At 46.6% G+C, this 72,089-nt stretch overlaps 2 protein-coding genes across 2 annotated transcripts in view; both read right to left on the reverse strand.

Moving 5' to 3' along the window:
- Positions 1-28,633: 28,633 nt before the first annotated feature.
- Positions 28,634-44,962, reverse strand: LOC148145841 (C-type lectin LmsL-like). The gene is made up of 5 exons (XM_087999289.1): positions 44,908-44,962; positions 42,987-43,138; positions 32,608-32,748; positions 32,417-32,525; positions 28,634-28,855 (listed from the first exon to the last, which is right to left on the reverse strand). The coding sequence occupies exons 1-5, from the start codon at positions 44,960-44,962 to the stop codon at positions 28,767-28,769; spliced, it is 546 nt and encodes a 181-aa protein (XP_087855415.1). The 3' UTR covers positions 28,634-28,766.
- Positions 44,963-65,250: 20,288 nt separating this feature from the next.
- Positions 65,251-72,089, reverse strand: part of LOC148145842 (C-type lectin-like) — a 7,926-nt gene continuing 1,087 nt past the window's right edge. Inside the window, exons 2-5 of the mRNA XM_087999771.1 lie at positions 71,210-71,361; positions 66,592-66,732; positions 66,401-66,509; positions 65,251-65,454 (exon numbers count right to left, since the gene is read on the reverse strand). Of these exons, the coding sequence (XP_087855897.1) occupies positions 65,366-65,454; positions 66,401-66,509; positions 66,592-66,732; positions 71,210-71,361 (491 nt within the window). The 3' untranslated portion in view covers positions 65,251-65,365. The remainder of the gene's footprint in view (positions 65,455-66,400; positions 66,510-66,591; positions 66,733-71,209; positions 71,362-72,089) is intronic.

Consider the following 72,089-nt stretch of genomic DNA (forward strand, 5'->3'; position numbering starts at 1 on the left):
TATTCATACGTGTACTCAAACGTTTATATCTTCTTCCCAACAGAAGAGGGTGGAAGAGAGTATAACTAGGATGGGTGTGGCGTTTGATTATGTTGGTTGTTTTCCCAAGGCAGCAGGAAGTATAGATGGAGTCAATAGATGGAAGGCTGGTTTGCATTCACGACTCTCTGTAGTTTCTTGTGGTCTTGGGAGAAGCAGTTGTCACACCATTCTGTGATGCATCCAGATTGGATGCTTTCTATGGTACATCAATAAAAATTGGTAAGAGTCATGGCGGACATGCCAAATTTTCTTCGCCTCCTGAGGAAGTGAGACCTTATTGTGCTTTCTTGTCTGTCGCCTAGATGAGGGTGGACCAGGACAGATTGTTGGTGATGATCACTCCCAGGAACTTGGCACTCTAGACCATTTCCACCTCAGTACCATTGATACAGATAGGGGTGTGTCATCTACTTCTACTCTACTCTACTCTACTTCCTGAAGTCAATGCCCAGTTCCTTAGTTTTGCTGCTGATGATGGAGGGATTGCTGTCTTTACACCATGCTGCCAAGCACTTTAATCTCTTTCCTGTATTCTGCCTCGTCGTTGTTTGAGGTCTTTCTAAACTCTGGTGAACACAGGCCTTCTTGAACCAATCTCTCTTGGCTGGACAATCCCAAAGCCCTCAGGGTCAGCTCAGTGAATCTCGCCTGCACTCCATCTTATGGAAAGTATATCCGCGCTTAGGTAGGCAGATCAAAACTGCATACAATATTCCAGGTGTGGTCTCACCAAAGCTCAGTATAGCTGGAGTAAGGTATTCTACTTCTGAACTCAAATCCACTTGCAACAAAAGCCAGTATAACATTTGCCTTCCTAATTGTTTGCTGCATATACCTGTCTATTTTCATTGACTAGGAGAAAGTGAGGACTGCAGATGCTGGAGATCAGAGCTGAAAATGCATTGCTGGAAAAGCATAGCAGGTCAGGCAGCATCCAAGGAGCAGGAGAATCGACGTTTCAGGCATGAGCCCTTCTTCAGGAATGAGGAAGGTGTGCCAAGCAAGCTAAGATAAAAGGTAGGGAGGAGGGACTAGGGGGAGGGGCGCTGGAAATGCGATAGGTGGAAGGAGGTAAAGGTGAGGGTGATAGGCTGGAGTGAGGGTGGGGGCGAAGAGGTCAGGAAGAAGATTGCAGGTTAGGAAGGTGGTGCTGAGTTCGAGGGTTAGGATTGAGACAAGGTGGAGGGAGGGGAAATGTGGAAACTGGTGAAATCTGAGTTCATCCCTTGTGGTTGGAGGGTTCCTAGGCGGAAGATGAGGCGCTCTTCCTCCAGCCGTTGTGTTGCTACGGTCTGGCGATGGAGGAGTCCAAGGACCTGCAAGTCCTTGGTGGAGTGGGAGGGGGAGTTGAAGTGTTGAGTTACGGGGTGGTTGGGTTGGTTGGTCCGGGTGTCCCAGAGGTGTTCTCTGAAACGTTCCGCAAGTTGGCGGCCTGTCTCCCCAATATAGAGGAGGCCACATCGGGTGCAGCGGATGCAGTAAATGATGTGTGTGGAGGTGCAGGTGAATTTATGGCAGATATGGAAGGATCCCTTGGGGCCTTGGAGGGAAGTAAGGCAGGAGGTGTGGGTGCAAGTTTTGCATTTCTTGCGGTTGCAGGGGAAGGTGCCGGAAGTGGAGGTTGGGTTGGTGGGGGGTGTGTATCTGACGAGGGAGTCGCGGAGGGAGTGGTCTTTTTGGAACGCTGATAGGGGAGGGGAGGGAAATATATCCCTGGTGGTGGGGTCCGTTTGGAGGTGGCGGAAATGACGACGGATGATATGATGGAAGGTGGGATTTTAGTTGTCTGGTGTGTCAGGTCTGCAATGATTATCATGGAATTGGCCACCACTTCCTCAGTGGAAGTGATGAGGTGAAGGTCTGCATAAAGCTTTGTGCAAAGTTTGAACTAGAATCTTGAATTTTTCTTGACTGTGACCACTTGCTTTCTGACAAGCCTGTCAACACACCAAGCAACTCACTTGCTTACGTTTAGAATTAACATAAGCATTAGGAAGTCAGGGATAACACTTTATGGAAGTAAACTCAAACCCACAGTAGCAGCAGTGCCTGGCTGCAAAAGACTCCAATATCGTAGTGGCAGATAACTTGTAAGCTACCTGAAGACCAACCAGACAACAATATTGCATGACAAAGGGAGAGTTCCTTACCTTATAACAACATCAATTTTTGTGAATGCAGACAGTTGCACAGATTGGATGGAGCACGAACCACCAAAAAAGTAATCATTTATATTGATTGGAATGTAAGTTTTAACAACAAAAATATTTCCAAGTTTTACTCAAATAATAACAAAAGGCTGTGATCCACGTTTGAGCTGAAACACAAGGCTCATTCTGTGCATCACAAAAAACTGGGAATCTAGAATGTTCTGATTCTGAAAATTGATAGAAATTTAACACCATTCCTAACTGTAATGGCAGAAGCATTTTTAATTGTATTGATTTAAGCTGGTACAGTCCAATATTTTTAAGTTTGGATTGGGCATTCAGTAACACCCTAAATTGAATTGCAATTGTTCAAATTAGAACTGATCTGACATCCCTCACACCAACTTACCTGACTTTTCCCAGTAATCCTTGATAGAATAGAATGGAATATCCTTTATTGTCATGTGCACTCAAGTAGAGAAGTACAGCAGTACAGTGGAATGTCTCGGATCATATCTTTGGGGTCTTGAAGGGAGAGGGTGACCAGCCCCAAATCGTGGTCCAAATAGGTACCAATGACTTAGACAGAAAGAGGGATAGGGATGTAAGGCAGGCTTTCAATGAGCTTAGGTGGAAGCTGAGAGCTAAAACAAACAGAGTTGTTATCTCTGGTTTGTTACCCATGCCACGTGATAGCAAGGTGAGGAATAGGGAGAGATATCAGCCGAACACATGGCTGCAGGGATGGTGCAGGAGGGAGGGTTTCAGGTACTTGGATAATTGGGGCTCATTCTGGGGAAGGTTGCACCTCTACAAACAGGATGGTTTTCACTTGAACCAGAGGGGTACTAGTATCGTGGGTGGAAAATTTGTTGGTGCTACTGGGCGGGTTTAAACTAGCTCAGCAGAAGAATGGGAACCTGAGGTATAGTTCCAGTGCACAGGAGGATGAGAGTAGGGAGGGCATGAACAGGATTCCACAGTCACAGGAATGTGCCGGCAGACAGCAAGCTGGTTTGAGATATGTCTACTTCAACGCCAGAAGTATCCGAAATAAGGTAGGAGAGCTTGCAGCATGGATAGGTACCTGGGACTTCGATGTTGTGGCCATTTCGGAGACATGGATGGAGCAGGGTCAGGAATGGATGTTGCAGATTCCAGCGTTTAGACCTTTCATTAAGAACAGGCAAGGCAGTAAAAAAAGGGGGAGTTTGGCCTTGTTACTCAAGGATCTAACAGTGGCAGAAAGAACTTATGACGAGGACTCGTCAACTGAGACAGTATGGGCTATGGTTAGAAACAGGAAAGAAGAAGTCACACTGCTGGGAGGACTGGCAAAATGATTCTGGGTATGAGTGAAAAGAACAGGGTGGTCATTTTGGGGAATTTTAACTTCCCCAACATTGACTGGAAATGCTATAACTCTAGTACGTCAGATGGATCAGTTTTTGTCCAATGTGTGCAGGAGAGTTTTCTGACACAGTATGTCAAAGCACCGACAAGAGTGGACGGCACGTTAGCACAATGGTTAGCACTGCTGCTTTACAGCGTCAAAGACCCGGGTTCAATTCCCACCTCAGGCAACTGTCTGTGTGGAGTTTGCACATTCTCCCCGCATCTGCGTGGGTTTCCTCCGGGTGCTCCGGTTTCCTCCCACAGTCCAACAATGTGCAGGTTAGATGAATTGGCTATTCTAAATTGCCCGTAGTGTTAGGTGAAGGGGTAAATGTCAGGGAATGGGTCTGGGGTGGGTTGCACTTCGGTGGGTCGGTGTGGGCTTGTTGGTCCGAAGGGCTTGTTTCCACACTGTAAGCAATCTAATCGAAAAAGAAAGGGAGGAGGCTACTGTGGATCTGATGCTTGGTAGTGAACCAGGCCACGCGTTTGATTTAGTGGTAGGTGAGCACTTTGGAGAAAGTGACCATAATTCAGTTACGTTTAGTTTAATGATGGAAAGGGATAAGTAAATGCCACAGGGCAAGAGTTATTGATGTGACAAAGACAATTATAATACAATTAGGCAAGACTTATGATGCATAGAATGCGGGAGCAAAATACAGGGGAGGGGGATAATCGAAATGTAGAGTTGGTTTAAGGAACAGATATTGCGTGTCCTTGATAGATATGTCCCTGTCAGGCAGGGAGGAAGTGATAAGTTAAGGGAACCATGGTTTACTACAGAAATTACATCCCTTGTTAAGCAGAAGAACAAAACTTATGTGATGATGAGACAAGATAGTTCAGATGAGGCAATGGAGAGTTGTAGATTAGCTAGAAAGGATTTAAAGAGACAGTTAAGAAGAGCAAAGAGAGGACATGAGCAGTCTTTAGCACGTAGAATAAAGGAGAACCCTAAAGCTTTCTATAGATATATGAGGAGTAAACAGCTGACCAAGGTAGGAATAGAGCCAGTCAAAGACAGAAGTGGGAAGTTGTGTGTGGACCCTGCGGAGATCGGAGAGATGATAAATGAATATTTCTCATTGGTTTTCACTCAGGAAAAGGATAATCTTGTAAATGAGAAGAAAGATACGAGATGTGAGACTAGAAAGGATCAAAGTGAGTAAGGAAGAGGTGTTATCAATTCTAGAAGAAGTGAAAGTAGACAACTCCCCTGGGCCAGATGGGATTTATTGGAGGATTCTCTGGGAAGCTAAGGAGGAGATGGAGGAGACTTTGGCTTTGATCTTTGAGTCGTCATTTTCTACAGGTTTAGTACCAGAGGACTGGAGGATTGCAAATGTTGTGCAAGAAGGGCAGTAGAGATGACCCAGGTGATCATAGACCTTACTTCTGTTGGAGGAAAAGTTTTGGAAAGGATTATAAGAGATAGGATTTATAATCATCTAGCAAGCAACAATTTGATTTCAGATTGTCAATATGGTTTCGTCAAGGCCACGTTTCACAAACCTCATTGAGTTTTTTGAGAAGGTGACCAAGCATATAGAGGGCAGTTGACGTGGTGTGCATGGACTTTAGTAAAGCCTTTGATGAGGTTGTACATGGTATGTTGTTGGAGAAAATGCAGAGGCATGAGATTGAGTGTGTTTTAGCAGTTTGGATTAGAAACTGGCTTTCTGAAAGAAGTCAGCGAATGGTGGTTGGTGAACAATATTTAGTCTGGAGTCCAGTTACTAGTGGTGTGCCAAAAGGATCTGTTTTGGGACCACTGCTGTTTGTCACTTTTATAAATGACTTAGACGCAGGCTTAGGTGGATGGCTTAGTAAGTTTGTAGATGACACTAAAGTCGGTGGAGTAGTGGACACGAATTGTGCTGAGAGGTGGCAAATGGCGTTCAATGCAGCTGAATGTGAGGAGATTCACTTTGGGAAGAATAACAAGAAGGCAGAATACTGGTTCAATGGAAGGCAGGATTTGGAGATGCTGGTTTTGGACTGGGTGTACAAAGTTAAAAATCACACAACACCAGGTTATAGTCCAGCAGGTTTAATTGGAAGCACTAGCTTTCAGTGGCACAACCACCTGATGAAGGAGCGGCACTCCGAAAGCTAATGCTTCCAATTAAACCTGTTGGACTATAACCCAGTGTTGTGTGAGTTTAACGAGGTCAATGGAAGTATTCTTGGTAGTGTAGACGTGCAGAGGGATCTTGGAGCCCATGTACATAGATCTCTGAAAGTTGCCACCCAGATTGATAGTGTTAAGAAGGGACACGGTGTGTTAGGTTTTATTGATCGAGGGATTGAGTTTCGGAGCTGTAGTGTCATGCTAGTGTGGCCACACTTGGAATATTGTGTACAGTTCTGGTCGCCCCATTACAGGAAGGATGTGGAAGCATTGGCAAAGGTGCAGAGGAGATTTACCAGGATGTTGCCTGGTCTGGAGGGAAGGTCTTCTGAGGAAAGGCTGAGAGACTTGGGTCTGTTCTCATTGGAAGGTTAAGAGGGGATTTGAATGAGACATATAGGATTTTTAGATATGGTACACAGTGAAAGTCTTTTTCCTTGGATGTTGACATCTGCTTGTACAAGGGACATTACTACAAAGAGCTGGGTGATAGATTTCAGACAGATGTCAGAGGCAGGTTCTTCACTCAGAGAGTGGTAAGGGTGTGGAATGTAGTTAACTCAGTTATGTTAGGGAGATTTAAACAATCCTTGGATAAGCACATGGATGATGAAGGGATAGTGTCGGGGGGTGAGCTTAGATGAGTTCACAGGTTGGCGCTGTATTGTTCAAGGGCCTGTCCTACGCTGTGTTGTTCTATATTCTATGTTTACAATGTCACTTCTCATGGAACCATCTGAGGTACAAAGTGCAAAGGGACAAAAAGAATAATAAAAATGAAAAGAAGTTGCATTACTTTAAAGTGATTCACAGCATAAGTTAGAAATAAGACATAGTTAAAAGGATAAACATTACAACCTGATAAACAAATTACAGATTAACATTACATAGCAGTAGCTCAGCGCAGGGTCTTCCACACATGGTCTGACTGGCCTTGCAAGACCCCAGTCGAACAACCATCCCCACTCTGCTCCCGGCCTCCAGCCCACTCCACTCTGACTCTCTGCCACTCCACGCCTCTCCCGGCCTCCAGCCCGCTCCACTCTGACTCTCTGCCACTCCACGCCTCTCCCGGCCTCCAGCCCACTCCACTCTGACTCTCTGCCACTCCACGCCTCTCCCGGCCTCCAGCCCGCTCCACTCTGACTCTCTGCCACTCCACGCCTCTCCCAGCCTCCAGCCCACTCCACTCTGACTCTCTGCCACTCCACGCCTCTCCCGGCCTCCAGCCCGCTCCACTCTGACTCTCTGCCACTCCATGCCTCTCCCGGCCTCCAGCCCGCTCCACTCTGACTCTCTGCCACTCCACGCCTCTCCCGGCCTCCAGCCCGCTCCACTCTGACTCTCTGCCACTCCACGCCTCTCCAGGCCTCCAGACTGCTCCACTCTGACTCTCTGCCACTCCACGCCTCTCCAGGCCTCCAGCCCGCTCAACTCTGACTCTCTGCCACTCCACGCCTCTCCAGGCCTCCAGCCCACTCCACTCTGACTCTCTGCCACTCCACGCCGCTCCAGACCTCCAGCCCGCTCCAGTCTGACTCTCTGCCACTCCACGCCGCTCCAGGCCTCCAGCCCACTCTGTTGAATCGAGCTATCTCAGCCTTAAATATGCACAAGGAATGTGCAACCCCACTCCCCCACCCAGAAGTTTGTAGCAATGAGTTCCAGGCAGGACTTCTTTACTAATGGGACAAAGTGAGGACTGCAGATGCTGGAGATCAGAGTGGAGTGTTTGGTGCTGGAAAAGCGCAGCAGGTCAGGCAGCATCCAAGGAGCAGGAGAATTGATGTTTCAGGCATAAGCCCTTCATCAGGAATTGAGGTTTGTGGGCTGGGGGAACTGAGAGATAAATGGGAGGGGGGTGGGGTTGGGATGAGGTAGCTGAGAAAGTCATCGGTCGATGAAGTTTTAGATTAGATTACATTACAGTGCGGAAACAGGCCCTTCGGCCCAACAAGTCCACACCGACCCGCCGAAGCGCAACCCACCCATACCCCTACATTTACCCCTTACCTAACACTACGGGCAATTTAGTATGGCCAATTCACCTGACGTGCACATCTTTGGACTATGGGAGGAAACAGGAGCTCCCGGAGGAAACCCACGCAGACACGGGGAGAATGTGCAAACTCCACACAGTCAGTCGCTTGAGGCGGGAATTGAACCCGGGTCTCTGGCGCTGTGAGGCAGCAGTGCTAACCACTGTGGGAGAGGAGGCCCAGGACCTGCATGTCCTTGATGGGGTGGGAGGGGGAGTTGAAGTGTCCAGCCACAGGGCAGTGGGATTGGTGGGTGCAGGTGACCCAGAGAAGTTCTCTGAAATGATCTGCAAGAAGGCATTCTGTCTCCCCAATGTAGAGGAGACCACATCAGATGCAACGGATACAGTAGATGACATTGATAGAGGTAAAGGTAAATTTCTGTCGGATATGGATAGATCCTTTGGGGCCTTGGATAGAGGTGAGGGGTCAGTGTGGGCGCAGGCTTTACACTTCCTGCGGTGGCAGGGGAACGTGCCGGGAGTGCGGTGTGGGCTGATCCGGGGTATGGACCTGATGTGGGAGTCATGGAGGTAATGGTCTCTCAGGAATGCTGATAGGGTGGGGTAGGGAAATATATCTCTGGTGTGGGATCTGTTTGTAGGTGGCAGAAGTGGCAAAGGATGATACGATGTATGCGGAAGTTGGTGGGATGGAAGTGAGGACCAGCAGGGTCTGTCCTTGTTGCGTTGGGAGGGGTCGGATTCAAGGGTGGTGGTGCTGGAAGTGGAGGAGATGTGCTGGAGGGCATCGTCAATCAGGTGGGAAGGGAAATTGTGACCTTGGAAGAAGGAGGCAATCTGGGATTTTCTGAGGTGGAATTGGTCATTCTGGGAACAGATATGGTGGAGGTGGAGGAATTGGGAATAAGGGTTGGAGTATTTACAGGAGGTAGGGTGGGTGGAAGTGTTGTCTAAGTAGCTGTGGAAGCTTGTCGTAGATGTCCGTGGTTAGTCAGACACTGGAGACAATTATGGTGAAGTCCAGGAAGGGGAAGGAGGTGTCTGAGATGGTCTAGGTGAACTTGAGGTCGGGGTAGAAGGTGTTAGTAAAGTTGATAAGCTGTTCAACTTTCTTGTGGGAGCACGAATTAGCACCGATATAGCGGAGGAACAGGTGGGGAGTGATGCCGGTGTAACTGTGGAAGATGGACTGTTCCACATACCCGACAAAGAGGCAGGTATAGCTGGGTCCCATGCGGGTGCCCATGGCTACACATTTCGTCTGGGGGAATTGAGAGGATTGGAAGGAGAAGCTAATGAGGGTGAGGACCAGTTCAGCCAGGTGGATGATGGTATCGGTGGAAGGGTAATGAGATGGCGTGACAGGAAAAAATGGAAGGCCTGGAGACCTTCATCATGGCGGATCGATGTGTACAGGGACTGGATGTCCGTGGTGAAGGTGTGGTGTTGGGGGCCAGGTAAATGACAATCTTGGAGGAGGTGAATGACGTGGGTGGTGTCCCGAACATAGGTGGAGAGTTCATGGACGAAGAGGGACAGGACGGTGTCAACGTAGGTAGAGATGAGTTCAGTGGGACAGACGCAGGCTGAGACAATGAGTTGACCTGGGAAGTCAGATTTGTGAATCTTTGGTAGGAGGTAGAATGGTATGGGAGATGATGGTTTGGTGATGGAAGATGAGGTCGTGGTTGAGGGGGCAGTAGGAGGAGGTGTCTGTGAGTTCCTGGCTTCAGTGATGTCGAGATGGGTGTGCCAAACTACTATTGCGTAACCCCCCCCCCACCCCGCCCCCACTGTCTGCGAGTTGATGGTGAGGTTGGGGTTGGGGTTGGGGTTGGGGTTGGGGTTGGAGCGGAGGGAGTGGAAGGCTGCGCGTTGTGAGGGCGGGAGATTGGAGTGGGTGGTGGGGGGAGGACAGGTGGAGGTGGTCGATATCACAGTGGCAGTTTGAAATGAAGAGGTCAGGAGCGGGTAACAGGACACCACGGGGTGTCCAGGTGGATGGGGTGTGTTGGAGGTGGGAGAAAGGGTCCACGGCGGGTGGGCGGGAGTCTTGGTTGAAAAAGTGGGCCTGGAGGTGGAGGCGGTGGAAGAAATAGTCAAGGTCGCGACACATGTCAAACTTATTAACCTGAGAGCATTGAGGGATGAAGGTGAGGACTTTGCTGAGGACTAAATGTTCGTCCTCAGTGAGAGGGAGTTCTGGTGGAATGGTAAACACAGGGCAGGGCTGGGAGCTAGGACCTGGGGTTTTTACCTGGGATTTTTCTAAATGGTAACGTCATGGGAATTGTTGCTGAATAGAGAGACCTTTGTGTGCAGGTTCATGGTTCATTGAAAGTGGAGTCACAGGTAGACAGGAAAGTGAAGAGGGCATTTGGTACGCTTACCTTTATTGGTCATTGCATTGAGTATTGGAGTTGGGAGGTCATGTTGTGGTTGTAAATGACATTGGTTAGCCCACTTTTGGAACACTGCATTCAATTCTGGTCTTAAACTATGAATCACTGGAAGTTAATGTAACATTTTCCTTCTTATTTTTCTTTTCGTATCTGAGGTTTGTATCTAGGTATTTTGTACCTGAGGACACCATGAGGGGTGACGTTGTAAACATTTCAGTGTACTCCTGTCATTCTGTACTTGAGTACACATGACAATAAAACTCAATTCATAGTCATACAGATGTACAGCACAGAAACAGACCCTTCAGTATAGCTTGTCCATGCCAACCAGATATTCCAAACGAATCTAGCTCCACATGCCAATGTTTGGCCCATATCCCTCTGAATCCTTCCCATTCATATACACATCCAGATGCCTTTTAAATGTTGTTATTGTACCAGTCTCAACCACTTCCTCTGGCAGTTCATTCCATACACAAACCAAACTCTGCATGAAAATGTTGCCCCTTAGGTCCCTTTTAAATCTTTCCCCTCTCACCCTCTAGTTTTGGACTCCCCCACCTCAGGGAACAGACTGTGTATTCACCAATCCATGCCCCTCGTGATTTTATAAAACCCCATAAGGAAAAGTTGAAGTTGGAGAAAGGCCAATTTTGACGGTATTAGGCAAGAACTTTCGAAAGCTGATTGGGGGCAGATGTTCGCAGATAAAATTACGGCTGGAAAATGGGAAGACTTCAGAAATGAGATACCGAGAATCCAGCGACAGTATATTCCTGTTAGGGTGAAAGGAAAGTCTGTTAGGTATAGGGAATGCTGGATGACTAAAGAAATTGAGGATTTGGTGAAGAAAAAGAAAGAAGCATATGTAAGGTAAAAACAGGATAGATCGAGTGAATCCTTAGAAGAGTATAAAGGAAGTAGGAGTATACTGAAGAGGGAAATCAGGAGGGCAAAAAGGGGACATGAGATAGCTTTGGCAAATAGAATTATGGAGAATCCAAAGGGTTTTTACAAATACATTAAGGACAAAAGCGTAACAAGGGAGAAAATAGGGCCCCTCAAAATCAGCAAGGCAGCCTTTGTGTGGAGCTGCAGAAAATGGGGGAGTTACTAAACGAGTATTTTGCATCAGTATTTACTGTGGAAAAGGAGATGGAAGATATAGACTGTAGGAAAATAAATGATAATATCTTGCAAAATGTCCAAATTACAGAGGAGGAAGTGCTGCATGTCTTGAAACGGGTAAATTCTTTGAGAGAAAGTGAGGGCTGCAGATGCTGGAGATAAGAGCTGAAAATGTGTTGCTGGAAAAGCGCAGCAGGTCAGGCAGCATCCAAGGAACAGGAGAATTGACGTTTCGGGCATAAGCCCTTCTTCAGGAATGAGGAAAGTGTGTCCAGCAGGCTAAGATAAAAGATAGGGAGGAGGGACTTGGGGGAGGGGCTTTGGAAATGCGATAGGTGGAGGGAGGTCAAGGTGAGGGTGATAGGCCGGAGTGGGGTGGGGGCGGAGAGATCAGGAAGATGATTGCAGGTTAGGAAGGTGGTGCTGAGTTCGAGGGATTTGACTGAGACAAGGTGGGGGGAGGGGAAATGAGGAAACTGGAGAAGTCTGAGTTCATCCCTTGTGGTTGGAGGGTTCCCAGGTAGAAGATGATGCGCTCTTCCTCCAGCCGTCGTGTTGCCATGGTCTGGCGATGGAGGAGTCCAACCTCCAACCGTCGTGTTGCCATGGTCTGGCGATGGAGGAGTCCATCCTCCAACTGTCAGGTTGCCATGGTCTGGCGATGGAGGAGTGCATCCTCCAACAATCGTGTTGCCATGGTCTGGTGATGGACGTATCATCCGCCGTCATTTCTGCCACCTCCAAACGGACCCCACCACCAGTGATATATTTCCCTCCCCTCCCCTATCAGCGTTCCGAAAATACCACTCCCTCCGTGACTCCCTCGTCAGGTCCACACCCCCCACCAACCCAACCTCCACTCCAGGCACCTTCCCCTGCAACCGCAAGAAATTCATATCCATATCCCATACCTCCCCCCTTACTTCCCTCCAAGGCCCCAAGGGACACTTCCATATCCGCCACAAATTCACCTGCACCTCCACACACATCATCTATTACATCCGCTGCACCCGATGTGGCCTCCTCTTTCTTGGGGAGACAGGCCACCTACTTGTGGAACGTTTCAGAGAACACCTCTGGGATACCCGGACCAACCAACCCAACCACCCCGTAGCCCAACACTTCCACTCCACCTAGGACATGCAGGTCCTTGGATTCCTCCATCGCCAGACCATGGCAACACGACGGTTGGAGGAAGAGCGCCTCATCTTCTGCCTGGGAACCCTCCAACCACAAGGGATGAACTCAGACTTCTCCAGTTTCCTCATTTCCCCTCCCCCCATCTTGTCTCAGTCAAATCCCTCGAACTCAGCACCGCCTTCCTAACCTGCAATCATCTTCCTGACCTCTCCGCCCCCACCCCACTCCGGCCTATCACCCTCACCTTGACCTCCCTCCACCTATCGCATTTCCAAAGCCCCTCCCCTAAGTCCCTCCTCCCTACCTTTTATCTTAACCTGCTGGACACACTTTCCTCATTCCTGAAGAAGGGCTTATGCCCGAAACGTCGATTCTCCTGTTCCTTGGATGCTGCCTGACCTGCTGCGCTTTTCCAGCAACACATTTTCAGCTTTGAAACGGGTAAAGGTGAATAAAACCCCAGGACCTGATCAGGTGCACTCGAGAACTCTGTGGGAAGCTAGAGAAGTGATTGCTGGGCCTCTTGCTGAGGTATTTGTATCATCGATAGTCACAGGTGAGGTGCTGGAAGACTGGAAGTTGGCAAACATAGTGCCACTGTTTAAGAAAGATGGTAAGGACAAGCCAGGGAACTATAGACCAGTGAGCCTGGCGTCAGTGGTGGGCAAGTTGTTGGAGAGAATCCTGAGGGACAGGATGTACATGTATTTGGAAAAGCAAGGACTGATTAGGGATACTCAACATGGCTTTGTGCATGGGAAATCATGTCTCACATACTTGATTGAGTTTTTTGAGGAAGTAACAAATAGGATTGATGAGGGCAGATCCATAGATGTGATCTATATGGACTTCAGTAAGGCGTTCAACAAGGTTCCCCATGAGAGACTGCAAGGTTAGATCTCACGGAATACAGGAAGAACTAGCCATTTGGATACAGAATTGGCTCAAAGGTAGAAGACAGAGGGTGGAGGTGGAGGGTTGTTTTTCAGACTGGAGGCCTGTGAACCAGTAGAGTGCCACAAGGATCGGCGCTGGGTCCTCTACTTTTTGTCATTCACATAAATGATTTGGATGCGAGCATAAGAAGTACAATTAGTAAGTTTGCTGATGACAACAAAATTGGAGGTGTAGTGGACAGCGAAGATTGTTCCTCAGATTACAACAGGATCTTGACCAGATGGGCCAATGGGCTGATAAGTGGTAGATGGAGTTTAATTCAGATAAATGCGAGGTGCTGCATTTTGGGAAAGCAAACGTTAGCAGGACTTATACACTTAATGGTAAGGTCCTAGGGAGTGTTGCTGAACAAAGAGACCTTGGAGTGCAGGTTCATAGCTCCTTGAAAGTGGAGTCGCAGGTAGATAGGATAGTGAAGAAGGCGTTTGGTATGCTTTTCTTTATTGGTCAGAGTTGGGAGGTCATGTTGCAGCTGTACAGGACATTGGTTAGGCCACTGTTATTCCTGATGAAGGGCTTTTGCCCGAAATGTCGACTTCATTGCTCCTTGGATGCTGCCTGAACTGCTGTGCTCTTCCAGCACCACTAATCCAGAAACTGTTGGAATATTGCATGCAATTCTGGTCTCCTTCCTATCGGAAAGAAACTTGAAAAGGTTCAGAAAAGATTTCCCAGGATGTTGTCAGGGTTAGAGGATTTGAGCTATAGGGATAGGCTGAACTGGCTGGGGCTGTTTTCCCTGAAGCGCCGGAGGCTGAGGGGTGACCTTATAGAGGTTTACAAAATTATGAGGGTCATGGATAGGCTAAATAGACAAAGTCTTTTCCCTGGGATCGGGGAATCCAGAACTAGAGGGCATAGGTTTAGGTCGGCATGGATGGGTTGGACCGAAGGGTCTGTTTCCATGTTGTACATCTCTATCACTCTATGACTCTATGACACCCCTCAGCCTGCTGCAAGAAGGATGGTGTGAAACTTGAAAGGGTTCAAAAAAAGATTTACAAGGTGGTTGCCAGGATTAGACAGTTTGAGCTGTAGGGAGGCGCTGAATAGGCTGGGGCTGTTTTCCCTAAAATGTTATCCCTGAAGCTGTTACAGGAAACATAGATGGTCTGCAGTGCTGCTGTGAGAGGGTGGGATTCAGTGTATAACATTGCAGTTATAATTACAGACATATGGATTGTACTACCGTTAGAAAAATGTACACTGTGTGCGTAAACCTTCAGATAGAAGAATCTGCACTTACTTCAACAGTGCAGAGAGGTTAAGGACTTTGGGATTAATGCTGCAGTTAGAGGAACGTACACAGAGTGTAATATCCAGACAGGCAATTATACACTATTTCTGACACTGAGATGAGAAAACTATTTAGTATGTGTGTCTCAGCAGTTGGAGGAACGTGAACAAAATGTAAAATTACAGACAGACCTTTGCAGATAACGGATAAAAATGGAACCTGCAAAGCCTATAGTTAGAGAAACTAGCATTAATGTCAGACCACAGCTAAAGATAGATCCAGATTAATCTTGTTAAGGAAGGATCATAAATTTCAATGAGCTGTAACAGAGATATACAAACTGGGAATAGCACCTGCAATTACAGGCACACACACTGGGAATGACCCTGCAGTTACAGGTACACACACACTGGGAGTGACCTTGCAGTTACAGGTACACACATACTGGGAATGACATTGCAGTTACAGGCACACACACACACTGGGAGTGATCTTGCAGTTACAAGTACACACACACTGGGAGTGACCCTTCAGTTACAGACACACACACTGGGAGTGACCCTGCAGTTACAGGCACACACACTGCCAATGACCCTGCAGTTACAGGCACACAGACTGGGAATGACATTGCAGTTACAGGCATACACACTGGGAGTGACCCCGCAGCTAGAGGCACACACATTGTGAGTGACCATGCAGCTACAGGCTCACACACTGGGAGTGACCTTGCAGTTACAGGCACATACACTGGGATTGACCTTGCAATTACAGATATACACTGGGAGTGACTCTATAGTTACAGGACACACACACACTGGGAATGACTCTGCAGTTACAGGCACACACACTGGAAGTGACCCTATAGTTACAGGCACATACACTGGGAGTGACCCTGCAGTGACAGACACATCGACTGAGAATGACCCAGCAGTTACATATGCACACACACTGGTAGTGACCCTGCAGTTACAGGCACACACACACTGGGAATGACCTTGCAGTTACGGGCACACAGACACTGGGAGTGACCCTGCAGTTACAGGCATACACACTGAGAGTGACCCTGCAGTTACAGGTACACACACACTGGGAATGACCTTGCAGTTACGGGCACACATACTGGGAGTGACCCCACAGTTGGAGGCACACAAACACACTGGGAATGACCTTACCGTTACAGGCACATACACTGAGAGTGACCCTGCAGTTACAGGCACACACACTGGGAATGACCCTGTAGTTACAGGCACTTACACTGGGAGTGACTCTGCAGTTACAGGCATGCACACTGGGAGTGACCCTGCAGTTACAGGCACACACACTGGGAGTGACTATGCAGTTACAGGCACACACACACTGGGAATGACCCGCAGCTACATATACACACACACTGGGAATGACCTTGCAGTTACAGGCAGACACACTGGGAGTGACTCCACAGATGGAGGCTCACACACACACACTGGGAATGACCTTGTAGTTACAGTCACATACACTGAGAGTGACCCTGCAGTTACAGGCACACACACTGGGAGTGACCCTGCAGTTACAGGCACACACACTGGGAGTGACCCTGCAGTTACAGGCACATAGACTGGGAGTGATCCTGCAATTACAGGCATACACACACTGGGAATGATCTTCCAGTTGCAGGCATGCACACACTGGGAGTGACTATGCAGTTACAGGCACATACACACTGGGAATGACCCGCAATTACATATACACACACACTGGGAATGACCTTGCAGTTACAGGCACACACACTGGGAGTGACCCCACAGTTGGAGGCTCACACACACATACACACTGGGAATGACCTTGTAGTTACAGTCACATACACTGAGAGTGACCCTGCAGTTACAGGCACATACACTGGGAGTGACCCTGCAGTTACAGCTACATAGACTGGGAGTGATTGTGCAATTACAGGCACACACACACTGGGAATGATTGTCCAGTTGCAGGCATGCACACACTGGGAGTGACTCTGCAGTTACAGGCATACACACTGAGAGTGACCCTGCAGTTACAGGTATACACACATTGGGAATGACCCTGCAGTTGCAGGCACACACATTGGGATTGACCTTGCAGTTACAGGCACACTCACTGGGATTGATCTTGCAGTTACAGCTACACACACTGGGAGTGACTCTGCAGTTACAGGCTCATACACTGGGAGTGACCCTGCAGTTACAGCCACATAGACTGGGAGTGATCCTGCAATTACAGGCACACACACACTGGGAATGATCGTCCAGTTGCAGGCATGCACACACTGGGAGTGACTCTGCAGTTACAGGCATACACACTGAGAGTGACCCTGCAGTTACAGGTATACACACACTGGGAGTGACCCCACAGTTGGAGGCACACAAACACACTTGGAATGACCTTGCAGTTGCAGGCACATACACTGAGAGTGACCCTGCAGTTACAGGCACACACACTGGGAGTGACCCTGCAGTTACAGGCACACACACTGGGATTGACCTTGCAGTTACAGCTACACACACTGGGAGTGACTCTGCAGTTACAGGCTCACACACTGGGAGTGACTCTGCAGTTACAGCCACATACACTGGGAGTGACCCTGCCGTTACAGGCACACACACTGGGAGTGACCTTGCAATTACAGGCACACACACACACTGGGAATGACCTTGTAGTTACAGGCACACACACTGGGAGTACACTCTGCAGTTACAGGCACATACACTGGAAATGAAGTTGCAGTTACAGGCACACACAAACTGGGACTGACCTTGCAGTTACAAGCACACTCATAGGGAGTAACCCTGAAGTTACAGGCACACACACTGAGAGTGACCCTGCAGCTACAGGCACACACACACAGGGAATGACCATGCAGTTAGATGTACATGCACTAGGAGTGACTCTGCAGTTACAGACACACACTGGGAGTGACCCTGCAGTTACAGGCACACACACTGGGAGTGACCCTGCAGTGACAGGCACATACACTGGGAATGACCCTGCAGTTACAGGCACATACACACTGGAAATGACACTGCAGTTCCAGGCACACTCACTGGGAATGACCCTGCAGTTACAGGCACACACATTGTGAGTGACCCTGCAGTTACAGGAGTATTGACAGTCTCTTGTCCAAGCACTGAGTGCCTTTAATGGAGGGACAGCTCCCCACCCCGGGGTGACAAGCTTCCTGCAGGGTAGCAGCTCTCAGGAACTCCACTTGGTAACAGGCTCCCTGCAGCTGGGTTCACCTCAGTGACGATGGCCTCAGCTCCTTCACCACTGCTTCATTTGCCATTTAGGAACCTCCACTGACAGCAGGACAGGATTGTCAACTCTGGGCTATCCTTCCCAGGAATTAATTCCAGGATGTGAGATGGCAGGGGGCTTTGGGTGTAACATCATCCCATTGAATTAAATGACATTCCTAACGGTAAGATCACCATGTCGAGGAGCACCATGTTCCAGCCACTGGCTCAGACAGATTGATGTACAGGTCATTCTGGGAAAACGTCTGTTTGGTCAGCATGAATTGGCTGTAACATGATTGATGAATTGTGGATGCTATTTGGATAACACAAACTTTCTACCGAATGGATATACAGACGTTCGGTAACGATCTTCGACAGCACGATGTTGTATTGGGGATTTCTATAGCATGAGTTTGCAGAGGATCACAACTGTCACATTATAGCAGTACGACCGATACTGGCAATCCCTCTGTCGAAAGAGAAAGGATGAAATAATGTTACAAATACCAGCTGATTCACTCACTGTCAGTGTTGTGTTTAATTTTTCTCTTTACAGCAAACAACAACGAATGGTTTGATGTTCATTGTTCACAAAACAAATATTTCCTTTGCACCTACAAACCGGATTGGAATAAGAAGAATCTGGTGATGATCCATGGGTCCTATCCAGGAGTGGATCCTGAATCTCGATTTGTGGAGCTGCAGTTCCAGCCCATGACGGCTGTGCTGACCAAGTCTCTCAGTCAACAATAAATGTCATTGCACCTTCACTGTGTGTTTGATGCTGTGTGAGTCTTGTTTATTGCAGTCTTCCTGTCCCATTACAGCTTCCTGCCCACCCCTTCACTCACTCATGTAAAAGAGACTTGGTAACCGCAGTTTTCAGAGTGGCTGTCTGTCCCATGTGGAGTGTAAATTGGACAGTATCCTGGAAACTTTATCTCCATGAGGTCACATGAGTACAACAAATCACATTACAAAGTTACTTCTCCAAATCTAATATAATCTTGATTAAAAATGGCAATTTTAAAGGGATGAGATGAACAGAAGGAATGAACCAACAATATTACAACAAGGATTCTCTCAATGGAAATTGGAAATGTTCGAAGGCTTGCCTGTTACTAAAAAGAGCAGGTTTCATCTCAGACCCTATGACGGGATTTGCTGGGAATGGCATTGGGCAGTGTTCCTCAGGACTGTGGGGAACAGCCTCTACCTCACCCACATTCTCAGATTTCCAGGGAAGCAGCAGCGAGTCAGAGGGGTAGCTGCACAATTAATCTCTGCAAGCAGAAACTTTCCAAAGTCACTGATTAAAAACTATAGACATGGATGAGAAATTGTGGTTGAGATTGTGCTGTTGATTGTGTGCAGATGCCCAGTTCATCAGCGTCAGTGATAGTGGGAAACAGTCATGTGAACGTGAGAGGGACCAGGATTTGAAACAGCCTCATGCTTCTCGATGTGATGGAGTTGTACTGTCTCTGCCTGGAAGGGGGCATTGACCCTAGGTCAGGCCTGAGGGAACTGTCCTGTCTCTCTCTGGAAGGGTCATTGACCCTAGGTCAGGCCTGAGGGAACTGTCCTGTCTCTCTCTGGAAGGGGGCATTGACCCGAGGTCAGGCCTGATGGAGCTGTCCTGTCCTGTCCCTCCCTGTGTTAAGAGCACTTCCCTCATCAGGCTGATGTACAACCTTCTGCACTGAGGACAAATCAAAAGTCATACATTTAAAATGTAGAATTTCCAAGGATATGCTCATCACTGGCTCTGTCAGTATTTATTGACCATCCCTCATTGCCGTTGAGGTCATAGTGGTGAGCTGGCTTCTTGAATCGCTGTTGTTCATGGGGTAAAGGTATACACATTGTATTGTGAGGGAGGAAGGTGTTCAGGCTAAAAATGAAATAAAAACTGTAAGGAATAAACTTAAATGAGAAGAATACTGTCGTTTTGAAAGTTTGTAACATCAACGTTACGTTCTGACGAAGGTACAAGCATTTTCCTCATTACTGACCCTTTTATTCTTTTGGGGGTGGCTCAGTGGTTAGCACTGCTGCCTCACAGCACAAGGGTCTCATGTTCGATTCCAGCCTCAGGCGACTGTCTGTGTGGAGTTTGCACATTCTCCCCGTGTCTGCATAGGTTTCCTCTGGGTGCTCCGGTTTCCTCCCACAGTCCAAAGATGTGCAGGTCAGGTGAATTGGACATGCTAAATTGCCCATAATGTTAGGTGCATTAGTCAGAGGGAAATGGGTCTGGGTGGGTTACACTTCAGAGGGTCGGTGCGGACTAGGGCCGAAGGGCCTGTTTCCGTACTCTAGGGAATCTAATCTAATCTAATCATCTACAAGATGATTAGGGGTTTAGATAGGGTTGACCATGAGAACCTTTTTCCACGTATGGAGTCAGCTATTACGAGGGGGCATAGCTTTAAATTAAGGGGTGGTAGGTATAGGACAGATGTTAGGGGTAGATTCTTTACTCAGCGAGTCGTGAGTTCATGGAATGCCCTGCCAGTAGCAGTGGTGGACTCTCCCTCTTTATGGGCATTTAAATGGGCATTGGATAGGCATATGGAGGATAGTGGGCTAGTGTAGGTTAGGTAGGCTTGGATCGGCGCAACATCAAGAGCCAAAGGGCCTGTACTGCGCTGTATTTTTCTATGTTCTATGTTCTATGTTCTAATCTAAAGTACCTCATAGAAATTACATAGTAGGGTCATATTAAGAAGAAATAAAAAATATAGTCAGCTACTTACATCAAGACAGTTCTGATGAGGGAAGCGCTCTTAACACAGGGAGGGACAGGACAGGACAGCTCCATAGGCCTGACCTCGGGTCAATGCCCCCTTCCAGAGAGAGACAGGACAGGACAGCTCCATCAGGCCTGACCTCGGGTCAATGCCCCCTTCCAGAGAGAGACAGGACAGTTCCCTTAGGCCTGACCTAGGGTCAATGACCCTTCCAGGGAGAGACAGGACAGTTCCCTCAGGCCTGACCTAGGGTCAATGCCCCCTTCCAGGCAGAGACAGTACAGCTCCATCAGGCCTGACCTAGGGTCAATGCCCCCTTCCAGAGAGAGACAGGACAGGGCAGCTCCATCAGGCCTGACCTCGGGTCAATGCCCCCTTCCAGAGAGAGATAGGACAGTTCCCTCAGGCCTGACCTCGGGTCAATGACCCTTCCAGGGAGAGACAGGACAGTTCCCTCAGGCCTGACCTAGTGTCAATGACCCCTTCCAGGGAGAGACAGGACAGTTCCCTCAGGCCTGACCTAGGGTCAATGACCCTTCCAGGGAGAGACAGGACAGTTCCCTCAGGCCTGACCTAGGGTCAATGACCCTTCCAGGGAGAGACAGCACAGCTCCCTCAGGCCTGACCTAGGGTCAATGACCCTTCCAGAGAGAGACAGGACAGGGCAGCTCCATCAGGCCTGACCTCGGGTCAATGCCCCCTTCCAGAGAGAGACAGGACAGTTCCCTCAGGCCTGACCTGGGGTCAATGCCCCCTTCTAGGCAGAGACAGTACAGCTCCCTCAGGCCTGACCTAGGGTCAATGACCCTTCCAGGGAGAGAAAGGACAGTTCCCTCAGGCCTGACCTAGGGTCAATGACCCTTCCAGGGAGAGAAAGGACAGTTCCCTCATGCCTGACCAAGGGTCAATGACCCTTCCAGGGAGAGACAGGTCAGCTCCCTCAGGCCTACAAAGGTGCAGCAGTTCACCCGTAGCATGGGGATGCAGGAGCTCACTCAGTGACTGGACCAGTTTTAAGTCTTTATTTAACAATCTGATGAAAATTGCCAGCATAAACAGCCTGGTGTATAAGCCACGATGTGGTATGTTTCTATGTTGATTTATTTGGCCAATATAAAATGAATCTCTCGACTCTGCTGGAGTGTGGGATACCTCACCTCGGCAGCTTCACGAAATGGTGGAGCTTATGGCCTCAGGGGCTGTCAATTTGTTGTTTGTGAAATGATTAACGTTCCTCCATCTGGGTATTCCAGATTAGATTAGATTAGATTACTTACAGTGTGGAAACAGGCCCTTCGGCCCAACAAGTCCACACCGCCCCGCCGAAGCGCAACCCACCCATACCCCTACATCTACCCCTTATCTAACACTACTGGCAATTTAGCATGGCCAATTCACCTGACCTGCACATCTTTGGACTGTGGGAGGAAACCGGAGCACCCGGAGGAAACCCACGCAGACACAGGGAGAATGTGCAAACTCCACACAGTCAGTCGCCTGAGGCGGGAATTGAACCCGGGTCTCTGGCGCTGTGAGGCAGCAGTGCTAACCACTGTGCCACCGTGATTCTGCTGCGAGGGGGCAACTTCACCGTCTCCAAGGTTAAGGGGTTGTGGGTGGGCACCTCATAGCAGACATTATGGACAGAAACTCTCCCCTGAGCCTAATTTAAGGTGTACTCCCCCGGTGGTAAACAGTGAGCAGCTGGCCATCCTGCAGCAGCTCCCACTGCTGCTGGTGATGTCCGAGCTGGTCATTCTGGCCAGAGACTTCAACTGCCTCATTGATGTGGATGGACAATGTGGACTGGCTAACAGCAAACTGGACTCCACAGTCGATTCCTGATGGAAACAGTTAAGCTGCACAATGTTTTCAGCCCTCCTGCAGATGGAGTGCAGCATAGCTACACCGGCTCACGGCCAGGTGGGTCTATCCTCTCAAGGATAGATTTCCTGTTTGTATCTCACGCGTTCTCGGTCAGGTCCACTGATGTCAAGGCAATGTTCTTCTCTGACTGCTGCCTCCTGCTGGCTGACTGTCACCTACAGGGTGACCAGCGGGCTGGCAAGGGAACATCAAAGCTCACCATAAAACTGTTGACCCCAGAACACATAGAGGATCTCAGAAGAGATTACACAGGGTTGGAGAACCATGAAGTCCCTCTTTGAGTGACCAGCAGGTTGGTGGGAAGCAGTCAAAGGAACATCAAGCAGTTCTTTATCCTCAAAGTGTTCAGCAGGTGAGAGAGAGAGAGAAGTGGGCAAAACTGTCAAACCTACAGAAACCATGCAGACCCTGCTCCTGCTGCAGACGATGCGGGTTGGTGTCAAGTCAGACCTCCAGGAAGTGAAGAGCCAGCAAGCCTCACTCTTTGCCTCGGAGGTTTCCAAGATTATCTTCCGGTCCAGTATCCGCTCAGTGGAGCAGGATGAGACACGATCGCATTTCTCCTTCCAGAAGGTGCACAGCGGGAGCTCTGTGCTCAGCAACTTGAAGGAGGAAGATGGTTGGTCATGTCATCTCAGGCTGACATCATGAGGATCAGCAGACCCTTTGATGCCAGTCTGTAGGACACAAAGCCCACAGGCAGTGCAGCCTTCTCATCATCCCCGTCCTCTATCATGGAAGTCTTGGAACACAGCACTCAGGAGAGGTTGGACCAACTGTTAACTCTGGATGAGCTGATCAAGGCCCTTGAGTCCTTTGAAAAGAATGAAACTCCCAGTAGCAATGGCTTACCAACCAAGCTGCATTCAGCTCTGTGCAATTTGATCAGCCAGGACCTGCTGGAGGTGTATGACAGTGTGCCTCTGGCAGATACCATGTACAAATCCATGAGGAAAGGCAACATCACCATCATCTACAAGCGGAAGGGGGAGAGGGGAGGAAATTAGAAATTAGTGGCCAATTTCATTGCTGAATGCGGATTACAAATTTCTGTCTCAGGACATCGCGAACCAGGTCAGGTCAGGTTTGCTGTCATCCTGACCAAACCTACGCTGTACCGGGCAGGAAAATGTCTGAAAGACTCACGGATACAATTGCCGACATGCAGGACAGGAGAGTGGACACCTGCCTTTTCAGCTTGGACCAGTAGGAGGCCTTTGACAGGATATTGCACACGTACATGAGTGATGTTCTGTCCAAAATGGGCTTTGGGGAGTATATTTGCAATTGGATCCGACTGCTCTACACCAACATCGTTAGCACAGTCTCAATCAGTGGGTGGGAATCTGAAGCTTCTCAATCAGATCTGGAATCAGGTAGGGCTACCCACTCACTCCTGCCTTGTTTGTGTGTTGTATAGAGCCCTTTGCTGAACCCATCAGGATGGATGTGAGTCTAAGAGGGGTGACTATTCCAGGCAGCGGAGGCCTGCAGGCTGAAGCCTCCCTGCACATAAACAATGTCACCATTTACTATTCGGATCCATTGTCAGCACGCAGACGCATGAGCATCTGTGACCAGTTCAAACTGGCCTCAGGAGCCAAGATAAATTGAGGCAAGAGTGAGGCCATGTCCTTTGGGAATTGAGCCAACCAATCCTTTATCCCCTTTATCATCAGGATAGATTACCTGAAGGTGCTGGGTATTTGGTTCAGAGTGACTGGGGTATGTGCCAAAACTTGGGAGGAGCTTGTCACCAAAGTGAGGCAGAACCTAGGCAGATGGGAGTGCTCTCCATGATGGGTAAAACCTGGTCATCAGCTGTGAGGTCCTTTCAGTGTTGTTGTATGTGGTGCACATTCGGCCTATTCCCCCGAACCTCCGCCACTGCAGTCACCTGAGCAATCTTTCACTTCATTTGAATTGTGTCCGTGGGACTTTACATATAAAGAACTGGACAAAAAGGGGAAACATACCCTCTCCCTGATGGCCACCTTCAGTATGCAAACACCAAATGTCTCCACATAGTGAGGTACTACCTGTCCTCGGTGTTGCGAAGGATGGGCCTGGTCTCAGTGCTGTGGAATACTCCAAGTTGTTGGAACCCGTGTATCACCTGTCCCTCGTGGGGAAATTTGCGAAGGAAAATGCCTTTGACCACCAGTCCATCAGGAAGTGGTCCACATGTAACATCCTTGAGACCCTGTTGGAAAAGGAGAGGGTGGATCCTGAGCAGACTGTCAATGTCATTTGGCAGAATGCCTCATCATCAGAACTTTCCAAGCAGCACCAAGTTTAAAGATAGGATAAATCAGAAACTTGTGGCAAGGTATTAAATTGGAGGAGGGAAAATAACGACAGTATTAGGGAGGAGTTAGGGAGTGTTAATTGAGAGGAGCTGTTATCAGGCAAGTCCCCATTTGACTTGTGGAAATTGGTTAAAAGACTTCCTGTTGAGAGTTCAGGACCGACATGTTCCAGTAAGGAGGAAGGATAGGGACGGCAACGTATCGAACTTTTGGATAACGAGGAACGTTATGAATTTAGTCAAAGGCAAAAAGAAGCATATGCAAGGTTTAGGAAGCTAAAATTGGAAAGGATCCATGAGGAATATAAAGAAAGCAGGAAGGAACTCAAAGAGGAAGTTAGTGCAAGAAGGGGAGCCAGGAAATGAAAGGATAAAGGAGGGAACTTGTGCTTGAAGGCAGATCACTTGTGTGAAATTCTAAATGAGTACTTTACATCAGTAATCGCCCAGGAGAAGAGTATAGAGGATTGAGAGATTTTTGTGGAGGATGATAATTGCTCCAGCATTTTGAGATCAAGAAAAAAGTTGTGTTGGATTCCTTGAAGAGCAATAACATGGATAAATCCCAGGGCCCTCTGGTATCTAGCCCATGTTCTCCAGAGAGGCAAGGCAGAAGATGGCTGGTGCAGGGTCAGGCCAGGGTATAGGGTCAGGATAGGGTTTGGGGCTGGGGCAGGGTGTAAGGTCAGGGCAGGGTATGGAGGTCAGGGAAGGGTGTGGGGATCAGGGGCAGGATGTGGGGGATGGGCCAGGCTGTGGGTGTCAGGGACAGGGTGTGGGGGTCAGGTGCAGGGTGTGGAGATCAGGGGCAGGGTGTAAGGGTCAGGGGCAGGATGTGAGGGGTCAGGGGCAGGGTGTGGGTGTCAAGGCAGGGTATAGGGGTCGGGGCAGGGTGTGGGGATCGGGGACAGGGTGTGGGGGTCGGGGACAGGGTGTGGGGATCGGGAGCAGGATGTGCAGTTTCGGGGAGGGTGTTGGGGCAGGGTGTGGGGGTGGAGCAGAGTGGGGGGGTCAGAGAGCAGGGTGTGCAGTCGGGGCATGGTGTGGGGTCAGGGCAGGGTGTGGGGGTCGGGGCAGGGTGTAGGGCCGGGCAGGTTGTGGGGGTCAGGGACAGGGTATGGGGGTCAGGGGCAGGGTGTGGGGGTTGGGGACAGGGTGTGGGGGTCAGGCAGGGTGTGATGGTCAGGGACAGGGTGTGGGGGTCAGGGTGCAGGGTGTGGGGGTTGAGGCAGGGTGTGGGGGTCAGGGAGCAGGGTGTGGGTGCCAGGGAAAGGTGTGGGTGTCAGGGGCAGGGTGTGGGGTCAGGGCAGGGTGTGGGGGCTGGGACAGGGAATGGGTTCAGGGCAGGATGAGGGGGCTGGGACAGGGAATGGGATCAGGGCAGGGTGTGGGGGCTGGGACAGGGAATGGGGTCAGGGCAGGGTGTGGGGGTCAGGGCAGGGTGTGGGGGCTGGGACAGGGAATGGGGTCAGGGCAAGGTGTGGGTGTCAGGGCAGGATGTGGGGGCTGGGACAGGGAATGGGTTCAGGGCAGGGTGTGGGGGCTGGGACAGGGAATGGGGTCAGGGCAGGGTGTGGGTGCTGGGACAGGGAATGGGGTCAGGGCAGGGTGTGGGTGTCAGGGCAGGGTGTGGGGGCTGGGACAGGGAATGGGGTCAGGGCAGGGTGTGGGTGTCAGGGCAGGGTGTGGGGGCTGGGACAGGGAATGGGGTCAGGGCAGGGTGTGGGTGTCAGGGCAGGGTGTGGGGGCTGGGGCAGGGAGCGGGGGCCGGGGCAGGGTGAGGGGGCTTGGACAGGGAGTGGGGTCAGGGCAGGGTGTGGGTGTCAGGTCAGGGTGTGGGTGTCAGGGTGTTGGTGTCGGGGACAGGGTGTGGGGTTCAGGGGGCAGTGTGCTGGATCTGGTCCCTGTAATTTCTGACCCTGACCCTGAGCCCGGGTCTGGGCCCAGTTTGAAGCCGATCTTGAGTTCCATACAATTATAATGACTGTGTCTTGGAGTTGTGACTGAAATTGTTTTTGACTGTTAGATGAGTGTCTTATTTAACTATATTAAACAAAATCTGATCTTAATCATTCACTCAATGTTCCAGTATTGACAAATCTGGAATACATAAATGTGGATTTTGAAGAAGTTAATTTGAAACAAATTAATCAATGAAGGGCTTATGCCCGAAACGTCGATTCTCCTGTTCCCTGGATGCTGCCTGACCTGCTGCGCTTTTCCAGCAACACATTTCCAACAAATTAATCAAGCCAACCAAACTGTACCAATGTAAGTGACATAAAATCCCATTCAAACTCATAATTTTAAAGTCGAACTACGATCAGACCTGAGTATTTAATTCTGGAATTCTTTAAGCCCACTGACTCACACTCAGTGCCAGGGTTAATGCCAGACCTGGAGAGATGATGGTGCACATTCTACATGTTGTTAAAGTTGAATTTTGAAAATCAAAAGCTTATTGGTTAGTCTATTAGATAAGCAACATGCATCATATGCTTGATGTTAAACTGATATTCTTTTAAATTATTAAAAACAATGCCAATTGTTTTTCCACCTGATAATGGCAGAAGCACCAGCCCATCATTCCAGCCGTGTTCCAAACCTGGATAAAAAGGCAGAATTCCAGGAATGAGGTGACAGTAACTGCCCCTGACCACAAGGCAGTGTGGGTCCATCCAGCTCCAGCTACATTGAAGTCAACGGGAATATGCTCCACTGGTTGGAACCATTCCTGATACACAGGGAAATGGCTGTGGTCAGTGAAGGTCATGCTGCAGATGTACAAAACTCTGGTGTGGCCGCACTTGGAGTATTGTGTACAGTTCTGGTCACCGCATTATAGGAAGAATGTGGAAGCATTGGAAAGGGTTCAGTGGAGGTTTACTGGGATGTTGCCTGGTATGGAGGGAAGGTCTTATGGCGAAAGGCTGAGGGACTTCAGACTGTTTTTGTTAGAAGGAAGAAGATTGAGAGGTAACTTAATACAGACATATAAGATGATCAGAGGGTGGGATAGGGTGGACAGTGAGAGCCTTTTTCTTGGATTGTGATGGCTAGCATGAGGGAACATAGCTTTAAGTTGAGGGGTGAAAAATATAGGATAGATGTTAGAGGTAGTTCCTTTACTCAGAGAGTAGTCGGTGCGTGGAATGCACCACCTGCAACAGCAGAAGACTTGCCAACTTTATAAGCATTTAAATGGCCATTGGATAAACATGGAGGAAAACGGAATAATGTCGGATAGATGGGCTTCAGATCGGTTCCACAGGTCGGTGTAACATCGAGGGCCGAAGGCCTGTTTTGCGCTGTAATGTTCTATGTTCTATAATTGTCTCAACAAGTTCAACACCACCCAGGACAAGACATGCTGCTTGCTTGGCACTCTCTCCACCAACAGCACCCCCTGGTAACAGTGTGGTAACAGCTCCTTTGACTGCACTTTCCTAATCAGTGAGCTGTATGAACCAGACCTGCAAGGGCATTAGAACACCACAAACTGCAGGTCCCCCTCCAAGGTACACTCCATCCTGACCTGGAATGAATGTTATTCCTTCACTGTCACTGTATCTAAATCCTAGAACACCCTCCCTGTAAAGACGGGGTGTACCTGTTCCAGTCGCACTGCACTAATTCAAGAAGGAAGCTCACAGTCAGCACATTCCCAAAGGGGAATAGAGTTGGACCTTGCAGTAATACCCACATTGTGGAAATGGATTATAAAACTATCTATGTCCCCGATCTGCTGTCTCCTCCCCAGTATAGCATTGGAAGGACAGATGGGTGGAAAGCATCAGTGGGACAGGAAGGCTGCTATAAACTAGACTCACAGTAACAAACATACAACTCATGATGCAATTTTTATTCTTGGCTGAGAAACTAAGTCAGTACAGTCCTCATTGGCTGTGATCGCAACTACAAGCAGATTGAGGCACTACATCCACTCCCAGACAGGATCCGTGGAGCAGCGTTAGATTCTTTTAGTTGCAGCAGGGATGCACCAGTTTGTAGGAGCAAAGGAAAGTCAGTTTCAAGTTGCAAGACGCATCGTTCCAGTAAAGTGATTTGTCTGAAGGAAAGAAAGAAGAGTTCAGTAAATAAGACAGCTATTTCTGTGATTGATTCGGTTTCTGTTATCGGGAGCACCAATGATCTTGTTCTTATTTACGATATTTGTCATAATCTTAAATTTGTTGGGTCAGCTACAATAAGAAAAATAAATTATATGAAGCTTGTGCTACTGAAAGATCAATTGGTTTGATGATGGTTTCACTATTCTCTGAAGGGATGAGTGTTTGGATTAAATATTGTGAGGGTTGTTACTGTATCTGGCTGAAGTTCTGATTTAACACAGACACAGTGTGTAATGATTGTAATGAGGTCAGCCAGGTGGACTTAATAGAATAAGAGATCACTGATTGGGCTGTTATTCTGGATCAGATGTTCTCAGGGAAATGCACGACAGAAATGTGGAGGTTGTTTCGGAAGCATCTGCTGATACTGCTGGATAGGGTTTGTCCCACTGAGGCAAGGAAGGGATGCTAGGGTGAAGGAAACTTGGGTGACAAGGGATGTGGAACATCTAGTCAGGAGGAAGAAGGAAGCTTACTTAAGATTGAGGAGGCAAGGATCAGACAGGGCTTTAGGAGGGTTACACGGTAGCCAGGAAGGAACTGAATGATGGAGTTAGGAGAGCGAGAAGAGGGCAAGAAAAAGCTTTAATGGGTAGGATTAAGGAAAACCATAAGTCGATCTGCACTTACGTGAGGAATAAGAGGATAGTCAGAGTGAGGGGAGGGCTGATCAGGAATAGTGGAGGGAACTTGCACCTGGAGTCAGAAGAAGTAGAGGAGGTCCTAAATGAATCATTGGCTTCAGGATTCACTACTGAGAGGGACCTTGATGTTTCTGAGGATAGCATGAAACAGACTGATATGGTAGAACAGGTTGATATTAGGAAGGAGGATGTGCTGAAAATTTTGAAAAACATAAGAATAGATAAGTCCCCTGGGCCAGACAAGATATACCCTGGGTTTCTATAACAAGCGAGGGAAGAGATTGCTGCACCTTTGGCGATGATCTTTGCTTCCTTACTGTCCACTGTTGTACCAGATGATTGGAGGCTCAAAAATGGCATTCCCTTGTTCAAGAAAGGGAATAGGGAGAACCCTGGGAATTACAGAACAGTCAGTCTTACATCAGCGATGGGCAAAGTATTGGAGAGGATTCTGAGAGACAGGATTTATGATTACTTGGAAAACCATAGTTTGATTGGAAATAGTCAGCATGGCTTTGTGAAGGGCAGGTCATGCCTCATAAACCTTACTGAATTCTTTGAGGATGTAACAAAACACATTGATGAAGGTACAGCAATGTGTGTGCTGTACATGGATTTTAGCAAGGCATTTGATAAAGCTCCCCATGGTAGGCTCATTCAGAAAGTAAGGAGGCATGGGATACATGGATATAGAATGTGCTGGCCCATAGAAGACAGAGTGTGGTGGTAGATGGAAAGTATTCAGCATGGAGCTCGGTGACCAGTAGTGTTCTGCAGGGATCTGTCATTGGACCTCTGCTCTTTGTGATTTTTATAAATGACTTGGATGAGGAAGTGGAATGGTGGGTTAGTATGTTTCTCAAGACACAACTATTGATGGAGTGGTGGATAGTGCGAAGGGGTGTTGTAGGCCACAACAGGATGGTGACAGGATGCAGAACTGGGCTGAGAAGTGGCAGATGGAGTTCAAACTGGAAAAGTGTGAAGTGGTTCATTTTGGAAGGTTGAATTTGATTGCAGATCACAGGGTTAAAGGCAGGATTCTTGGTAGTGTGGAGGAACAGGGGGATCTTAGGGTCCATGTCCATAGATCCCTCAAAGTTGCCATCGAAGTTGATAGGTTTGTTAAGAAGGCGTATGGTGTGTTGGCTTTCATTCACAGAAGGATTGAGTTGAAGAGCTGTGAGGTTATGTTGCAGTTCTAATGAACTCTGGTTAGACCACACTTGGAAAGCTGTGTTCAGTTCTGTTCACCTCATTATAGGAAAGATGTGGAAGCTTTTGAGAGGGTGCAGAGATGATTTACCAGGATGCTGCCTGGACTGGAGGGCATGTCTTATGAAGAAAGGTTGAGGGAACCAGGGCTTTTCTCATTGGAATGAAGAAGGATGAGAGGTGACATAACAGGGGTGTACAAGATATTGAGAGGCACAGATAAAGTGGATAGCCAGAGACATTTTCCCATGGTGGAAATGTCTATCATGATGGGGCATAATTTTAAGGTAATTGGAGGACAGATCTCAGAGGTAGGTTCTTTCCACAGAGAGTGGTGAGTGCATAGAATGCACTGCCAGCGGTGGTAGTAGAGTCAAATACATTAGGGACACTTAAGTGACTCAAAAGGCTTTTACCGAAAAGTCAGTTCTCCTGCTCTCGGATGCTGCCGGACCTGCAGCACCACACTCTCAACAGAGAAGATGGTACAATGAAGGTTAGTCTGATCTTAGAGTAGGACAAAGGGCTGGCACAACATTGAGGGCTGAAGGGCCTGTATTGTGCTGCACTGTTTTCTGTTCCATGCTCTTGGATCAAGCAGGGAGCCCTGGCTGACAGGTAAGAACAGGAGTGTCAGATGTCCTGTATACTCTGAGAGCTGACTTTGAGGGAGCTGGATCAATATTAAGGTCTCTCCAGCTGGAAATAATAGGTGACTTGGTGATGGGGATACCAGCCTCTGTGGAATTATTCCAGAGTGCACGGGAGGAGTGGTCACCTTTTGTCAATAAGCCACAAGGTTATGCCCAAAACATTGATTTTCCTGCTCCTTGGATGCTGCCTGACCTGCTGTGCTTTTCCAGCACCACTCTAATCTAAACTGTGGTTTCCAGCATCTGCAGTCCTCACTTTCGCCACAAGGTTATGCTCTTTAAATGTCAGACGGTTCATTAAACGACATTAATGCTGCAAGGAAATAGCTTCTATGATCAACCTGAACAGATTGGCCTGAAGTCAAAGTTTACTAAAGTTTAACTTTCCAGAGAAAACAAGCAATTATCTTACTGAGTGGAAGATAAATCACTGAAGGTAGGACAGTGTCAAGGTTTGATCACACTGGCTGCTGACGAGGAAATGGAGTATAAGGGAATGAGCCCCAGGGCGATGGTGAGCTTGTTCAGGAAAGAGGTTGTCTGATCACCGGCTGGAGGTGAAAATTGAGCAGGCTGACCACATGTTACAGTCTGATCCTTGGACAGGTCCATGGTTTTTGGGCACTTGCGATTCTAAGTACAAGAGTAAGCTTGTGAAGTAATCCTATTCAGACTTCGACTTGTAGTGTGCTTTTCATCAATAAAGGACAATTGAGTCTATCTCATTGTAGATAGACAGAGTAAACCAGGCAGATTATGATAGGTAGGAATAAGAACAGACAAGGTGTAGAGTTTGTAAATATCCTGGGAGACTTCCTAATTTTACTCTGGACTGAAATCTCCTGTGTACGTGGACAGCAAAGACTCACCACAGGGCTAAGCAGTCTCAAGGACCATGCCAAAGACTTCAGGTAATAGGAATAGTCAGTGGGATTTCAGTGTAGAATAATCTACCTTTCTATCACACTGCAATGCATTGACTTACTTAAGAAAGCGTGCACACAGTTCTCCTTTGGATTTTTATGACTGGGTTCATCTTTAGCCCAAAACATAAAATCTGATGCAGATCCATCATTCCATAGGAAAGTCCCCTCCTAAGAAAGTAAAATCAGATCATGTAAAAATATGTAACTTTCTCACCTTAATAATATGATGCAATAACAGGAGCAACATTACCTTGTGGATGTCACTCAAACCGATCCAAGTTGGGACATCATTATTTTGGGAGTTACGTATCATTCCTGCAAGAACATTATTCTGCTCCATCCAGTGCAGGGAAGCAAGATGGCCGCCTGGAGCCAGGTTTCGGCAGTGCAGCTTGGGAGTAAATTACAAAGTCAATTTGTCACTTGTTAACGTTTTTATAAAAGCTATTAGAATGAGACAATTCACTAGGTTCTAAATTGCAACTCTTATGAAGACAATAAAACTACAACCCCATGATTGCGTGGACACAAGGACCTGATATGGGCTGACTCCAAACTTCAGTGAATGGTGCCACACTGAGGCTGAGGATTTGGGAACAATCTCATTGTGGCTTCAACCCATCAGATAGAAATGTCAGCAGCTTCTGTGTAACAGCTGATATTGGGCTGGGCTTGTGCTCGAACGCTCTGTCTGTGACATTGTGTTTCCTGTTCTCCCCAAGTTTTATCCACACACAGCTGTCAATCCAAATGTGGACAGTCACTGCAGTCCATGTCACTGTGCAGTGACCACATTGACAGCAACACATTTCTCACAATGACAGACCACAGCACATCGATGCTTGTCAACTTTAGATCGTATTCTCAGGAGATCATGTGACTCAGTGATGGGTTCTTAGGAATTTATCAGTTTGTTGTTGTGGGGATTGTAAAGTTACACAATACGTGATTCAGATTCAAGCTCAAATGCACAGACAATGGATGATGGAGAAGGGCAGAATCTTGTCAGGGCCTGAACCACATGGGATATGGTGAGAAATGTGGCAGAAACATGTGAGAGGTCCAGCAACTTTAAACAAATTACTCAACAATGAAGTGAGATTCTCACTGGGTTGGAGTAAGTTGCCTGTGTTATGGACTAGGCCAGACCCCCTCAAAGTATTTTAAGCAGGTAGCCCAGACCTTAACGTTGCCAGTTGTTTTAAGCAGGTCTACGTGGATATTCCAGGAGTGATGGGGCTGGCCCAACCACTCAGTTTTAAACAAAACAGAATTTATTTACAGATTACTGAATGAAACATGAACAAAAGAGAACCAGATTTCAAATAACATAATCCATCTGCAAACCCAATCAGCTCCATGGCAACATAATAATGCTGTTCCAAATACTTACAATATCCCTTAAACACCCCATTGGCAAAACAGGCAAGGCAAACACAGGTTCCGACAGGAGAGAGATGTCAGAGAGAGAGGGTCAGCATGGAGCTGTGTCTTTGACCAGAAGCTTCAGACAGACAGCTTGCTCAAACCAAACCAAACCAGACCCTGAACTGGGAGAACTGGCCACTCCCCTTTCATTGTACAACTGTTTTAGAAGAAATACTTGAAAGACTTCTCAAATAGATATTTCCGGTCATATCAGAACCTCTGCCTTTATGACCCCTTTTGAAATAAACCAAGGACAATATAATCTTGTTAAAGGAGCAGCATTGTCACACCTCCTGCCCCTAAAATAAAATCCGTCAATATTCGAAGATGGCTTCATTTTAAAACCCCTTAATATTAAATTGTTAGTACACTACAATACGCAGATACATTACATTGACGATCAACATGCAAGCATGCACGACTACATTCCATTTCAGTCTGTTTGCTCCTGTCACCGAATGTCTCTGTTTCTCCTCCAACCCATCGGCAATCACGTTTTCCTGTCCTGACACATGCACCATTTTCAAATTGAACGGCTGTAACAACAAGCTCCATCTAAGCAATCTGGAATTTTTGTCCTTAAATTTCGCCACAAACGTCAGTGGGTTCTGATCAGTGTATATGATTGTCTCAGATACATTACTGGTAACATAACAATCTGAGCTGAGAGGACACCTTTTGTTAGAAAACCTGAAGCTATCTTGAGAATGTGACTTGAAAGGAATTCTGGGATTTACAAACTCAATGACCAAAACTAACAAACCCATTCGAAAAGATGAGAGACTTCATCTGAGTGTGTTTAAAGTATTTCAGCTGCATGGCACTGTAATCTTTTGCTGTAAAATCTGTGTCTCATGGTCCTGCTTCACAACCACCTGATGAAGGAGCAGCGCTTCGAAAGCTAGTGCTTCCAAATAAACCTGTTGGACCATAACCTGGTGTTGTGCAATTTTTAACTTGGTGATATAAACTTTCAAATGTTGTAACGCCAACATCAAGTTCAGAGTTCCCTTCTCAACTTTGAATATTTCTGCTGAAGAATGTTCAATTTCTTGATAAATAACTGATAGATCTTTCTGTCTTCTCGTTGTCTTCCTGTAAGAGCACAGCATCAACACCCATTTCACTCACATCGATACTCATCTTGAATGGTTTTGTGTAATTTGGTGCGGCTCACACTGAGGCAGTGGTTAACACAGCTTTAAGACTGTCAAATGCCTTCTGACAGTTTGCTGTCCATTGAAACTTCTTGACTTTCTTTAGCAGTTCAGAGAGTGGAGCAGCCACACTGCTAAAATTCGGCATGGATATCCGATAAAATCCACTCAATCCCAAGAATTGTAGTACTTTTTTTTTGTTGATTTATGAACCAGCTCATAATCATCAGCCATTTCAGCTGCTCATCATGCCGTTTTAACTCTCTGCTCTTCCACATGAGTTCTCACAAACTCAGAAAGTGAATTTTTGAATTCCTCCAAAATAATTGATTCTCAAAAAGCATCATAGATCGATAAGGGCATTAAAAATAGAGCAAACCTGTGAAAATTACTTTGTTTGATCCTTTCAAACTCAATGTAGGTTTCACTAGGATCTTTCCTTAGATTCCTGAAATGCTGTCAGTGGGCTTGTGACACAAGCTTATATGCTCTTACAGTGTCTGTCTTCACCTCCTCATATGCCCGAGATACCTCCCCTGATAGTGATGCAAAGCCCTCATGAGCTCTACCTGCAAGTTTTGTTTGGATCAACATTACCCACATGGTCACTGGCCACTTCATTTCTTTAGCCACCTTCTCAAATGAGATGAAAAAGGCTCTTACATCCTTCTCATCAAATTTAGGCAATGTTTGAATATATTTAATCAGATCCCGAACAGGCCTTTGGTTGTCATGGGTTTGCTCATCCTCACACTCTTCCTGACTAATCTGACCCTCAGCCTTCATCTCCATCCTTTACAGCTGACTTTCCTGTCCAAGTGCCAATTTATGAAGTTCAAATTCCCTCTCTTTCTTCCTTTCCTCCCTCTCCTTTTCTCTCTCTTCTCTCTCTTTTTTTTGTTCTGATTAAGTGATTTGTTATTTGTCTTTTGCCTTTAACTCAAGTTGTTTCATTTTCAGTTGAATTTTAGTCATCTCCAAAGATGGTGTTTCCTGCAAATTTAAATGCTGAGCTGTTGATGTAATTATCTCTCCTTTCCTCATGTAAGGAGGCAGCTCCAACTCCAGCTTGACTGCTAATCCCAGCAGCTTTTCCGTTTCCACCTTTTGTAAAACCCCCAAAAGTCACTTCTTCCACCCCCAGAAAACTCTGAGTGACGGCAAGCACCATTACTGCACCAAGCACTCTTTAAACCAACCGAATTCAACACTTGGAACAAAAGACACTGACACGTAGCACTTGCTTCCTATGAGTCCAGTAACCCGAATCCCAAATTGGAACAATAGAATAAATCCTGCAAAGCGCCCCCAATCTGTTATGGACCAGGCCAGACGCCCTCAAAACATTTCAAGCAGGTAACCCAGACCCTAACGTTGCTGGTTGTATTAAGCAGGTCTATGTGGATATTCCAAGAGTGATGGGGCTCAGTTTTAAATAAAACAGAACTTATTTACACGAGTGAGTGAAATACGAACAGAAGAGAACAAAATTTCAAATAACGTAATCCATCTGAAAACCCAATCGACTCTATGGCAACTTAATAATGTTGTTCCAAATACTTGCAATATCCCTTAAGCATCCTGTTGGCAAAACAGGTAAGTCAAACACAGGTTCTGACAGGAGAGAGATGTCAGAGAGAGAGAGAGGGTCAGCATGGAGCTTTTTCTTTGACCAGCAGCTTCAGACAGACAGCTTGCTCAAACCAAACCAAACCAGACCCTGAACTGGGAGAACTGGCTCTTCCCTTTCACTGTACAACTGTTTTAAAAGAAATACTTAAATACCTTCTCAAATAGATATTTCCAGGCATATCGGAACCTCTGCCTTTATGACCCCTTTTGAAAAAAGCCAAGGACAACTTAACCTTGTTAAAGGAGCAGCATTGTCTCACTTATTAAGGAGGACTAACCCTTGTTAAGTGCACATCTTGCCTAATTGACCTGCAGCGTCCCATCCTACCACTGGCCAGGAGTAAACAAGATGCTGAAAATTCAGAACACGGAGAGCGAGTAACTGGCGACTTCAATTCACTGCTTGCTCCGTTAGGACCTTCACATTGGACATCTCGCTCAAATATCTCTTGGCATCTTCCATGGGCACTAGCAAAATGTTCCCATGTCTGCAAGTACTAGTATCTGACGTGTCTGTGTCCAAAATCCTTCATGGTACATCTCCAATCCCATTACATTGTGCTTCTGCCTTTCAATGCTGCACCTCAGCAACACACTGACATCTACCATTGTAATGCTGCAGCAAAGACATTGTGTGCTCAGGGACACACACCAGCTGCTGGACTGCACCAGGCTGCATCTTCAGCCTGTTGGCTCTCTGTCTGAGTGCTCACTCACTGACCCTAATTGGATGGAAACAGACAAACAGAGAAGATTGATGCAGGGATTGGCCATTTGGGCCTTTGAATGTACTCTGCCGTTCAATGTAAGGACCATTCAGGAAGGTTTCTTGACACAATTTGTGACCAGTCCAACCAGGAAAGGGGTGATACTGGACCTGGTTTTCGGAAATAGTCCAGCCAGGTGAGTGAAGTTTCAGTGGGGGAGCATTTCGGGAATAGTGACCATAATACTGTGTGTTTTAAGATACTCATGGATAGGAATAACAGCAGTCCTCAGGTGAAGCTGTTAAATTGGGGGAAGTGACCTACAACATCAGTAGGCAGGAACTGGAGAATGTGGATTAGAGGCAGCTGTTTGAGGGTAAATGTACATCGGATACGTGGGAGTATTTGAAATGTCAGTTGATAAGAATTCCGGAGTAGCATATTCCTGGAAGAATAAAGGATAAGTACAACACGTTACATGAACCGTGGATGACCAGGGACGTTATGACCTTGGTCAAAAAGTAAAAGGAAGCGTATGTATGGGAACTGAGGAAGTCCTTGAAGTATAGAAGGAAAATAGGCAAGAACTTGAACCAGGAATTAGAAGGGCTAAAAGGAGTCATGAAAAGGCATTCACAAACAGGATTAAGGAGAAGATATGGCTTTTTGTACATATATAAAAAGCAAGAGGGTAGTAACCATGGAAAGGGTTGGCCCACTCAGGGACACAGGAAGGGGTCTACTTGTGGAGCCAGAAGAGGTAGGTCCAGTCCGAAATGAATATTTTGTGTCAGTATTCACCAAAGAGATGGAACTGGTGGAGGATGATCTCATGGAAGGGAGTATTGAGTTTCTTAGCCAAGTTACTGTTAAAAAGGAAGTTGTATTATGCTTCTTAAAAAGTATTAAGTGGATGAGCCCCTGAGTCCTGATAGAATCTATTCCAGAATGTTGAGGGAGACAAGAGAACAAATCACTGGAGTGTTGACAGACATCTTTGTATCCTCTTTGACCCCAATGAGGTCCCAGAGGACTGGAGAATAGCCAATTTTATTCCATTGTTCAAGAAGGATAACAGGGATAATCTAAGAAATTACTGTCCTGTGAGTGTCACCTCAGTGGTAGGGTAGTGGTGGAAGGATGCTTTCTGGAATGGTGGGCTGAGATTGTGGTGTTCTACAGGGATCATTGCTGGGACCTCTGCTGTTCATGAGGTGCATACATTATTTGGAGGAAAACGTAGCTGGTCTAACGGGTAGGTTTGTAGGCCATACGAAGATTGGTGGAATTGCAGAAAGTGAGGCGGATTGTCAGAGGAAATAGCAGGTGTTAGATCAATTGGAGACATGGGCAGAAAAGTGGCAGATGGCGTTTAATCCAGAAAATTGTGAGATGATGCATTTTGGAAAGCTAAGAGCAAATGGAAATTAAACAGTGAATGGCAGAAAGGATGACGATGCAGAGGGATCTGGGTGTGCGGGGCCACATATCACTGAAAGTGGCAGAGGAGGTAGATAAGGTAGTATGAAAGGCTTGTGCCATGCATGCCTTCATTGGAAGGGGCATTGAGTATAAGGATAGAGAAGTTATGCTGCAGCTTTTTAAAATTTTAGTTAGGCCACACTTGGAGTATTGCATACAGTCCTGGTCACCACACTACCAGAAGGATGTGGACGCTTTGGAGAGGGCATAGAAAAGGTTTACCAGGATGTTGCAAAGGTATCGTGGATGTTAGCTTTGAAGAAAAGTTGGATCGACTGGGTTTGTTTTCACTCGAACACAGGAGGTTGAGGGGTGACCCGATAAAAGTTTGTAAGATTGTTAACAATGTGGATAGAGTGGAAAGTATGAAGCTTTTCCCAGGGTGAAGGGGTCAGTTACTGCATGACACATGTTCAAGGTGCAAGGGGGAGGGAGATTTAAAAGAGATGTGTGAGGCAGGTTTTTCACACCAAGAGTGGTGAGTGCCTGGCTCACGTTGCCAGAGGAGGTGGTGGAAGCAGACACAATAGCTGTATTCAAGAAACACCTGAATGAATCCATGAACGGGAAGGGAATAGAGGGATACAGATCCTGTTAGTGAGGGCAGTTTTAGTACGGAAGGACAAAATGTGCCAGCACAGGCTTGAAGGGCCGAAGAACCTGTTCCTGTGCTATATTGTTCTTTGGTCTTTGATGTACAGTGAGAGTATGAGCCTTGGTGGGAGGTGGATACATGGGTTGAGAATGTGTGAGGTACATGAGAGAAGATGATGGCACTTACCCTGGTAGGGTGGAGAAGACCATTGCCCTCTCTCCTACACTGCTGGGCATTCCTCCAGATGGCAGAGAGTCCACTGACCTGGCTGGCAACATTGGAGTGGGCTGGCAGGGTACGGTATCATAGTTTCCACTGCCAGTGCTGGGGGTAGTTAACATCCCAACTCTGCACCTTCCCACCACCAGGAACTCCAGGTCCCTGTCTGCAAAGGGGAGGTGCCAGATTTCCCTTTTCTGCCCTGCCCCAGGACAAGAGATCTCACTCAGCTTCAAAGAAGGAAACCCTCCATGAGACTCAATGAAACTGACCCTTAGCCAATAAACATAAGATTCAGCCTGAGGGGAATGCAGATTGAAAATGAATGTTGAAAATAGAAGGAAATTTATTCCCTCAGAATGAGGACTCTGCGCTGGAATCCATTACAATTTATTGCATTTAATTTGTACTCATATCCAGAATTCAGGAGAATGCAACCTTCGGGGTACACTCAGTTTTAAGGATGCTACAATTGACAGTTTCTAAATGTTCAAAACATTAATTCTGTCCAGTATTAGGAGGGGGGCATGTTGTTAGATTTTCAATCAGTCACTCAGAATAATGTGAGAGTCACTGAAGGAGTTTGAAGGTTGGTTAGAAAAGATGGGGAACATGGGAGACAGTCAGTAACTGAAGCCAACTCTATTTTAGCAATGCTGTAACTGTGTGCACTGCAGGAAGGCAGCTGAAAACACAGAATCTGTGTCGGGGACTCTATACGAGTTGGATCACTCTGTGCTATTCCACCAAACTCAGGGAGAAGTTCAGGAATTAACAGGCAGCTCAGTGTTTGATTCAGGAGAAATCCTGGGAATGAGAAAGTTGCTGATTCTGTGTTAGAGGCTGGGGTCCGGCCTCACAACAAGCCCATGAGCATGAATACTTCAGTTCAGCTAAGAGCAAGGGGATTGAAAAGCTCACAAGCGGTGTTTACTGGATGGAGCTGAGGAAGATTGGTTCTGGGGGTGGAGTGTGTGGAATCCCAGGGTAAGACTAGCTTGGTGATCTTGGGTATCGCTGAGAGCTGGGGTTATGCTGAAACTGAGTATTGGAGTGCAGGTTGGGAGTCTCAGGGAGCTTCCCCCAGGAAAGGAGGGGAGAGTCAACCAGAACGGGTGCATTCCAGGACTGAGACGAGAGAGAGGAAAATAAGGCCACATCCCCTCCTCATTAATGCAATGTGAAATGATATATGAGAGTTTAAAATTGAGTCCTAAGATATCCTATTTCATTGCTGTGGATTGGTTTACTGTAATTTGTTAATTATCCTGGGAGAGATAAGTACAGGCACTAATCTTTCTATTACCTATGCCTAAGTATTTTCCCATTATAAAATTTGACTCAAAGTGTGGACAGGAAATGCAATGCATATGTACAGATTTATTATCTGAGATTGTTATTCAATCTATCATAATTATAATAATTTCAAAAACAATGCGAAAAGTAAAATAACATGGAAATCCAAACCACTAAAAGCTCTAAATACATTCTCCCACTTCATTTACCTGCTACAGCTCCAGTGGAAGGTACAACATTTAAATACAAATCCAAACATAGAACAGAACAATATAGCACAGGGAATGGCCCTTCAGCCCACCATTTCTGTGATGACCACGATGTCGTTCTAGACTCCTCCCATCTGCATGCATTTAGGAGGTTTCCTCTATTCTCTGCCTGGTCATGTGCCTGTCTAAATAGCTCGAAGACGTATCAGCATCTATGACTTCCCTTGACAGTGTGTTCCAGGTGCCGACTGCCCTCTGTATAAAAAAAACTTGCCTTGCACATATCCTTTAAACTTTCCCGCTTCACCTGAAATCTATGCCACCCAATATTTGACACTTTCACACTGAGAGATAGCTTCTGACTATCCTCCATATCCATGTCTCTCATAATTTTAGATCCTTCTGCCAGGTCACCTCTCAGCCTCTGATGCTCTCCTGAAAACAATCCAAGTTTGTCTTACCTCTCCTTACATTCCAATGCAGTAATATCCTGATAAACGTCTTTTGCACTTTTTCCAAAGTCTTCACATCCTTCCTATCGTGTGGCAACCAGAACTGCACACTATAGTTCAAATGCGGCCTAACTGAAGTTTTATTCAGCTGCAAAGTGACTTGCCCAGTTTTATCCCCAGTGCCCCCACAGATGAAGATAAGCAGACTGTAACCCTTCTTTACCACCTTACCCACTTGTCACAGAGTCATACAGCATGGGAACAGAGCCTTCAGTTCAACCCGTCTGTGCCGAGCAGACATCCCCATCTGACAGAGTCCCATTTGTCAGCACTTGGCCCATATCCCTCTGAACCCTTCCTATTTATATGCCATCCAAATGCTTTTTAAGTCTTCTCATTGCACACATCTCCACCAGTTCCTATGGCAGCTCGTTCCATACACGCACAATGCTTCCCCTTCAGGTCCTTTTTAAATCAATCCCTCCCACCTTAATCGTATGCCCTCTCCTTTTGGACTTCTCAACCCCAAGGAAAAACAGCTTGGGTATTCACCCTCTCCATAGTCCTCATGATTTTATAAATATCCATAATGTCACCCCTCAGCATCCAATGCTCCGGGGTTTTGAGGAAATCCTGTCGAGCAGGTTGGAGACTCCCCAGCAATATCTATTCCTCTCAGCATTTTAATAGCAAACAGACTTCCTTTCTCAGAGTTACCTTCATAACTGAAAGACATTTAGTTCCTTGAATCACCTTTCTGTCTCTGGAATGCAATTATCTTTAAATTATGGGACCGACTTCAAAGTTGAGCTTAATACAAGTTGGTTCTGATATAACACGGTGGTTTCATTCTCATGTTGTAAGAAAATTGCGCAACAGCCGCAATATTTAAACTAATGGGGCTGCAATCGCGTTATACCCAATACAGGGAAGGAAAGTTCACATTCTACAAATAACGGCCCAAATTCTTCAATCGTATTAAAGCTAGTTCACATTGGAGAAACACATGTTTTAGTGGGACAGATTGCAGAACATTTAGCAGAACACCGAATATTAATGAGCATCATTACAATAATACATGGGTAAAGTCACAGTATATTCGACTGGAATACAGAAAATCGTTTTGACAAGAAGTATCCAAAGAAGAAAATTCTGAAGTTAAAATTCTTACAGGACAATCTTAAAACTTGGTTCATACAATTCATACAAAACATTTTTCATTTATGGCAAAATTATTTTGTTAAGGGACCCTGGATCTGGCAGATGACACAACTCCTTGCCCTCACCATTTAATTTAGAATATTTTGGAGTTGACGTTACCCAGGTAATGTAACACATGGCTTCAGAAATGTCCAGAAATATACAAAAACTTTCTTTCATTTTGTGTTCAGTCATTTCATAAACACTGAGGAACAACCCCAATACCTTACAATGGAGATTCCAAGGACATACCTCAGCATCAATCCAAGACATTTTCTCAGGAACAAACTTGTAGCAATAACCAAAATAAATGAAGTCATCAGAACAACGCCCTTTGGCCAGGGGACTACATTTCTCAAGGTTCTGATCCGAATGTGGTGAATGATGTGTAGGCAGATGATCAGCTGCAAATTATAACAAGCTGCAATAAACACATCATTCACAGTTCATTTCCCCTTCATGCGTCTAGGAACTAGTGAACACATGGTCAATGGCGCCTGCCTCAGAGTGAGACTTCCCACCTGACTGCAATAACCTCACACACACGATGTTTGTTTATGTGGAAATACAGAGAAAGTGCAGCACAGAAACAAGCTGCTCAGTCCAGTTAGTCAAAGACAGTGTTTATTTCCTGCAGAGGTCTCCTACCATTCTGATCACTTCCTCCAACACTACCACCAAATCACTTCATTCCCTTCGGCTTGTCTACATTCCCCCCAATGGGGCTGTACAGTCCTCTGGTACACTGTGTAATGGCAAGGTTCACATTCTCAACACTCTGGAAGAGGCCATTCTCATGAATTCCTCAATCAATTTGTTAGTGATGAGGTTATATTTTATAAATCCACTTAAAATAATATCAACTTAATTCCAAATGTTCACCCATCATTTGCCTTCATGGTTAAACTCAGGCTGCCCCCTTCCTCAACATTTCTGTTTCTGAGGTGACACTGTCAATGGCAGAACTGGATAAATGCCCCAGCTCCCACTGATGCCATCATTACACTTATTCCCATGTCACATTCTGTACGGAGTCTGTTCCATTCGGTTTCTCTGTCTGTCCTGTTCTGATGATGCCATGGTCAATACCAGTGTTTCTGATATCTCTCCTGTTTCTTCCCAAAATGAGAGCTCACTCCACATTGAGTCCCTTCAACTGTCCCATTTCCCACACTTTCCCAATTCCTTCTGTTCCTTCCAAGAATCATGTTAGAGTTTGCCTTTCCCTTATCCTCTCAGACTTCCATGTTGTTCACATTATCACCTCATATTTCTGCCACTTCATTCATTCCCATCCCCATTCAGAATTGCAAGACCCTGGTCAGTTCTTCAAACACTTGTCACTTAGCCACCATCAGTATTTATGAGGCCTCATTTTCCACCTTTTCACAGATAGTGCTCTTCCTCCAGTGTGGTGGGGGAGGGGGCGGTGCAATCTTGAGCCATAAACTGAGCGCAAGAGATCTTTAATTCTTAAAAAAGGGACTGAGGGAGCTTCTTAAAAATGGCAGTGTATTGGAAATGAGGGGGAGAAGAGGATTGGACTGGGTGAATATTAATGACTATGGGGAGTGAGCAGGATAGTGGGGTTTGATTGATTTGGATATTAAATGACACGGGGAGTCAGCACAGCTGGAGATAACTGAATGAGATACGGTTGAGGAGGAAATGTGAGAATAGGATCAGATTGAGTGGGTCAGTAATGGGTCTCTGTGGGTGAGAATAGAAAGGGATTAGTCTGTGGGAGTCTATTAAAGCATTTGAGTGGTGAGCAGGAGAGTAGGTTTGGTCTGAGTGGAAAATGAATTCATGGAGAGGGAGTAGGAAAGTGGGATGAGAGTGGGAATGAGCAGGAATGTGGGATCAGACTAAGAGAAAAAGCTGGGCTGGGCATTGCCATGTGCCCTGGGCACAGACAGACAGGAGGGGGAGGGGCAGTAAAATCAGGTGGGATGGTGAAGCATGCTGTGCCCATATGGGGAGTGGGCAGACAGTGAATGTGGAATGTGTAGAATAGCAAACACATGTCAATGGTTCGGTCATTGCTCACTTTCAGAGATTCCTCAAGGTACCATCTCTGTCTGTTTTCTCTCATTCACACAACAGGACATCCATTAACCCCTCAGTTCACAGCATTAACCTGTCCTCACACACAATGTTAGGCTGACCCTACCTGCAACATCACTGACGATCAATGTACTCAGCACCAATCCCATCAGCAGCATCATGTCTGCAGTGAAGTTTCTTTCCCCTCACCTGAAACACAACAAAAATGATTCAGCATCAGTGTCCAGGTTTCACAGTTAAGATGGGGTTCTCCTGCTCCTCTCCTTACCTCTCCCTCTCCGTCTCTCCGTCTCTCTCTCTCTCTCTCTCTCTCTCTCCCCGTGTCTGGAGTGATAAGGTGTCAAGTCTTACTGTCAATATATCCAGTAGACTGTGAAGAAGGAAGGAACCATTGAAATCAGATCCAATTGACTCGAGTATCAATGATGTCCAAATTCCTGCTGACCAATCAGAGACTGACAGCTCAGCACAGAAGGGGTTGGAAACCATGAGAATGTTCCTGGAGTTACACATTAAATTGTACAACGTGGCACTGGAATAGCTCAGTGAGAAAGGAAACTGTACTCATCATTCCTGACCCCTGTAATCAGGCTGGAAGTGAAAGTATTTCTCAGCTCAGGAATTAATGAATGTTTTTAATCAGAATATTTACAATGTCATCACATTTAGCTTGCACCAAACACCCGAGTCGAAGAGTGTGCTGCTGGAAAAGCACAGCTGGGCAGGCAGCATCCGAGGAGCAGGAGAGTTGATGCTTCGAGCATAAACTCTTCATCAGAAATAAGGGGGTGGCTCAAGGATACTGAGAGTCCTATCCCTCATTCCCAATTCCTGCATCTCCGCTGCATCTATTCCCAGGAGGACCAATTCCACCATAGTACATCCCAGATGGCCTCCTTCTTCAAAGACCACGATTTCCCCTCCCACGTGGTCGACAATACCCTCCAGTGCATCTTGTTCACTCCCCACACCTCTGCCCTTGAACCCCACCCCTCCCATCTCAATAAGGACAGAAACCCCCCGGATCTCATCTTTCACCCCACCAACCTCCAGATACATCGCATCATCCTCCACCACTTCTGCCAACTACAAACTGACCCTCCATCAGGAATATATTTCCCTCCCCATCCCTGTCTGCATTCCAGAAAGGCCATTCCCTCCGTGACTTCCTTGTTAGGTCCACGCCCTCCACCAACCCGCCCTCCACTCCCAGCACCTGCCCTTGCCACCACAAGAGGTGTAAATCCTGCACCCACACCCTCCCCACCTCCTTCCAAGACCCCAAAGGATCCTCCACATCTGACAGAGATTTACCTGTACTTCCACACATGTCATCTACTGTGTCTGTTGCTCTCAATCTGGTCTCTTCTACATTAGGGAGACAGGATGCCAACTTGCGGAATGTTTCAGGGAACATCTCTGGGACACACATACTGAGGAACCCCACCACCCTAAGGCTGAACACTTTAATTCTCCCAGGTAAAAACAATGACCGCAGATGCTGGAAACCAGATTCTGGATCAGTGGTGCTGGAAGAGCACAGCAATTCAGGCAGCATCCGAGGACAGGCAAAATCGAAGTTTCGGGCAAAAGCCCTTCATCAGGAATTAAGGCAGAGAGCCTGAAGCGTAGAGAGATAAGCTAGAGGAGGGTGGGGGTGGGGAGAGAGTGGCATAGAGGACAATAGGTCAGTGGGGAAGGAGATGAAGGTGATAGGTCAGGGAGGAGAGGGTGGAGTGGATAGGTGGAAAAGGAGCTGGGCAGGTCGGACAAGTCCGGACAGGTCAGGGGATCAAGTTTCTGGAGGTTAGAAGCTAGGATGAGGTGGGGGAAGGGGAAATGAGGAAACTGTTGAAATCCACATTGATGCCCTGGGGTTGAAGTGTTCCGAGGCGGAAGATGAGGCGTTCTTCCTCCAGGCGTCTGGTGGTGAGGGAGCGGCGGTAGAGGAGGCCCAGCACCTCCATATCCTCGGCAGAGTGGGAGGGGGAGTTGAAATGTTGAGCCACTGGGCGATGTGGTTGATTGGGGCGGGTGTCTCGGAGATGTTCCCTAAAGCGCTCTGCTAGGAGGCGTCCAGTCTCCCCAATGTAGAGGAGACCGCATCGGGAGCAACGGATACAATAGATGATATTAGTGGATGTGCAAGTAAAACTTTGATGGATGTGGAAAGCTCCTTTGGGGCCTTGGATAGAGGTGAGGGAGGAGGTGTGGGCGCAGGTTTTACAGTTCCTGCGGTGGCAGGGGAAATTGCTAGGATGGGAGGGTGGGTCGTAGGGGGGCGTGATCCCCTGACCTGTCCGGACTTGTCCGACCTGCCCAGCTCCTTTTCCACCTATCCACTCCACCCTCTCCTCCCTAACCTATCACCTTCATCTCCTTCCCCACTGACCTATTGTACTCTATGCCATTCTCTCCCCACCCCCACCCTCCTCTAGCTTATCTCTCCACGCTTCAGGCTCTCTGCCTTTATTCCTGATGAAGGGCTTTTGCCCGAAACGTCGATTTTGCCTGTCCTCGGATGCTGCCTGAATTGCTGTGCTCTTCCAGCACCATTGATCCAGACTTTAATTCTCCCTCCCACTCCACCAGGGACATGCAGGTTCTGGGCCTCCTCCATCACCAAAGTCTGGCCACCCGATGTCTGGAGAAAGAAAGCCTCATTTTCTGTCTTGAGACCCTCCAACTCTCCAGGAGTAATGTGGATTTCACCAGTTTCCTCATTTCCGCTCCCCCCACCTTATCCCAGATCCAACTTTCCAACTCGGCACTGCCCTCTTGAGCTGTCCTTTCTGTCCATCTTCCTTCCCACCTATCTGCTCCACCCTCCTCTCTGACCTGTCACAATCATTCCCACCTCCATCTACCTATTGCATTCCTAACTACATTCTCCTCAGCCCAATCCCCCCTCCCATTTATCTCTCAGCTCCCTTGGGCCATCCCCTCATTCCTGATGAAGAGCTTATGCTGGAAATGTCGACTCTCCTGTTCCTCGATGCTGCCTGACCAGCTGTGCTTTTCCAGCATCACACTCTTTGACTCAGATCTCCAGCATCTGCAGTCCTCACTTTCTCCTGCATTAAACACCCCCAAAGTAAATGAATAATATTTTACCATTCGAACAAGATTGTTATGTCAGATCTGAACTCCATCTGTCCCCCATTTCTCTCCCTGTTGGGAAGCTTCCTTCATGCAATAGCAGCAGTGAGATTGAATCTGTTTATAAAGAACAGGGTCCATTCACAATCACTGGCAGCTTTCAAATAGGAACATGATCGAGGTTTGTTCAGGAGTGACATTGACAGACAGGGAGATAATGACACTTGTGAATGTTGGATCATATTCACCTCTCAGTGTCAATGGAACTTTCTAGAAGAGCTCTTTATTTGCAGCTATTTCTGTATAGACATTCACTCAAAACCTTATCTGATGATGTATTCTCTCTGACTAACCACTAGGTATGTCCCGATAAAGGAGGTTTGGTGTCAGTGAATACAGTAGATTGGATGAGAGAGATAATGGAACCTGTGAATGTGTGATCTTAGTAACCTCCCAGTGTAAGCGGAACTTTCTGGAAGAACTCTTTCCTTGCAGCTTGATCTGTGCAGACATTTCCCCAAGACCCTGGTTGATGTCTGTTCCTTTCCAGTTCTCTGTCTCTATGATCACGTGACACTGGTGTCATCATTACATCATGACACAACAGTGTTATACACGCTGCTGATGACCATTCCATCAGTCGACATCACGTCCCAGTCTGTATCCATTTTCTTTTTGTGTTTTATGTATTGTAAAGGTGATGGTTCTGAAAGGGTTAATACTCATGTTACATTGGCTCCACCCATTCTACTGACATCACACACTGTCTGTGGATGGAGACAGGAGTTCTGCTCCAGCTTATGGAGGGAGCAACTATATCTGTAACATCTCTCTCAGGTCCCAGTAACCAACCCTGACCAACTGTAATTGTTGTTATCATTTAATAACCTTCTTGATATCGAAGAACAGTGTCTTGTCTGTGGATGCTCGAGTGCAAGGCTCACTAGTAACAGAGAAGCAAGTCCCACAGGGATCAGTGCTGGGAACACAACTGTTTATAATATATGAATGACTTGGGGGAAGGAAGTGAACATACTGTCGCCATATTGACAGTTAACATTAATGTTAGGGCTGCCCATGACAGAACATCATAAAATGGATGAAAACCCCAACAAACTTTGCAGTAACAGATATTGTATAGTGTGGGAAACATTTGTTTCATGTGGTCTCAGTACAGAGTACAATGACTGCTTGTTTTGTCTGTCACACTGGATATGCAACATTCCTTGTATTCCTAAATATAAGAACATTTCACATTAATTAGTTATTTCTCTGAAGATTTTTTTCTGTAGGTCATAATACAAGTAGGTTTTGATTAAGATTCTTCAAGATAATCATAGATATAGTTTTCAAATAAATTATAGATTTAACACACATACATATAAAAAATCATGAAAGAACATTACAAAGAAAGTTATAAAAACTAATTACAAGTATTGGAGAGAAGCCTCCCTAACTCTTATAAGGTGTCGGAGAATTTAGCCCAATTAATCAGAGATCACAAACACACAGATCAGGCTGAGAGTTGACAAGGATTTATTTAACAAACAGCAAGATCATGGAAGACACTTGACTCCACTGAAATAGTCACTGACAGCTGCTCAGGAGGAACCACAGCTTCTTCCCCGAACAGAGAATACAGTGGAGTTTTATACCCTTACAACGATGAAGGGTGCGTTATGGGGCAATGGGGTGCATTGTATAATAAAGAGAAAAAGAGCTAATTCATTGAAGAGATTCAAGTGTCTGGTGTCCTGACAATGAATTTCTTAATTTACTCTGGAGATTCCGAGACTTGGCTGGAGTAGTCATGATTTGGAGATGCCGGTGGTGGACTGGGGTGTACAAAGTTAAAAATCACACAACACCAGGTTATAGTCCAACAGGTTTAATTGGAAGCACACTAGCTTTCGGAGCGATGCTCTGAAGTCACAATCACCTGATGAAGGCGCGTCGCTCCGAAAGCTAGTGTGCTTCCAATTAAATCTGTTGGACTATAACCTGGTGTTGTGTGATTTTTTACTTTGACTGGAATAGGTGTGAGTGGGTTTCATCCTGGTATCAATGTGTTTGTATTGTCGAGGGGGCAAGTGAAGTACCTTTGGTGCCACCTTGTCTGGGTACCCTTTGTGAAGGCTTGAGTCCTAGTGGGAGCAGCTGTGCCCTAAGGGCATCAGAAGTGCTGGACTATTGTGGAATGGGAGGCTCTTGATCAGTTAATCTGAAGAAGTATATTCTCTTGGTCTGGGGCTGGATGAGTCATGTCCTGAGGTATGTGTGATGTCTGGGGCTGCTGGTATGGCCAATTTGAGGCATTGTAGGTAGGCTTAGTGGCTAAGTGCAGACATTTTGTGTTGTCTCATTTTGTGGCCATGTCAAGGGGAGGCTGGGGCCCGCATTTTCTCCCATATAAGGACAGTAGGTAAGAACATTTGAATTGTGGGAAATCTCAAAGAAGACCGTATTACAGCCTTGTCCAACAGAGCAGACATAGACATCATAGTTGAGAGAACTATAAGGAGTTCAATTTCTCACAAACTAAAATGGCCTGATCAGATCACAGCAATAGTAATTATTAACATAGAGGGATGTACTAAAAATCCAATGAAGTTTGGAGAAGGAAGCACCCATTAATTAATAGTATACAGCGGGAGGGAGAACGTGCTGCCAAGTTAATGTGACAAGAAAAGTGTACAAGAGACAATTTAAAATTGACTTTTCTTCTGATCTGAGCTGACAATTCAAAGGGCGACTGGGCCTCACATTAAGGCCAGATTCAGGGTAGCCTTTGGCCTCTCCCTGCATTGTCCTGGTCAATGCATGAAGAAATGATCACATGCCTTGAACTCTGCTGTCTCCTGAAAATGTATTATCGCCATCAACTCACTCCTACAATTAGGTGGGAAGGCAGGATGTGAGAGGGATACAAACAGATGGACATTGATAGGTGATGCAAAAGGTTGGCAAATGGTGCGTAACGTGGGAAAATGTGAAGTTGTTCATTTTGGAAGGGAGAACAAAAGAACAGAATATTTAAATGGAGACAAACTGCAGAAAGCTGTAACACAAAAGGTCTTGGGAATACTTGTGCATGAAACACAGAAAGCTCACCCACAGGGTCAGCAGGTAGTCAGGAATATTAATGGAATGTTGTCCCTTATTTCAAGAGGCTGGGAGAATAAGAGTAGAGACGTCTTACTGCAACTAGTGAGATCATATTTGGAGTTCTGTGAGCAGTTTGCTTGCCTTATTTGAGGAGAGATGTCATTTTGGTGAAGGCAGTTCAGAGAAAAGTTCATGAGGATGATCCCTGGAGGGATTGTCTTAAGAGCAAAACCCAAACTGTTTGGGATTCTACTCAATGGAGTTTAGAAGAATGAGTGATGATCTCATTGAACCATAAAGGATTGTTCAGGAGTGTGACAGGGTCAATGTTGAGATGATGTTCCTCCTCGTGAGAGACTCTAAGACCAGACGGCATAGTCTCAGAGTAAAAGCTCCCCACTGTAAGCCTGAGATGGGGTGGTATTTCTTCCTCTAAGGATTGTGATTCTTTAGAACTCCCTGCCCCAAAGAGCTGTGGGGGAGGAGGCCTTGTGTATATATAAGGCTGAGGGAGATTCTTGATCAGTCAGGGAACCAAGGATTATGGAGAAAGGCAAGAACATGGACGTAAGGAATGTGGGATCAGCAATGTAGAATTACCGGGACAGGGAGCGTCTGGGATGAATGCCCTTTTGCAGGGAGGATGTGGACTCAATGGGCTGAATGGCCTGCTTCATACTGTAGCGATTCTATGAGTCATAGCTGCTCCATAGGAAGATGGTTGTGGTTGTCAGAGATCAGTCACCTCATTTCCAGGACATCTCTGCAGGAGTTCCCCAAGGTCATGTCTTAGGTTCCACTTTGAGCTGTCTCATTAATGACTTGTCTTCCATCATTAGGTTAGAGGTAGGAATGATTGTAGATGATTGCACAATGTTCAGCTCCATTCACAGCTCCTCTGGTACAGAAGCCATCCCATGTCCATGGAGCATCAAGACCTGGACAATATCCAGGCTTGGGCTGACAAGTGTGAAGTGACATTGACATCACACAATCCCAGGCAATGGCCCCTGAGAGAAGGCTGGGAGTCCTGCTGGCTCACGTTACCTTCTCAACTGCACCCAGGAGACTATCCTCTGTAAACAGGCTCTCTGACCTGCGAGCTGCTCTTCTACTCAATGCTGCAGTGAGCAGGCACTTCAGAGGGTTTCAGTGCAATTTAAAGTCAGAATGCAATCTCACTTTCAGAGACCTGTCCCGACACCCACCCAGGGCTGGAGGGCACTGGTCACATTGGTAATTCTCTGATTGTTCAATTATTGATGAGCATGGTCCTGACAGCACGGTCTCTGCTAATGAATTGGTGCTGGGGATGGGAGTGACAGCAGGATCCTCAGTAAACTGTGTCTTTCTCAACATTGCTCAGCAAAAACTGAGTCTATTTAAACAGCTTCCTGCAGAAACAGTCAGCAGAATCAACTTAAAACCTCTTGGGAAACTGAGTCAACCTGCAATTACATGACCCAATAAAGACTGGTTTAAACTCTAAACGGAGGGAGTGGAAGATAGTTACAGATGAATGGTGTGTGTGAAATAAACCCCAGCTCCTACAGGAGAGCAGCCTTCAGCTGTGATTGATGTGGAGATCTTCCATGTCAGCTCCATTCCAGCCATGAATCATGGTGTCACTCGATGCAGACATTATTGAGGGTTTGAATGAGTCTCATCAGCCACTTGTCCTAACACTGCCCACAGCAGCAACACCCACAAAGCCCCAACCCCGCGCTAACCCCTCAGCACATGTACTGTCCTCTCCTCTGGTTTGAATCAACCTCTGCCAATGAGGTAGGCTGGCAGTGAATTATTTTTCCACCTGACTCATCCTCTCCAACACATCGATAATCCTCAGTCTGTGTCCAGTGATGCTCACCAAGAAGACTGTAATTCCAGTGAGTTGGAATGAAATCTGACCCAGTCAGTTACCTGGGAAAGCAGTGAATGAACAGTGGGAGGTTCCAAAGTGGAGATAATTAGGTCAAGACCAGCTCAGAGCTACATGGGGAGAGAGGAACATAGAACATAGAACATAGAACATAGAAGAATACAGCGCAGTACAGGCCCTTCGGCCCTCGATGTTGCGCCGATCCAAGCCCACCTAACCTACACTAGCCCACTATCCTCCATATGCCTATCCAATGCCCGCTTAAATGCCCATAATGAGGGAGAGTCCACCACTGCTACTGGCAGGGCATTCCACGAACTCACGACTCGCTGAGTAAAGAACCTACCCCTGACATCTGTCCTATACCTACCTCCCCTTAATTTAAAGCTATGCCCCCTTGTAATAGCTGACTCCATACGTGGAAAAAGATTCTCACTGTCAACCCTATCTAAACCCCTAATCATCTTATACACCTCTATCAAGTCACCCCTAAACCTTCTTTTCTCCAATGAAAACAACCCCAAGTGCCTCAGCCTTTCCTCATACGATCTTTCTACCATACCAGGCAACATCCTGGTAAACCTCCTCTGCACCCGTTCCAGTGCCTCCACATCCTTCCTATAGTATGGCGACCAAAACTGCACACAATACTCCAGATGCGGCCGCACCAGAGTCTTATACAACTGCAACATGACCTCAGTACTCCGGAACTCAATTCCTCTACCAATAAAAGCCAGTACGCCATATGCCTTCTTCACCGCACTATTTACCTGGGTGGCAACTTTCAAAGATTTGTGTACATGGACACCAAGATCCCTCTGCTCATCCACACTACCAAGTATCCGACCGTTAGCCCAGTACCCCATCTTTTTTTTACTCTTACCAAAGTGAATCACCTCACACTTACCTACATTGAACTCCATTTGCCACCTTTCTGCCCAGTTCTGCAGCTTATCTATATCCCGCTGTAACCTGCCACATCCTTCCTCACTGTCTACAACTCCTCTGACTTTCGTATCATCCGCAAACTTGCTCACCCAACCTTCTAACCCCTCCTCCAGGTCATTTATAAAAATGACAAACAGCAATGGTCCCAAAACAGATCCTTGCGGAACACCGCTAGTGACGGCACTCCAAGATGAACCTTTGCCATCAACTACTACCCTCTGTCTTCTTCCAGCCAGCCAACTCCTAATCCAAACCTCCAACTCACCCTCAATCCCATACCTCCGTATTTTTTGCAGTAGTCTACCATGGGGAACCTTATCAAACGCCTTACTAAAATCCATATACACCACATCTACTGATTTCCCCTCGTCCACCTCCTTAGTCACCTTCTCAAAGAATTCAATAAGGTTTGTGAGGCACGACCTGCCCTTCACAAAACCATGCTGACTATCCTTGATCACATTATTCCTATCCAGATGTTCATAAATCCTATCCCTTACAATTCTCTCTAAGATTTTGCCCACAACAGAAGTGAGACTCACCGGCCTATAATTACTAGGGTTATCCCTACTCCCCTTCTTGAACAAGGGAACCACATTTGCTAGCCTCCAATCTTCTGGCACTACTCCTGTAGACAACGAGGACATAAAAATCAAGGCCAATGGCTCTGCAATCTCCTCCCTTGCTTCCCAGAGAATCCTAGGATAAATGCCATCAGGCCCAGGGGACTTATCTATTTTCACCCTTTCCAGAATTTCCAACACCTCTTCTCTACATACCTCAAAGTCATCCATTCTACTTAATTGTGACTCAGTACTCACATTGACAACAATGTCCTGTTCCTGATTGAATACTGACGAAAAGTATTCATTCAGTGTCTCCCCAATCTCTTCAGCCTCCACACGCAACTTCCCACTACTATCCTTGACTGGACCTATTCCTACCCTAGTCATTTTTTTATTCCTGACATACCTATAGAAAGCCTTAGGGTTTTCCCTAATCCTAACAACTAAGGACCTTTCATGTCCCCGCCTTGCTGCTCTTAGCTCTCTCTTCAGGTCCTTCCTGGCTACCTTATAACTCTCAATTGCCCCAATTGAACCTTCACGCCTCATCTTTACATAGGCCGCCCTCTTTCATTTAACAAGGGATTCCAATTCCTTATTAAACCACGGCTCCCTCACACGACCCTTTCCTCCCTGCCTGACGGGTACATACTTATCAAGGACACTCAATAGTTGCTCCTTGAACAAGCTCCACATATCAATTACACCCTTGCCTTGAAGCTTACTTTTCCAGGCCACACATCCTAAGTCATGCCTCACAGCATCATAATTTCCCTGCCCCCATCTATAACTCTTGCCCTGTAGTGCACACTTATCCCTCTCCATCACTAGAGTAAAAGTCACCGAATTGTGGTCACTGTCCCCAAAGTGCTCACCTACCTCTAATTCTAACACCTGGCCTGGTTCATTACCCAGAACCAAATCCAGTATGGCCTCACCTCTTGTTGGCCTATCTACATATTGTGTCAGGAAACCCTCCTGCACACATTGGACAAACACTGACCCATCTAACGAACTTGAGCTGTAGCTTTCCCAATCAATATCAGGAAAGTTAAAGTCCCCCATAACAACCACCCTATTACTTTCACTCTTCTCTTGAATCATCCTCGCAATCCTTTCTTCTACGTTTCTAGGACTGTTAGGAGGCCTGTAAAAAACTCCTAACAGGGTGATCTCACCTTTCCTATTCCTAACCTCAGCCCAAACTACCTCAGATGGCGAGTCTTCATCCATCGTCCTTTCCACAGCTGTAATACTATCTTTGACAAGCAATGCCACACCTCCCCCTCTTTTACCCCCACCTCTGACCCTACTAAAACATTTAAACCCTGGAACCTGCAACAGCCAATCCTGTCCCTGTTCTACCCATGTCTCCGTAATAGCCACAACATCGAAGTCCCAGGTACCAACCCACGCTGCAAGTTCACCTACCTTATTTCGTATACTTCTTGCATTGAAATATACACACTTCAAAGCACTTTCCTGTTTACATGCACCCTCTTTTGAAATTGATGCCATGTTCCTAACCTCCCTACACTCCAGGTCCTGCACCCTAAAGCTACAGTCTGGGTTCCCATGCCCCTGCAGAGTTAGTTTAAACACCCCCAAGAGCACTAGAAAACCTCCCACCAAGGATACTGGTGCCCCTCAGGAGGAGCCTCTAATACTGAACCTCCACAGGGAATTGAAGACACAGATAAAAAAACAAACATTAAAAGGAACTGCATGATCAATAGTTCAATAGAGAGGCAAGATGAATACAAAGAGTACAGGAGAGAACCGCAAAATATCGAGGGTCAAACAGAAAACGATGAAAATAGATTAATGGCCAATCATGTTTTTCAGAACCAATGTTTGATAAAATGAAAACTAATTCTAAAAGGAGAGGCAAAGTAAGAAAGAGGCTGATTGAGGAAATCTTCTTGTGGAGTTGAAGGACATGACTTTGTATCTGTCTTCATTAAAACAGATGATTCCAATGTCAGAGTAAAGGAGCCACAAACTGAGCAGCTCCAAGGGAACAGAGTGAGAATATAAAGGGACCCAGACAGAGGATCCTCAGAGCAATAACGTTCATGTCAGGTCACTGAGATGATTTTATAAGATTAAAGGTATTATATAAATGCATGTGTTTGTTGGATGGGGAGGTGACTTCCAGCGGTAATAATGCAACAGTCCCATGAATTCCCATTGTTGCAGCTGGAGATGCTGCAGTTCCAGTATAGAACACCTGGTGGCAATGTTGAGCCCAATGTTCCTATAGCCCAACACTACCACCTGCTGGCCTATACCGGTACTGCCCGTGCCCGGAATTTTCACCATTGAAGGTGACAGCGCCAAAGCAAATCATTCTGCTCATTCTGACTGAGACAGTTCTCAGAAAGAGCTTTCAATTTTGCCAGTTCTATGGAAATTGTTTTGCAGAGAACAGCTTGGAAAATATGACTGTGTTAGGGTCTATTCCCACCATCAGACTGTTTTTTACAGAGAGTGATTGGAGCAGAAGGGGTTGCTGCCTTGCAATCTTTCTGTTCTACAATAAATGTACAATGTTGTAAAGCAAGAGGAATCCTTCCACTTTCTCAGTCAGGCATTAGCTCCCTCAGAGGAAACAATGTGAGGGACCACACAATGTGAGCTCAAAGACCTTCCAATGATACAGTCCAATGTCTGTCTGGGTGCAGGGAACTGGTTCAAATGATGAAGGAATCAGCAACAGAATCTCGGGAGTTTGTACACCCCAGTCCACCACCGACATCTCCAAATCATGACTACTCCAGTCCAACAACTGTCCCATTCCACTCTAAGCCACCAGTCAGTGGAAGTATGTTACACTGAACCAGGTCTCATTCAGCCTCGGGACTCATTTCTCCTCACACTGAACCAGGACACGTTTTCCCTCATCCTGCACCAGGACTCGTTACTCCTCACCCTTCACCAGGACTCATTTCCCATCACACTGAACCAGGACTCATTTCCCCTCACACTGCACCAGGACTCGTTTCCCCTCACCCTTCACCAGGACTCGTTTCCCCTCACACTGAACCAGGACTCATTTCCCCTCACACTGCACCAGGACTCGTTTCCCCTCACCCTTCACCAGGACTCGTTTCCCCTCACCCTGCACCAGGACTCATTTCCCTTCACACTGAACCAGGACTCGTTTCCCTTCACACTGAACCAGGACTCATTTCCCCTCACACTGCACCGGGGCTTATTTCCCCTCACACTGCACCGGGGCTTATTTCCCCTCACACTGCACCGGGGCTTATTTCCCCTCTGGCTGCTTCAGGACCTGCCAAAAAGAGAGGGAAAAAAGAAAGGAATGAAAAAGAGCCGGTAGATCAGCATAGCTGTGATTGCAGCATCTCACTCTGCTGTCTTCATGCAAGGATCAGCGGATCAGCATCTCCCTCAATGTCCTCCTCATGGAACAGGGCTGTGTGCTGCACAGTAACCCCACTGTTCAAAGTTTCACCATCCTCCCCCCACCCCGGCCAGCCTGGGGTACCAGACAGTGTAGAGCACATCCAATCCCTACAATACACCAGACCCTTGTGAGGGGATGTTGAGGGGCATTGCCCAACCAACCTCAGCACCTGAATCACATCATCAAGAGACAACGACCTGCTCAATGGTCACTCGGATTGCCCTGTGGAATATCTTGGAGCTGTGTCTGGTAGTTCTGCTGCTTTTAACTCTCTTAAAGGTACACCCACATCTTCATAACAATCCAGACAAAATCGCAAGGTCCCAATGCTAAGCTAAACTATGTTATCTGTAATTCGATTAACCGAATGAAGTACTCCCTGTCTGTGTTCTTCGGATATCGAGGTTCCTCTCTATATTGCTTCCTGGAGCCACACTCCCACCTGAAGGATCCATCTACAGTGGGTGTAAACCCATCAGACATTGATGGGATGGTAACCCTTCCTGTTAACGTAGGCCTCTGGCTGGGACTGTGGGATACTAACTGCCCACATGAGTGTAACCATTCACACTGTCAACTGGTGCAATTGAGCAGGGACCCCAAAGTCAATCCCCCTTTCAGTTATAGATTGGAAATCCCAGATCTAACATCACCATTTGGGAAATGTGGGAGATAGGAGACAGGGCATTCTAGAATAATTAGTCTGGTACCTGTCATTAGGAAATGCTGGATCCATTATGAAGGAAGCAGTAGCAAATCATTGCTTGGTTATACATAAGTTAAACATTGCTTAAAACAGACTCCAGGTCAGTGTTTATCATCTTGCTTTCATCAGGACTAACATACAAGAAATTAACATTCGAAGGTGAATGACAGCTGACATAGAGACAGCACAAGGGCTCAGTGGTTAGCACTGCTCCCTCACATCCCCAGGGACTCGGGTTCAATTCCAGCCTTGGGTGACTGTCTGTGTGGAGTTCTCCCCGTGTCTGCGTGGGTTTCCTCCCACAATCTAAAGATGTGCAGGTTAGGTGAACTAGCCAGGCTAAATTGCCCATAGTCTTCAGGGATGTGTAGCTTTTGTGCATTAGTCAGGGGAAATGGAGAGTAATAGGGAATGGGTCTGGGTGGGTTCATCCTTGGAGGGTCAGTGTGGACGTGTTGGGCCAAATGGCCTATTTCCACGTTGTAGGGATTCTCTGGTAGTAAGAGAACAAGGTGCTGATTGGTTGGCTCGTGGTTGGCATGGAGATGCAGTGAGACCTGTCATCAATCTTAGCTGATAACGCTCGCACCAGGCCAGTCGACACCAGTCAGGGTGTTGCCATGGGGAATGCAGCAGGGTCTGACATTCTAATTCACTTTCCCCTCAGTGTAAAAGATACAATCTAAAGACATGTTCCTCGTGTCTGTGCAGAACAGGGTCCTGTGTGTGTACATACGGAGCTTCCAGCTCATGTACTTGAATTATACCGTTAGCCAAATTGATTATCTTACATTGATTTCCGCTGTATCTTAGCACAGTCTGGATGATGGAATCCATTTCCAACAACAGGAGCAGGGCCATACTCCTGCTGTGTCCCGGGACATGTGGAGCCGGTGAGGTCACTGCACCGCGCTAATCCCCAGGAAACGGACTGGCAGCTGGAAAACTCTGGGCCTCCCCCTGCACACCCCATGCATCCTGAGGGGCCCTGCAGCTACAACCTTTCTCTGGGTGTTCCCAATCCTCTGTGCCAGACCACTGCTGCTCCTGTGCTTGCTGTCAGCTCTGGTCCTCCTATACCATCATTCACCTTCTTCAGAAGGCAGTCCCAGTGACCAATATCCCACCAGAGGCAGGATGCAGGAATCTCAGTGAAAATTGGGAAACACAAGGAGTGAAGGAGGTTCTTCAGTCTGAGGAGAGTCATTGGTGACACACACCTGCAGGTGAGGACACAACACACTCCCCCAGTCAGTGGGACATGCTGCATGCACGCCAGTAATGAGGGGCCTTGTCTCCATCGTACATTCAGCTTCAGCCTCAGCAACTTGGTGAATATACCACATCAGCTCAGTGAGCAGTATGTCACATCAAAATGGAGTACTTACTGCACTCTGAACCCTTTCCCATCCCAGATCAACATCAATCTTTCAACTGCAGATGCAGTTTAATCTGGATAAATGTGTGGTTATCCACTTTGGTGGCAAGAACAGGAAGGCAGATTGCTACCTAAACTGAGTCAATTTTGGTAAAGGGGCAGTACAGAGAGATCTAGGTGTTCTTGTACATCAGTCAATGAAGGCAAGCATGCAGGTACAGCAGGTAGTGAAGAAAGCTAATAGCAAGCTGGCCTTCATAACAAGAGGAATTGAGTATAGAAGCAAAGAGGTCCTTCTGCAGCTGTACAGGGCCCTGGTGAGACCACACCTGGAATATTGTGCACAGTTCTGGTCTCCGAATTTGAGGAAAGACATTCTGGCTATTGAGGGAGTGCAGCGTAGGTTCACAAGGTCAATTCCCGGATTGGAGGGACGATCTTATGCTGAAAGATTGGAGCGACTGGTCTTGTGTACACTTGAGTTTAGAAGGCGGAGAGGGGATCTGATTGAGATGTATAAGATTATTAAAGGATTGGACACTCTGAAGGCAGGAAGCATGTTTCTGCTGATGGGTAAGTCCTGAACCAGAGGACACAGTTTAAAAATAAGGGGAAGGCCACTTAGGACAGAGGTTGAGTTGAGGAGAAACTTCTTCACCCAGAGAGTTGTGGGTGTGTGGAATGCTCTGCCCCAGAAGGCTGTGGAGGCCAAGTCTCTAGATACGTTCAAGAAAGAGTTGGATAGAGCTCTTAAGGATAGTGGAATCAGGGGTTATGGGGACAAGGCAGGAACAGGAGACTGATTGAGGATCAACAGCCATGATCATAATGAATGGTGGTGCTGGCTCGAAGGGCAGAATGGCCTACTCCTGCACCTATTGTCTATTGTCTATAACTTCCCAGTGCATTCAGTACAGACTATCATCAACCTTCCATGAGAGATGATGAAGTGATGGTGTGTGGCTCTCACGTCATCCTCTGATGTTGAACAAACAATGCTTCACCTTTAGCCAGTGCTGGCCTTTTGTAAAATCATTGCTGCTGAGTTCAGAATCATTGAAATGTTCAAGTTCAACTTGCACAGACCAGTGGCATTGTGCCAGTCGGCTGTGACCATTATCTGACCCTAAACACCTTCACTGCAGGGAGATGGGCGATGAAATTATTACAAATTAAATGGAACTGTGCAAGGAGGGCCTGACAGCTGGTGGGCCTTCTCTCACTCTCTCTGTCCCTCCTCCTGTGCTCCAATGCTCTCTTTACCCACACTCTCTATCCCTGACCCCATCCTGTCCCCCATCCCTCCCCTCATTTTCACTTCCCTCCCTCTCTGTCTCCACCACCATTGTCTCTGTCTCCACCACCCCGATGCCTCCCCCAGCACCATCTCCCAACAGTTCTCCATGTTCTCTGAACTGTATGAAATGCACAGTGTGTGATGTGAAGTGGTACGTACAGAGACTGTGCTGGTATCAGCAATCGGAGCTCAGTTACAAAAGGGACTTTCATTTGCAACTGAAATGTAAAGGAATGTCTTCTCCCAGGAGGCAGTGAGTGTCTGGGGATCTCTACCCACAGACGTTCAGAAGTGACACCACTGAAAGCTTTCCAAGATGAGGGAGATAGATGTTTGCAGTGACAGGGAGTTGAGGACAATCATGAGCTGGATCTACAAGATAATGCGTGCCTTAGAAATGGTGGACGCTGGGAAGTTGTTTCCATTATGTGGGGACACTAGGATCCATGGGCATAGCCTTAGAATTAGAGGGGGTCAATTTAGAACGGAAATGAGGAGACATTTCTTCAGCCTGGGAGTGGTGGGCCTGTGGGATTCATTGCCATGGAGCGCAGTGGAGGCCGGGACGTTGGGTGTCTTCAAGGCAGAGATTGATAAGTTTTTAATCTCACAAGGAATTACAGGGAGAGAGCGGATAAGTGGAATTGAAACACCCATCAGCCATAATTAAATGGTGGAGTGGACTCGATGGGCTGAATGGCCTTGCTTCCACTCCTAGGTCTTATGGTCTGATGGTCTTATGAGCTGTCACAAGTGAGGAGTTAGGGCCTGGGGCAGATCAGTCATGATGTTGCTGAATGGTGGGAAAGTCTTGAGAGGCTGAATGGCCTACTCCTGTTTCTATTTCTTTCACATTTTCACAATTTAATTTACTTGCATAGAATTATATTTGTCTGGTGAAGACAAGTGAAATCTTATCGTGTAGTTCTATTGGTTAAAATAACATATTTGGATTGGTTTTTAAATATTTATAGCCTGCAACCAGATCATGATATTGTCCGTGAATACATTTTGTAAACATTTTGGATTTTAAATTTAAATTTTATTTAACATTTGGGTAATCTGATGTTTTTTGTGACTATCTACAAACACATGTACTTTACCAGTCTACCAAAGCCCAACTCGGTTTGACTCGGAAGTCTCCTTTGTTTTTACTGGGAGCACTGTACCTTGAAGCAGGGGACCGAGTTCCAGAGTAAGGGATCACTGGTTTCAGATGGAATCATACTTACTGCCAGCAAACTGACAATTCCAATTATGAGTAAGAGCCACTAACAGCCGTAGAAATACCTTAATTACACCAATTGTAAAACAGTGAGTCATAATCAGAATTCAACAAGGCTGTGTGTTCTATCATTATTATTTTTTCTGTTAATAATCCCAATACCTGCAGTTTTGTTAACACGACAATAACCTGCCTGTGGAATGTGACAGGGAAGATGTCTCCAATTAAATCACATCAGCCAGGACTATCCTTGCAAGGGGCCAAAGGAATGAATGGGAGACAACTTTTTAACATTTGGTGAACATTAGGAGACATTCCTTTGTCTTAAAGGGAGAAATCATGTATATACACAAGGAACCACTCGATAGAGATTACCACTCGATAAGTAAATTGGATTGTAATGAAAATGGTTAATGAAATGGGTGAAATCCCAAAGGAATAATAAGGGTTTTGGGCGTCCTGATTGCTGCTCTTCGATAGAGGTGCTCCAGATTAATGAAGGCACAAAGCCAGAGATAAGGTCAATGTCAAGGTCAGGCCACTTTATCAGGGTTGTCTGTCTGAGGTAGTATGCAGGTCAGGGGTTATATCCGAGCCCAATAGTTGGGGCCTGGGTTCCAGTGGGGCAATTGTGCACAACTCGGGTGTGGGGCAACAGTTGCGGGGGGGGGAGCCATTTTCCTCAGGTCAGGTTGTGGTAGTTCTGGTCAAGGCAGGAATACAGCCAAGTCAATGCTGCTGTAGATGGGATCAGGTATTCTGGGAGCAAGGCACAGAGTGAGGGGGGCAGGGTGGGGGACTGGGTGCAGGGGTCAGGGTGCGGGGGACCAGGGAGTAGGGTGTGGTGATCAGGGAGCAGGGTGTGGGGGTCAGGGCAGGGTGTGGGGGTGGGGCAGTGTGTGGGGGTGGGGCAGGGTGTGGGGGTGGGGCAGGGTGTGGGGGTGTTGGGTCAGCACTGTTCCCTGTGATCTCTGACCCTGACCCTCCACAGAGATGTTTCAATTTGAGGAAAGAAGCTGACCCTGAGCCCGGGTCTGGGCCCAGTTTGAAGCTGATCTTGAGTTTCATACAATTATAACGTCTGGGTCTTGGAGTTGGGAGTGAAATTGTTTTGTCTTTTGGATGAGTGTCTTATTTAACTATATTTAACAAAATCTGATTTTAATCATTTCCTCAATGTCTGTCTTGCTGACAAATTTAGAATATATAAATTGTGTTGTTTGAAGGGATTAATTTGAAACAATTAGTCAAGTTTACCAGATTGAACTCATGTAATGACATAAAATCCCACTAAAACTCACAATGTTAAAGTCTAATTGTGATCTGAACTGAGTGTTTAATTCTGGAAATCTTAAATCCCACTGACTCACACTCAGTGCCAGGGTTAATGCCAGACCTGGAGAGATGATGGTGCACATTCTACATGTTGTTAAAGTTGAATTTTGAAAATCAAAAGCTTTTTGGTTAGTCTATTAGATAAGCAACATGCATCATATGCTTGATGTTAAACTGATATTCTTTTAAATTATTAAAAATATGTATGTCCACCTGATAATGGCAGAAGCACCAGCCCCTCATGCCAGCCCTGTTCCTAATCTGGATAAAAAGGCAGAATTCCAGGAATGAGGTGACAGTAACTGCCCCTGACCACAAGGCAGCACTTTAACAAGGGATGGCACAGTGGCTCAGTGATTAGCACAGCTACCTCAAAGCACCAGGGACCCGGGTTCCATTCCAGTCTCACGTGACTGTCTGTGTGGAGTTTCATGTTCTGTCTGGGTCTACATTGGTTTCCCCTGGGTGCTCCAGTTTCCTCCCACAGTTGAAAGATGTGCAGGTTAGGTGGATTGGACATGTTAAATTGTCTCATAGTTTCCAGGGATGTGCAGACTATGTGGATCAGCCTTGAAGAATAGAGGGTTATAATGGGGCAGGGTATTTGTCTGTTATTCAGAGGGTCAGTGTGGACTCGATAGGCTGAAAGGCCTGCTTTCATACTGTAGGGATTCGAGATTCAGTGTGGGTCCATATTGCTACAGCTACACTGAAGTCAATGGGAATGCTCTCCACTGCTCTCCCTGACACCAAGGGAAATGGTTGTGGTTAGTGAAGGCAATCATCTCAGCACCACCCAGGACAAGACATGCATCTTGCTTGGCACTCTCTCCACCAACAGCACCCCCTGGTAACAGTGTGTACCATCTACAAGATGGCCTTCAGCTACTGGCCACAGCTCCTTTGACTACACTTTCCTAATCAGTGAGCTGTATGAACCAGACCTGTAAGGGCATTAGAACACCACAAACTGCAGGTCCCCCTCCAAGGCACACTCCATCCTGACCTGGAATGAATGTTATTCCTTCACTGTCATTGTATCTAAATCCTAGAACACCCTCCCTGTCAAGATGGGGTGTACCTGTTCCAGTCGCACTGCACTAATTCAAGAAGGAAGCTCACAGTCAGCACCTTCCCAAAGGGGAATAGAGTTGGACCCTGCAGTAATACCCACATTGTGGAAATGGATTATAAAACTATCCATGTCCCCGTTCTGCTGTCTCCTCCCCAGTATAACATCAGTGGGACAGGAAGGCTGCTATAAACTAGACTCACAGTAGCAAACAGGTAAAAACAATGACTGCAGATGCTGGAAACCAGATTCTGGATTAGTGGTGCTGGAAGAGCACAACAGTTCAGACAGCATCCGAGGAGCAGTAAAATCTGCTCCTGAGATGCTGCCTGAATTGCTGTGCTCTTCCAGCACCACTAATCCAGACTCACAGTAACAAACACACAACTCATGATATAATTTTTATTCTTGGCTGTGAAACTAAGTCAGTACAGTCATCATTGGCTGTGATCGCAACTACAAGCAGATTGAGGCACTACATCCACTCCCAGACAGGATCCATGGAGCAGCGATAGATTATTTCACTCGCAGCAGGGAGACGGCAGTTTGTAGGAGCAAAGGAAACAGAAGGACAAAGAGCAACTTGCATCGTTCCACTGAACTGAATTCCCTGGATGGAAGGAAGACAAGTTTGGTAAACCAGACAAATATTTGTGTGATAGGTTCATTCTCTGTTGTGAGACCATCAATGATCACACTGGCTGCTGACAAGGAAATGAAGTATAAGGGAATGAGCCCCAGCGCGATAGTGAGCTCCCTCAGGATCAGGCTGAGATGGAGCAGGCTGATCACATGTTACAGCCTGGCCCTTGGACAGGTCCATGCTATCCGAGTCACTTGTAACCAGGTCAGTGCAACAATAAGCTTGTGAAGTAATCCTAGTTTTGCTGCAATGTTTTGGCTCCCTTGCTTCAATAAAGGATAATTGGGTCCATCACGTTGTTAATATCCAGAATAAACCAGACAGACCTGGATAAGTAGGAATAAAATCCAACAAGGTGCGTGGTTTGGAAATAACCTGTCTGATTTCCTGAGTTTACTCTGGACTGGATTTAGAATCTGTTTTGTATGTGGATAGCACAGACTCTCCACAGGGTTAAACAATTTCCTTCCCCACGGCACAGACTTCAAATAATTCGTACAGTCCATGGGATTTCAGTTTAGAATAATCTGTCTGGATTATATATTTTAAATCACTGAGTCAAATTCTGTGGAGAGAGGGAGGGGTATGTGGTACATTAGTAAAGTGAGGGCTGGATCTGGGATCAGCTCATTAAATGTGCACCAGTTCCAAGGCTGGTGTTGGTATAATCATGTCACTGTGGGTTCCAGACAATTGACCAGAAGGAGAAAACTTTAATATTACTCCCAGAGGATACTCTACTCTCCAAATCTCAGGATCCATTACTCTCCTCCTTTGAACAGTTTTACCCGCAAGGTTCCTGCTAATGGAGCAGGAAATGGAGGCCTGTCCAAATCTAATCCAATCAACCAATTGCCAGGAAATATTTTCCTGAAGGCTACCATTTCTATCACACTGGAATGCATTGACTTACTGAACAAAATCTGCACACAGTCCTCTCTTCTATAATCATCATTGGGTTCACCTTTCATCCAAAACATAAAATCTGATGCAGATCCATCACTCCATAGGAAAGTCCCCTCCTGTGGAAGTAAGATCAGATCATGTAAAAATATGTAACTTTCTCACCCTAATAATGTGATGCAATAAGACAAGCAACATTACCTTGTGAACGTCATTCAAACCGATCCAAATTGGGGAACACTTATTTTGGGAGTTACGTGTCATTTCTGCAAGAACGTTATTCTGCTCCATCCCGTGCAGGGAAGCAAGATGGCCGCCTGGAGATAGGTGTTGGCAATGCAGCTTGGGAGTAAATTACAAAGGCAATTTGTCACTTGTTGCAATATTACATGAATATTGGAACAAAATAATTGACCACTTTCAAAGTAGAAACTCTTATTTTGGAGAATATAGACAATGAAACTACAACCTCCTGCTGCTTGTCCACAAGGACATAATATGGACTGACTCCAACCTTCAGTGAGTGGTGCCACACTGAGGCTGAGGATTTGGGACCAATCTCATTGTGGCTTCTTAAGAATATGGAGAAATGTGGCAGAAACATGTGGGGGGTCCAGCAAGGCCTATCTCAACATCAGGAAGAACTCTCTGCAAATTTAAACTGTATTCTGGGCAATAAGGGGAGATTCTCCCTGGGTTGTGGTAAATTACTTAGTAAGAAGGAATAAGCTTTGTTAACTGCACATTTTGCCTCATTAATATGCAGCTTCTCATCCTACAACCTGCCAGGAGCAAACAAGATGCTGAAAATTCAGAATATGGAGAGTGAGTACCTGATAACTTCAAAAGCGCAGCAGGTCAGGCAGCATCCAAGGAACAGGAGAATCAACGTTTCGGGCAGAAGCCCTTCTTTAGGAATGAGGAAGGTGTGTCCAGCAGGCTAAGATAAAAGGTAGGGAGGAGGGACTTGGGGGAGGGGCTTTGGAAATGCGATAGGTGGAGGGAGGTCAAGGTGAGGGTGATAGTCCGGAGTGGGGTGGGGGCGGAGAGGTCAGGAAGATGATTGCAGGTTAGGAAGGCGGTGCTGAGTTCAAGGGATTTGACTGAGACAAGGTGGGGGGGAGGGGAAATGAGGAAACTGGAGAAATCTGAGTTCATCCCTTGTGGTTGGAGGGTTCCCAGGCAGAAGATGAGACGCTCTTCCTCCAACCGTCGTGTTGCTATGGTCTGGCGATGGAGGAGTCCAAGGACCTGCATGTCCTTGGTGGAGTGGGAGGGTGAGTTAAAGTGTTGGGCTACGGGTGGTTGGCTTGGTTGGTCCGGGTGTCCCAGAGGTGTTCTCTGAAATGTTCCGCAAGTAGGCGGCCTGTCTCCCCAATATAGAGGAGGCCACATCGGGTGCAGCGGATGCAATAGATGATGTGTGTGGAGGTGCAGGTGAATTTGTGGCGGATATGGATATGAATTTCTTGCGGTTACAGGGGAAGGTGCCGGGAGTGGAGGTTGGGTTGGTGGGGGGTGTGGACCTGACGAGGGAGTCACGGAGGGAGTGGTCTTTTTGGAATGCTGGTAGGGGAGGGGAGGGAAATATATCACTGGTGGTGGGGTCTGTTTGGAGGTGGCGGAAATGACGGCGGATGATACGTTGTACATGGAGGTTGGTGGGGTGGTAGGTGAGGACCAGTGGGGTTCTGTCCTGGTGGTGGTTGGAGGCGCGGGGCTCAAGGGCGGAGGAGCGGGAAGTGGAAGAGATGTGGTTGAGGGCATCGTCGACTACGTCTGGCGGGAAATTGCGGTCCTTGAAGAAGGAGACCATGTGGGTTGTACGGTTTTGGAACTGGTCATCCTGGGAGCAGATGCGGCAGAGATGAAGGAATTGGGAATATGGGATGGCATTTTTACAGGGGACAGGGTGGGAGGAGGTGTGGTCTAGGTAGCTGTGGGAGTCGGTCGGTTTATAGTAAATGTCCGTGTCGATTCGGTCATCCGAGATAGAAATGGAAAGGTCCAGGAAAGGGGGGGGGAGTCTGAGACAGTCCAGGTGAATTTGAGGTCAGGGTGGAAGGTGTTTTGGGGAGACAAGCCGCCTACTTGCAGCTTCAATGTGAGAGTCACTGAAGGAGTTTGAAGGTTGGTTAGAAAAGATGGGGAACATGGGAGACAGCCAGTAACTGAAGCCAACTCTATTTTAGCAATGCTGTAACTGTGTGCACTGCAGGAAGGCAGCTGAATACACAGAATCTGTGTCGGGGACTCTATACGAGTTGGATCACTCTGTGCTATTCCACCAAACTCAGGGAGAAGTTCAGGAATTAACAGGCAGCTCAGTGTTTGATTCAGGAGAAATCCTGGGGAATGAGAAAGTTGCTGATTCTGTGTTAGGGGCTGGGGTCCGGCCTCAGAACAAGCCCATGAGCATGAATACTTCAGTTCAGCTGAGAGCGAGGGGATTGAAAAGCTCACAAGCGGTGTTTACTGGATGGAGCTGAGCAAGATTGGTTCTGGGGGTGGAGTGTGTGGAATCCCAGGGTAAGACTAGCTTGGTGATCTTGGGTATCGCTGAGAGCTGGGGTTATACTGAAACTGAGTATTGGAGTGCAGGTTGGGAGTCTCAGGGAGCTTCCCCCCAGGAAAGGAGGGGAGAGTCAACCAGAACGGGTGCATTCCAGGACTGAGACGAGAGAGAGGAAAGTAAGGCCACATCCCCTCCTCATTAATGCAATGTGAAATGATATATGAGAGTTTAAAATTGAGTCCTAAGATATCCTATTTCATTGCTGTGGATTGGTTTACTGTAATTTGTTAATTATCCTGGGAGAGATAAGTACAGGCACTAATCTTTCTATTACCTATGCCTAAGTATTTTCCCATTATAAAATTTGACTCAAAGTGTGGACAGGAAATGCAATGCATATGTACAGATTTATTATCTGAGATTGTTATTCAATCTATCATAATTATAATAATTTCAAAAATAATGCTAAAAGTAAAATAACATGGAAATCCGAATCACTGAAAGCTCTAAATACATTCTCCCACTTCATTTACCTGCTACAGCTCCAGTGGAAGGTACAACATTTAAATACAAATCCAAACATAGAACAGAACAATATAGCACAGGAAATGGCCCTTCAGCCCACCATTTCTGTGATGACCACGATGTCGTTCTAGACTCCTCCCATCTGCATGCATTTAGGAGGTTTCCTCTATTCTCTGCCTAGTCATGTGTCTGTCTAAATAGCTCGAAGATGTATCAGCATCTATGACTTCCCTTGACAGTGTGTTTCAGGTGCCGACTGCCCTCTGTACAAAAACACTTGCCTTGCACATATCCTTTAAACTTTCCCGCTTCACCTGAAATCTATGCCACCCAATATTTGACATTTTCACACTGAGAGATAGCTTCTGACTATCCTCCATATCCATGTCTCTCATAATTTTAGATCCTTCTGCCAGGTCACCTCTCAGCCTCTGATGCTCTCCTGAAAACAATCCAAGTTTGTCTTATCTCTCCTTACAGCTAATACATTCCAATGCAGTAATATCCTGATAAACTTCTTCTGCACTCTTTCCAAAGCCTCCACATCCTTCCTATCGTGTGGCCACCAGAACTGCACACAATAGTCCAAATGAGGCCTAACTGAAGTTTTATTCAGCTGCAAAGTGACTTGCCCAGTTTTATCCCCAGTGCCCCCACAGATGAAGGTAAGCAGACTGTAACCCTTCTTTACCACCTTACCCACTTGTCACAGAGTCATACAGCACGGGAACAGAGCCTTCAGTTCAACCCGTCTGTGCCGAGCAGACATCCCCATCTGACCAAGTCCCATTTGTCAGCATCTGGCCCATATCCCTCTGAACCCTTCCTATTTATCTGCCTGTGCAGATGCTTTAAAAATCTTCTAATTTCCTATGGCAGCTTGTCCCATACACGCACAATGCTCTGTGTAAAAATGTTACCCCTTGGGTTCTTATTAAATATTTCCCTCCCACATTAATCCTCTGCCCTCTCCTTTTGGACTTCTCAACCCAAGGAAAAAGACCTTGTCTATTCACCCTATCCATGTCCCTCATGACTTTTTTAAACCTCTATAATGCCACCCGTCATGCTCTGATGCTCTGGGGTTTTGAGGAAATCCTGTCGAGCAGGTTGGATACTCCCCAGCAATATCTATTCCTCTCAGCATTTTAATAGCAAAAGAACTTCCTTTCTCAGAGTTACCTTCATAACTGAAAGGCTTTTTGTTCCTTGAATCACCTTTCTGTCTCTGTTTTGCAATGATCTTTAAAGTATGGGAACGACTTCAAAGTTGGGTTTCTTACAAGTTGGTTCTGATATAACACTGTAGTTCCATTCTCAAGTTGTAAGAAAATCGCGCAACAGCCGCAATAATTAAACTAATGGGATCGGGATCGTGTGAGAGCCAATACAGGGAAGGAAAGTTCACATTCTACAAATAACGGTCTAAATTCTTCAATCACATTAAAGCTAGTTCACATTGAAGAAACACATGTTTTAGCAAAACACATTGTAATCACAAACAATCTGAACAATGAACTGTAATGAGCATCATTACAATAATACATGTGTAAAGTCACAGTATATTCGATTGGAATACAGAAAATCATTTTGACATGAAGTATCCAAAGAAGAAAATTCTTAAGTTAAAATTGTTACAGGACAATCTTAAAACTTGGTTCATACAATGCATTTTTCATTTATGGCAAAATTATTTTGTTAAGGGACCCTTCATTTCTGGCAGATTCAATGTCACAACTCCAAACCCAATACCTGACAATGGAGATTCCAAGGACTTACCTCAGCATCAATCCAAGACATTTTCTCAGGAACCAACTTGTAGCAATGACCAAAATAAATGAAGCCACTAGGACAATACCGTCTGGCCAGGAGACTACATTTCTCAAGGTTCTGATCCAAAGGTTTTGAATTCTGCGTAGTTAGTCCAACAGCTGCAAATTACAATAAGCCACAATAATTACATCATTCACAGTTCATTTCCCCTTCATGCGTCGAGAAACTGGTGAGCACATGGTCAATGGGGCCTGCCTCAGAGTGAGACTTCCCACCTGACTGCAATAACCTTCACACACGCTATGTTTGTTTATGTGGAAATACAGAGAAAGTGCAGCACAGAAACAAGCTGCTTGGTCCAGTTAGTCAAAGACAGTGTTTATTTCCTGCAGGGGTCTCCCACCATTCTGATCACTTCCTCCAACACTACCACCAAATCACTTCATTCCCTTCGGCTTGTCTACATTCCCCCCAATGGGGCTGTACAGTCTGCCTCTGGTACACCGTGTAATGGCAAGGTTCACATTCTCAACACTCTGGAGGAGGCCATTCTCATGAATTCCTTGATTGATTTGTTAGTGACGAGCTTATATTATATAAACCCACTTAAAATACCATCAACTTTACTCCAAATGTTCACCCATCATGTGCCTTCATGGTTAAACTCAGGCTGTCCCCTTCCTCAACATTTCTAAATCTGAGGTGACACGGTCAATGGCAGAACTGGATAAATGCCCCAGCTCCCACTGATGCCATCATTACACTTATTCCCCTGTCACATTCTGTACAGAATCTGTTCCATTCGGTTTCTCTGTCTGTCCTGTTCTGATGATGCCATGGTCAATACCAGTGTTTCTGATATCTCTCCTGTTTCTTCCCAAAATGA

This window comes from Chiloscyllium plagiosum, unplaced genomic scaffold (assembly GCF_037043375.1).
Source record: "Chiloscyllium plagiosum isolate Xiang-an unplaced genomic scaffold, Cpla_swu_hap1 HiC_scaffold_23, whole genome shotgun sequence".
NCBI classification, from domain to species: domain Eukaryota; kingdom Metazoa; phylum Chordata; class Chondrichthyes; order Orectolobiformes; family Hemiscylliidae; genus Chiloscyllium; species Chiloscyllium plagiosum.

Excerpts from the sequence above, each read along its gene's own strand:
- LOC148145841 (XM_087999289.1), bottom strand. The coding sequence starts at position 44,962 with ATGATGCTGCTGATGGGATTGGTGCTGAGTACATTGATCGTCAGTGAT. Across the intron at positions 43,139-44,907 it reads GATCGTCAGTGATGTTGCAG|CTGATCATCTGCCTACACAT; the intron begins GTAGGGTCAGCC and ends TATAATTTGCAG. Across the intron at positions 28,856-32,416 it reads CTGTGTGCACGCTTTCTTAA|ACAAATCACTTTACTGGAAC; the intron begins GTAAGTCAATGC and ends TCTTTCCTTCAG.